At 39.5% G+C, this 59,653-nt stretch overlaps 1 pseudogene across 1 annotated transcript; it reads left to right on the top strand.

Moving 5' to 3' along the window:
• The first annotated feature begins 767 nt into the window (after positions 1–767).
• Positions 768–34,562, top strand: LOC306876412 (SUMO-conjugating enzyme UBC9-B-like; annotated as a pseudogene). Its single transcript has 3 exons — positions 768–856; positions 2,724–2,837; positions 34,101–34,562. The product of its transcript is annotated as an SUMO-conjugating enzyme UBC9-B-like (transcript).
• Positions 34,563–59,653: the final 25,091 nt, after the last annotated feature.

A 59,653-nucleotide genomic window follows, 5' to 3' on the forward strand; every position in this document is an offset into this window, starting at 1 on the left:
CCAAACTGTAGAATCTGATAAAGGTAGACGGCAATGACCAGCTGGCGGCCGCACAAATCTCTTCAATAGAGATTCCACTGGACCAGGCCAATGCTCTGTTTGTCTAAAAGACTTAGAATGCTCAAAGTACACTCGTAGTGCCCAACTGGGCACCACAAGTTAGGTCCCTGTTCACCATCTGCAATGGGGAGGGCTAAAAGAGAGATAACCTGGGCTCTAAACGGAGTTGAGAGCACCTTCGGTACATAGCCGCTGCACGGCTGAAGAAAGACTTACAGTCATTGGGTCCAAACTCAAGACAGGAAGCACTGACAGACAGGGCTTGCAAGTCACCTACTCGATTGACGACATGAAGGCTCCATAGTTCCGGCTGGGGATGCCAAATCTTGCCCTGTGCTTGTGAGAGAAGATCTGTCCTCATTGGCCTTGATCACGGTGCTGCAGATAGCAGCTGGATCATCTATTGACCAGGAGCCGTATGCCGGGTTGCCCCCGTAGAGAGCACTCCAGCCTGAGCTGGAAGCATCTGTCGGGATCACCTTCCTTCTGGAGGTCGTCCCCAACTGTACGCCTGATTGAAACAGGCGAGGAGTTGTCCAAGGGGCCACAGCTTTGGGGCAGTGATGGGTTACCTTGACATAAGCGCGGCCCAGGCACCATGCGTGGGATGAAACGCAGGCTTTTAGCCAATATTGAAGGAGCCGCCTGTGTAGCAGGCCCAGGGGAATAACTGAGCAGGCTGCAGCCATGATTTTGATGCAATTGATATGCAAGCGTCGCTCATGGGTCGCCCAGGAGCCGTACGCCAGTTGCCCTCGTATAGAGCGCCCCAGCCTGAGCTGGAGGCAGCCATGAGGCAAAGCATCCTCTGAAATGCTTGAGGGGACACAAAGCCCCCAGCTTGAAAAACGCCACCGCTCTTTGGATAGTCAGGGAGCGTTCCGGTGTTATCCAAGCTATCCAAGTTATCAACCCCAAACACTCTAGGTGGTTGAGCAACAACGACTTGTGAGCGAACAATTGCCGTTCTGAGTCGGCTAGCATTAGCCCGTCATCGAGGTAGTTCAGTATGCGGATTCCCATCTGTCTCAGATGTCTACACAGTTCGTAAAAGTGCATGGGCCAGAGACAGTCCAATGGAGCATGTATTGATAGGCCACTCCCTCAAAAGCAAATCACAAAAATGGTCTGTGACGGGGCATTATACGGATATGAAAGTAATGGTCTTTCAGATCCACAGACAGAAACCAGTCCTCGGGCTGAATTTGCGCAAGGATCTGTTTCAAAGTTAACATTCTGAACGGCCGTCACATGAGAGCCCGATTCAGACTTCTGAGATCGAGAATTGGTCTGCCGTCGTCTTTCTTGGGAACAAGGAAGTATCGGCTGTAAAAGCCCGATTCGCTGTTAACTAAGGGGACCGTTTCCACGGCACCTTTGCAAGCAGTGTATGTACTCCGGACCAAAAAACATGCGTTGTCCGGTACCAAAGTGTGAATAATACCTCTGAAGCGAGGTGACCTGCGAGCGAACTGGAGCAAGTAACCTCCTTCCATGGATTTTTTAGAATCCAGCTTGACACGATGGCTTTCCAAGCCAAAAGCCAGACGGCAAGCGGTTACTTTTTTACTAATGGCAGTTCACAGCACGAGGCGGGGAACTGGCATTCACAGTGTGAGGAGAGGAGAACTGCTATCACAGTGGTAGTTTGCGGGGGCGCGAGCTGAATGAGAATGACGTGCTTAGTTTGAATAGAATGTCCATCCGCGCAGTATTGAATGGAGTGATGGAGAGCGAGCGTGAACTTACTTCGATGAGGTTCTGTGTGTGTGTTCACTGCTGTCTGTGTGCACTTTGGATGGGTAAATGCAGAGCACTAATTCCGAGTATGGGTCATGTCACTTTCACTAAAATACACTGGCAGATCAAAGTGCTGCGGTAAGAGTGAAACACGCGGGAACTGTGCCGACATAAATCACTCATGCCTAATCGCTCAAAACTCACAAGTTCGCACTTTTTTTTTTTTTCTCCGAGGTAGAGGAGATGCGCGAGGGTTGCGGGGCCATCTTCATTGAAGAAGGGGATCAGTTAGGGACAAACTCCCGCTTTTTCTGTGTCTCAGTGAGCGCAGCCTCAGTGACGCACACACAAATGCGAATCTGTCAGCGATCTAATATTGGTGACAGCATTCGTACTCTGATCCGTCTAGAGAGATTGAGCCGCTCGAAGAGGGGCACTAATCTCACTTGTAAAACACACACCGGCGGATAAAGGTGTAGGGGGAGAATGAGCATGCGGACTCTTGCCGGCGTGGGATCATTCAAACCCGGTTGTTCAGTGACTGCACCGTTCCTTTCTCTGTGCTCGCTGAGAGAGGAGAAACGGGAGAGCGGGGCTGTTTTTTATCTTTATGAAATTCGCGAGCAGAGAAGAGCGAGACTCATGCCCTCTGTGAGAGCATTCCATCTCAATGAGCATACAGTCTCTGCATGGGGGCTGCCCAGACAGGTGACGCACTCACTGCCCTTCTGCATCATGCAGGATTCACTGCACGAGCCACACTCATGACATTTGCAAAAACGTAGCAGAGAATGGCACAGGAATTGCTCTTACCAGCCGGATTGCTCTTACCAGCCGAAGCTTTCTCGCTTCTTCCGCTGCCGGGGTCTTTTTCTACGCCGCGAGCTGCAGGCTGTACTTCTGCTTCGGCTTCTTAATTGCAGAGTCAGCGAAGAGATGGTCTCGTCTCTGAAAGAGAAGCTTCTGATGAAATGGCGTGCTGGGCCGACTCCTGTATCAGTCGGCTCCGCCCCTTCTGGTGGGCTCGAGCGCCATTGGTTTGTGCAGCTACACAAACGTTAAAAATCCAGGCTTCAGTAACAGAGTCAACAGGAGTTTCCCCATTAGCTGTCGTCTATAAAAATGAAGATGCAACGGGAGTTCCCTTTCGATAGGGAACAGTACTGCTGGTCACTCAGTGGAAGAGAGGGGCGGGGTCAGCAGAGCTCATTAGCATTTAATTAATGGCTTGCTGAAAACAGCTGATTTTGACTGGGTAAAAAAAGGTGTTTTTTACTAGCATTGAGAAATATTAACAAAAGTATGTTATAGACTTTTAATCAAGACCCTACAGAATCATATCAACTTGTGCAAAATGGCCATCCGATGACCCCTTCAAAAGGGTAGTTGACTGTTTTTTTTCTAGGCTTGATTGTGTTTATGGGGTGCAATGATATTACGCAGCGCCTGAAAGTAGTCCTCAGCTATATCATAGGCTGCTGAGCTGGGGACTACTTTCAGGCACTGCGTAATATCATTGCGCCTACTGCATCCATGTTACGGCAGCAAAGTTCCTTGATTATTAGGCCGGAATGAGAGTATAGTTCCTAGCCATATCAGCCTAGAAAATCGCAACTTTTCATTTTCCGTCGGTCTTAGTACCCGATGTAACTGCAGAAGAGTCAATCTTTAAACAGGAAAATTATCTAAACTGTTTGGTCATTTTTGAGCAAGATGCTAATGGTCTAATCCGATTCAATGATCTATGCTAAACTAAGCTAAAAGTGCTACCGCCAGTTTTGAATGGATTCAAAAACGGTAAAACTCAACTGTTTAACTCTTGGGGAGTTGTAAAATGAGCCTATTTCCAAAAAAAGTGGAGTGTTCTTTAATGCTTAATTTGTAAAAAAACACATTATTTTTCACATAATTTTCCTTTATTCCACACCGCTCTGTCCCTTTTCTGATATACACGCTGATCATTTTCTGCTTTTATGAAGCCCCTCCCTCAGAAATACATGATTGGTTAGGTGCCCCAGTGTGTTGTGATTGGCTAAACCGCCTCTAGTGCACGTCTAAACATCTCGCCCCTCAGCTCAGCGGCATGTGCTCCGCTTGTATTCTAAACAATGTCGTCTATATTTTTTTATCAATCCCGATTGAGTCCCAGAGAATATTAGTGAAGAGGATCGTGCACAACCTGTTCAAGTACGGCTCTTAATGTTATGGTTGTTTGTTGTTGTCTCATACTTTTAGATACGCTGTTATTTGTAAATGCTACTGCTTCTTGTTAGCTTTTAATATACAGATTCACTGAGCTGATGATCTGAATGAGAGAGCAAGCGAGAGAGAGAGAGAGATGCATTAGAATCGTTAGAAGACAGAATTACGATTCATATATGAAGAGATTTTTATGTGCACCCCTAGTTTTCTTCCTCTTCTCTAAATCAGCGCAGGATGGCCTCGTCCCCTTCGTTGCGTGTTCCCGGGGGAGGGGTTTATCTGGGTTCGTGACATAACGGACCCAGGAAGTAACTCGTTGTAGTCCCTATGAGCCATTTTTGTAGGCATTAAACTGCCAGAATTTTAAAAGATGATATCTCAGTTTGCAATAAACTTTCAGTGCTGCAACTTTGCAGATATTGTTTATACTCAAACAGCAACATTACACACTAACTAACTTTAAAAAAGTGAAATCGCAATCAATCACCCCTTTAAACATGCACATACACACACACACATATAAATATAATGCAAATGCTATTTGGAGGTTGTATAAGTGAAACTAGATTCTGCTGTCATTTCAGAGAGGTGAAGTCAGTGATCCCAGTGACTATAACACATGTGTTTTAAAAGAGGGAACAGAATAACAAGAGATGACAGGAAATGTTAGAAGTGCAGATGAGCCTAACCTGGCTACTTCTGTCCAATAAGGAGTGGCATTTGTAAAGCGCAGATTCTTTAGCAAGACTTAAAGACTCCAGCCTCCTCGTGTGACACAGAGACTGCCCTTTCTACCCTGATTTGTACTGCTAGTCTGACGGGATCAAAATAAGTATTGTTTAAGGCTTCAGAGCACTTCTGACATGAACATGAAAGACCAAACCACCAGGGGTTACTGTCAATTAAGTTTTGGATTATGGCTGAGTGAAGTCCTCTATGATTAAGGAAGATAAACATTGTTTAAAACAGAATTCAGACTTTTGTTATATTAGGTGGTGGTGTAGTTAGAAGACAACAACCGTGCAGTTAAACTGTAACACCAGAGGAAGAAAAAGTCAGCATGGACTGAAACTAAAATATATCTAAAGTGTAGTGTACTGTACTGGTGTGATGTACTGTACAAATCTTTACAAATCCTGGTTGAAATGGGGGAACTGTCACAGGTGACCAAATTCAGCATTCATATATAATCATATCCTCTCATTTATCAGTAAATGAGGAAAAAACTTTGCCCAAGACAGTTGGAAAATTATTGAAAACATTTTAAGTTAGGGACCAACTCTCACTATTAACTATTTATTTTATTTTTTTTATTATTATTGGCACGCATTGTTACTTTCATATTGGCAATTGGTTTATTAAAAGTTAGTAACTATTTAAAGTATAATCTTTCCCTAAACTAATGTGTTGCCAAACTATTATGTAATTGCTGTAAAATAAATAAATAAATATAACTATGACAAAATATATAGTAACTATAAAATGCTCATTTAACAGAAAAAAATCTCAGACAGACTTAAAGTTTTTTTCATCTGAATTCTTCAATTAAAACTTTTTTAAAATGTTTCACTTAAACAATACATACAAATATACATAGATATTTTAGCACATATCTAAACTATTCTGGATTATGCAAAATATTGTCTTCGTATATAAATTATTATTTTTTTATTAAATTTTTTTTAAAGTAATCATGTACTGAAATATATCAGACTTAAGTTGGAAAATCAAATACCACATCAGACCACATTACTACATTTTTAATATACATATACTTAGATTCTACCCTTCAGGTTGTCAAGAACACATTTAAACAACTGAAGAAGAGAGCTGCCTGTCCATTACATTTGCATTTAACATTCCTCTAATTGGTGTATTTTTAAATGTGCTGTGGGAACTCAGTGATGAAAAAAAGAGAATGTAACATGAAGATATGGACTTGATTCTACAGAATAATATTTGTTTGTTTTTAGTACGTATATATAGAACAGAAGGTGACCCTGAGAAGGTACGTTCATTAAAATCGTCTCTCCTCAATTCATCACGCTTCTTTCTGCTGAGCCAACACTCAGATACACACTAGTTAGGTGACTCTGTAAAGGACACACAGTCAGAATTAGGTGGAAAATGCTCAAGTTGAACACATTTTGTCTTTTTTTTTCATTTGCATTCTGTAGCACATAGGAATTTTAACAATGAGGATAAATATAGGGAGGGGGAGTCAGACAGATCTGAACTTGCAGAATTAAAGTTATATAAACTTAGTAAAGATCACCTATAAACCAGAGATATTTTAATATTTTATCAGCTGGTATACCGTATAATTGTATCTGTAAAATGTTGCATGGCTACAAAAGTGGTTTTAAAAGTGAAAGTGACGTGACATGTGGCCAAGTATGGTTGCCCATACTCAGAATTTGTTGGTGTCTTCCAAACCCTAATGATCTGCCTCATTTTCTACTGCCTGCTTAGGTAGATATTTTCTAAGGTAGCATCTTAACTGATATGTCTGATTTGGAAGGCTATAGGTAGCAGCTATGTGTCAGAAAATAAAAGAAAAAACCTTAATATGAGACTCAAATCACAATCAATGTTTAATACAGCTTGATAGTAGCATATTGCTAAGTTAAAAACAGTACTCTATGATTAAGCATGATTAGAGCGCACACAAATACTTGTATACTGAATTACATATTTGTAATCTAAATTTCTCATTACACATCCACCATTTTGGCTGAATTCCACTGCATTCTGGTATTGCCTAGCACTATTGTGGCACCTATCTTATTTAACTGCATCACTTACCATTTATGGTTGTGAAAAGGAAAATTCAGTTAGCATTTTCCTTTTTTTGGCATGTAGGGTTTGCTGATACTAAATCTCAGTTAAATTCTGGCCTAAATGATGCGGGAAGTTTCTCTATTCAGTCTGTCAATTCTGTCACTAAATGTTTAATCTGAACAATCTTTAGACATGTGTGCATATTACGCCCTGAGACCCCCAGGAAACACTTCATCATTGTGAGTCAGAGTTTAAATCACCACAACCCTAGCAACTCCCTCTAAATATACACATCTCACTTCTTCAGTCCAGAGTGTCATCTAGGGTCAGTGTGTGCATGTAACTCCACAGCCTGGCACAGGGCACAGGGCTCAAGGCTTGGGGCAGAGAGGTGAGTACCGCTCACTTACAAACTCACCAACAAACTCTCTCTCTCTGTTTATGAATTGTTTCTCCAAATGCAGATATCCCCAAATGGACGGTTTTGTCAGATTTGACATGAACTCTCACAGAAACCTGTGAAAAACAAACAAACAAATAAATAAAAACACTACCTTTAAATAGAAACATTATTTGGCCAATTTATAAGCCTTTATAATGAGGTTCAGCTCACTAGTCTGTGTTCAACAGGTTTCATTAGGGAGCGCATTTGAAACATGTTAACTTGCATGTGCATCACACTCGATTTTTTTCTCCAGACATAGTTTCATTTGTAAAAAAAAAAAAAAAAAATTGTAAATGATTAAATTTAAACATGGTGCCTTTTAGTGTCATGCAGTTTAAGGAGATGCAGGCTGGTTAGTGGTTGGTTAGTGATAGTAGAATCCTATCGTGTCGGATGCTGTCAAGGCTTCGAACATTTGAATAAACAGATGGAGGCAACTGGATAAGAGTAAGTTGATTAACATGTAGATGAGTGACTCACTACTGAGTGAATGTTTTTTTTTTTTGTTTTTTTTTTACTGTCAAACGTTTTAGAGATTAAATATTCCTAATCTGAACTCTTGATTTTTATTGTTCAGTGATTTGCACTATGGGCTAGAATAGCAAATTGTCAGTACTATTTAGCAAACAAACATGATTTTAGTAACGACAGAGAGAGAGCGAGAGAGAGAGCACATAGTTTTTCTCTTCAGCCGTTTCTCAGATTCCCCCTCTGAAAATACTGGTCTAATAAACGCCATCGAGAGGGAGAGAGATTAAAGTGCCATTATTTGATGCAGAACACACCAACTTTCCGATCCGTTCCGGTGTTTATCCACTCCGTATTAATATAACACTTCTAATTGCGCCACTTTAATCCCGTGGTGAAAATTCAGAGCAGAGAATGCACAGGTCCGGCGGAGAAATTTGTATTATTTTTTCGAGGTTCTGGATGGTGATCTGGATCGCTTGATGCGCACAGCGGGCGCGCAGCTTCAAATGAGCCGCATTAGAGAGCATGGCCGCCAGCATCAGCACACGCTCACAGCCGCGACTCCCAGAGCGCTTTAAATGTCCCTTAGATTGAGATTAAGACCTGCTTCTCTTAAATGCATATTAATCTTTTTACTTGAATAAAAGTGGTGTGGTTTTGCGGCCTTACGGCGCAGTGGGGAGACGGTACAACCGACAGAGTTCATTTTATTCCCAGTGGGCAATTATACTTTCAGATAATATCCATCAATTTAATCATGTTTACAGTTAATTAATTTAAACACTGCCTTTAAAGTAGTTCTTCATCCACTTATCATTTTAAAAGAGATCATTTTCGTTCTGTTATTAGTGATAAGAGGGACTTTGGGCTCTCCAGTTATGGATGAAAGTGAATAGTCCTCATGTCCTCATAGAAATTGTCATTGTGTAAATGTAAACTAAATACAAGCTGTTTGCTGTTTGTATATAATTGACTAAATAATGTCTATACTCATAAATTATGTCATAACTACATTAGTTGTTAAAACCAAATAACAACTTTTCACAATGAAAGTATGAAAGAATATAATGGCAGGCCTTTATAGATTATTCCTCCTGAAGGGCAACATATTCAAAATCACTCCATCAAGTTTGGCCTAAAATAAATTGATACTGATTTTCTAATAAGGAGGTGTGAGGAGAAAACAGTATGTTAGGGTTTATTAGATTGAGTTATACATACAGTATTTGCCTGTGAATAGATGGATGTGAGAATTCTACACACATACACAAGCGTAACTCTCTCCACAGATATTGTGCTAATTAATGATATACATACCCCGTTGTTTCACATTGGCATAATAAATGTGTATTACTTCACTGTCACACACTACATTTTGACAAATAGGTAGGAAAATGGTTAAAAAAAACACACATACACACATAAAGCAGCTGAAAGCTCAGAGTCCGACTTAATTTAGGGAAATAAATTCAGAAGTAATAGGCACAACAGCACACTATGGCCTGATTTGATGGCCAGGATTGATGGCTAATGCTCCTTGTAGCTTTACTGCAAATAATGCCCCCCTCTCTCAACACACACACACAAAATAATTCATCAGCACCACCCCTGCCCCCACCACACCGCACATCCCTGCTTATTGTGCTTTTTCAGACCTTGCCATGTTAGATAATACATGATCTGTAATTAAAACCCACTTTGTTTTCCCAGCTTAACACTAGAGGATAATATTATTATTGTACGTCTTTGTGTGTGTACATACACACAAACAATACATACAAAATACAAAAGAAATGATAAAAGTATGGCTGCGTGCATGTGTGTGTCCTATCATGCACTCTGCTAATCTCCCGTAGCGGTGTGTATGACAGCACTGGAACCAAAACTCACTTTCTTTCTGACCGTGTGTCTGTGTGCATGTTTATGCGGTTTATGAGGACACAAATTTGTATAATGACATGGGTATGACAATATGAAGCTGGTTTATGAGGACACTGCCTATGTCCCCGTAATTCAAAAGGCTTAAAAAACATACTAAATGGTGTTTTTTTTGAAAATCTAAAAATGCACAAAGTCTCCTGTGAGGGCTACGTTTAGGTGTAGGGTTGGTGTAGGGCAATAGCACACACAGTTTGTTCAGTATAAAAACCATTACACCTATGGAGAGTCCCCATAAACCACAAAAACCAATGTGTTTGTGTGTGTGTGTGTGAGAGCGAGACGGTGGGCAGGGCAGATCTCTCTGCTGGACTCCCCTCTCAGCCTGAAGTCTGTCTGACATTTCCGAAGGCAGGAGCCACATGCACACACCTCACAAACATGCACACCTGCTTACACACACACAAACACACACACACAGAGAGAGAGAGAGAAATATGCCTCACGCATACACACACAGGAGGCTGTGCAGGTGATATCACATCCTCACATACACTACCCACTCAACACACACACACACACAGTTTTTTTTACAGTTTATTTTTAACATTTATTTTCTGTGTCATCAGACATACTGCTAATATTATCTGTCTCTGAAAAGTGATTTTATTCATGTGAATGAATGAGGTGAGTCCCTCTGCAGTCATTCCATTTGTCTCTTGGTACACAAGAAACTGCACTCTTCACAGTCAATCCCAGTTTGGAAGGACATGAAGGTGAGTAAATGAACAAATTTTAACTTTTGGGTGAACTATCCATTCATTCACTTCCCAAACCTCTTGTCCTATAAAGGCTTGCGGGGAGGCTAGAGCCTATCACATCATCCGTACGGTTGGCCAGTCCACAGCTATCCCTATAAAGTTTGCATGAAGTGTAACTTTTCTTGCCTATTGTGGATGTATCTGAGTGAACCATCTTCCTAATATGAAAAAAGTGGGGCTGGACTTGATTTGGCCCATCAGGAATTGATTGGATCATATTCATTTATATCATGTGAGTGACAGGTTGTCCCACCCTCATGCTAGTGAACACATCATCTGAGAAGTGATGTCAAGGTCCAAGGAGAAGTTATTTTGATTATATTTAGCAAAAAAATGCTAATTAGATTAGTAAATAAATTAAATTAGTAAGAATTAAAAAAAGTGGTTGTGAAGTCATTTAAGAGCTGTTTTGACATCTTCCGTGCCTAAAAACTTTTAAAATATCATTAAGCATCCCAGGACTGTGAACAGACATTTCAAGAGAAAGTTGCTCACACTAAGAAAGATGGCACCATGCATTCATACTAAATGCACAATCATACTGTTGAATTGAAATTGGTAGTCATTTAATCAAATAGGATGCTCGAGCTATACCCTCTAAATCCACTCGATAAAATTGAGGTAACAATTTGCACTCAATTTGTGTGAGTAGATTCGATCCTATATATACCCATATCCTATATGGGTAAAGAATATATATATATATATATATATATATATAATAAATATATAAATATATATATACATACATACATACTGTATCCATGCTGTGTCAGAGTCACCTGGTGACAAATGGCAGAGAGCACCAACTGCCCTCATGTTTTCATTTAGAGGCATTCTGAAATCTCCTGAACTGCGGCTGTTAAGTGCGATTGATTTATTGGCCCTTTGAGTCGGACACTATTATTCCCCTCCTCATGGGAGCAGCAAACTCAGACACGGGGCAGCATCCCACCACACCGCCATGACAACTAAAGTGTCTTACTCATGGGGGGCATCCCCTCTCCTCAAGAGAGGAAGAGAGACATAGTAATTGCACCCACAGGAACTTGTATCCCATATTGTTAGCTCATTTCTGTTGTCTAACTCTGCTCACAGTGCTGTGAGAACAACTGAATCGAGACTAACAAAGGTATATTAAACTAAAGGAGGGAGATGAGTAGTGCGGATTACATAAATGTTTATATGGATCAGTGAGAAATCCTTCTTTAATTATATGCTCTGGAGTGTCGAACAGGTATAACGTGTCCTTAGAGAGAGATTCATATTTTTCATATCTTTAATTTGTGTGCTGTGAGGGAGATATTAGATACCTGTGGAACTTAATATCTCTTGTGAGAATACATCTCTGTGTTCTGTACTATAGTCAGGAATCAGACTCGAGAGAATTTCAAACTATTTAGCTTCCTTCTCCCCTCTTAACTAATTATGAATTTAAACATGCATTTTAATTGGTATGCTCTCAATATCATACACTCTAAAAAAATGGGGCTATATAGCACTAAAAGTGGTTCTTGGCTTGTAATCATAGGGGAACCACTTTTGGTGCTATATAGCACCATATCTTTAAAGGTGCTATACAGCACCTTTGTCAAATGGTGCTATGTAGAACCATAAGAGGTGCCATATTGCATTGTATTTCTTCAACAAAAAGGGTGCTAAACAGCACCAGCAGTGGTTCTTTGTCTTGTAAAGAACCTTTAAAGAGGCTTAACAGGTTCTTTGTACGGCAGTGGTGCTATATAGCACCTTAATCACCCCAAGGAACCACTGAAAAACAGATGAAGAACCATACAGGAGCTTAACAGGTTCTGAATATGGTAGCGGTGCTATATAGCCCCTCAGTCATGCCAAAGAACTGGTGAAGAACCGCTGAAGAACCACTGAAGCAGCAAGCTTTGGTGCTATACAGCACCAAAAGTGGTTCCCCTATGATTATGAGCCAAAGAACCACTTTTAGTGATATATAGCACCATTTTTTTTAGAGTGTACTTCTCTGGATCTACAATAGCCAAAACCCCTGTATTCCAGAATTAGCTGATTTGTAAGTGGTATTGAAGAACTCAGGTGTCAGGAGGGATCCTGAGGAAATATTTGACTCTACTGTTTTTCTTTTTTGAGTAAATAAAACAATAAGACAGACATGAATCCCTGATCAGAAGGCTATGAGTAAACATATTTGTCTATCTGGTTGTCCTGTTGACCCGTGAAGGTGCGTGACTGAATAGCTGATGGGAAAATGGCTGTTGCAAAAGGAATTGAAACACATATGAATCTGTAGTTTGCCACTCGAATGAGCCATGTTAAATCTTACACACAACTCATTTAAACAGTTATCAGCATGGTGTGTGTTAATACACAAAATAATAATAAATACAAAAACAGCATTTCACTTATCTTTTTTTTCCCTCCTAGCATGATTATCTGTGCTCTGTGCACAGCACAGTGTTCAAGTGGCCATTGCTTAATTTTCATCTAATTTTCCTAGGAGGACTAAAAATGTGTACCATCATCAACCATAGTATAACACTTCTCTAATGGAGAGGCCATGATTTCTAACATGGTCAGTTAGGGTAATTCTGATTTCATTTAAAATTTGTCTGTACGTTCTACTTCTACTTCCACCCTGCTGTCCACTTCCTCTCTATCCATATCTTCTCACAGTTTCTGCTCTTGCTCTTTTCACAACACAAATGCCCTCCTCTCTACACATCTCTTCTACCTCTCCTCTTTTCTCACATTCTTCTCGTCTCTCATTACACCCCTTTCTCCCTTATTATATTTTTATATTTATATTATATTTATTTATTATATTTATTTGTTATTATTTTATTATTATAATTATGTTTTGCATATTCGTTCTTGCTCTTTGTACACTTTCCCTTTTATTATTACTCAAAAGCAATTGTGATAAATGTGTAAACGATTAGGAAAACTGCATTTCCTGTGTTGAGCGTATGATTAACCAGGTAGTTATCAATTGAGGGCCAACTGAAAATACACCATGTTCATTTGATATAAGGACAACTGACGGAATTTTGTTTGTTGGACAAATGGTACATAAATGTTTATGATTTGTGTAAAACCTTTTTTCAGATATTTTAAAGTATTGGTTGGTTGCATTAACTATAATGAAAACATTTGAGAGTTTTGTGCACATTGTTTTGAGAAAATTCTGTGCATTATTTGTAATTTTATGAAAAAAAATGAAAACGTACAATATGTTTTATTACAATTACAAAGTGTTCAGATCACTGTTAACTGTTTTGAGAACAGTGACCGGAGTTTGGAGAAACGTGTCAAATCGACTGAGAAAAACTGTAATTAGGCAATGACTGAAAACTTATTTACTTAAATGTCTAAAAAAAAAAAATTTTCAGAATTGACGTTTGAGATCATTCAGGTGGACAATCAAAATTCAATTAAAAATCAAATTATTTTGAATGAAACAGGAGCATTGTTGACATGGTGGTCCAGAACAACACCACCAGCCACAAAGGAAGAGGCCTGTGGAGATGTTGAGACAGGAGGTTTTCGCAGATAAAATGCCATGAAATTCTCTTCCAGATGCAAATGAAAGGCAATATCAATAATCCAGGATAATTCATGTATACAGCAAACAAACACATGTGTGTGTATATACCAGGGATCCTCAAATCTGGACCATTCCTGCAGAGTTTAGCTCTAACCCTAATCAAACACACCTGAGCATGCTAATCAGAGTCTTCAAGATCATTAGAAAATCACAGGTAGGTGAGTTTGATCAGGGTTGGAGCTACACTCTGCAGCAGATTGGACCTCCAGAGTAAGATTTGAGGAACCCTGGTATATACAATGGTGACCAAAATTATTATAACACGAGTATTTTCACCAGCTAAAAAGTTTGTTTGCAGTTCTCGCTGCTAAAGGTGGCACAAACAGATTTTAAATTTAAAGGCGCAATTACACTGTAAAAAAAAAAAGTTGACCTAACACTCAACTTTAAGTTAACTCAACTAGCAACCGACAACTTAAAAACTTTAGTTCATCTAATGAATAAAAGTCAGTCTACTGAATGTTAAAAGATCTGTCAGACAAACCAAAAAAGTTAACACTAATCTTTTTTTGTCTCGTTTTTTTAACAATACTCTATCGGTTAGATTTCTATTCAAAGTTTTCTACTTACTATGTGTAGTCTTTGATTCTTAAAACTAAAAGCAAACATGCATATTAATGAACAAATGTATTAAACAAATTGCAATGAGATGCAAATATACAGTACCTCAGCACACGATTCTCAAACATGGTGAGGATCAACAAATTTAAAAAATGTGTAAAAATATGAACTCTGATCCACATGACAGCTATCTGACAGTAACAACAGCAGCAGCAACATAAATTAGTCCAGCAAAATGTAACACAATAATAATATTTTAATAATAATTAACATAAAATGTTTTCAAGCTGCAATGCATGTTGGGAACTTGTGCAATGTTGTTCAATGTAAAATTATTTAAGATGACTCGATTTGAAAAGTTATACTAACCAATGTAAAAAAGTAGCCTGAACAAAGAATTTTTAGAAGGAGAAGTCAGTTTAATTTTTGGTGCGAACTGAACAAAAATACTCTGAACATGTCGTTAGCAAAAGTTGTTTTGTTTACCTTACTTAGATACTCAAGTATTTGTTCACAACATCCAAATGTTCTCCCAACCTTTCAAATTGAGTCATCTGAACAAATCATTTTACATTGAACAACATTGCACAAGTTCCCAGCATGCATTTCAGCTTGCAAACATTTTATGTTAATTATTATTCAAATATAATCATTGCTTTACATTTTTCTGGCTTAATTTATGTTGCTGCTGCTGTTGTTACTGTTAGTTAGCTGCCCTGTGGATCAGAGTTCATATCACTGTAAAACCCAACAAGTTAAAGTAACTCTAACCGTTTGATGAAACTTATTGCCTTCAACCATTTAAGTTTTTAAAACTAACAATTATGAGTGCGCTGAACTTATTTCAGCTGAGTTCACTAAGTAATTAAGTGATTAATTAAGTGCTGATTGAGCATTAGTGATGAACACCTGCTGTTAACAACCAGAATCACTGACAGAAAGATAAACACAAGAACAACTAACTGAAATCAACTGAAATAAAATACATTACATCTCAAGATCTAAACAACCCCACAAACAGCATCACCAGCTCCACTTATTAATAATCAGACTGACTTTATTTCTGTCAGACATCTACAGAGGATCTTATTGAGAATTAACTAAGGTTTAGATGTTGATTTATTTTCATTTAAAGTAACCATGTTAGAGATCAGTGTCTGCTTTAGTTGGGCTCTTGACCCTTCTTCTTTATTTCTGGCTGTTGCAAGCAAGTGTTACTCAAACACATTTGTTGCAACTCAAAAGCCCAGAGAAGATGGTCAGTAGTTAGTTGTTGTCCGATAATAATGACAATCATCTGTTAGTGAACTGATCTTATTGTGAGTGAACATAGACTCATTATGTGTCTAATCTCTGATTAAATGGATGTTGTATTGATTATAGTGAAAGAGCCGGTGGTTCTGTGACAGTCAGTTAATATAAAGCACTTTCTAAACAGTTTGCCCACAAAAAAAAGGTTTAATCCATGGAAGCAGCTAGACTCACACAGACATGAAGAATCAACTTGTGAACCTCAACAATGGTGACCATTAAAAAATAAAAATAAACTAATAATCATGTTGCAATGTATGCTGGATACTAGCATAGGACAAAGCTCATCAGTGGCTCCCAGCATGCATTGCTGCATGATTGTATTTTTTTTAATGGTCACCATTGTTGAGGTTCACAAGCTGATTCTTGATGTCTGTGTGAGTCTATTTGTTACCATAGAGAAAAACTTTTTGTGGATACTCTGTTTGGAAAGTCTTTTATATTAACTGTCACAAAACCACTGGCTCTTAGAATCATGTTTACTATAATCAGTAGAACATCCATTTAATCAGAGATTAGACACACAATGAGTCTATGTTCACTCTCAATGAGATCAGTTCACTAACAGATGAGTGTCACTATAATTATATAACAACCAACTACTTACTGATCAATTTCTCTGGGTTTTTGAGTTGTAACAAATATGTTCGAGGAACACATTGGCTACAGCAACCACAGAAAAAAAAAAAAAAGAACCTAACACAAATATCAAGGGTCAAGAGCCCAACTAAAGCAGACATTGATCTCTAACATGGTTACTTCAAATGAAACAATAGATCAACATCTCAACCTTAGTTAATTCTCAATAAGATCTTCTGTAGATGTCTCAGTCTGGTTATTAATAAGTGGAGCTGGTGATGTGGTTTGTTTAATCAGATTTTGAGAGATTTAATGCTTTTTATTTCAGTTGATTTCATCTAAGGCGATGGTGTTTCTCTTTTTTCAGTGATTCTGTTTGTTAACAGCAGGTGTTCATCACTAATGCTCAAACAGCACTTAATTAATCACTTAATTACTTAACTGCAAGTTTTAAAACTTACATGGTTTAAACCAAGGGGATTCTGTTTACTCAAACGATTGGAGTTACCCGAACTTGTTGGGTTTTGCAGTGTATGGAAAGCCGTGTTAGCATTTAATCTATAAACCGTACTAGTATCTATTTTCATGCTACTAGTACTTATTTTTTTAGATACTAGTATCTTTTTCATTAAGTACTAGTACTTATTCATTAACTACTAGTACTTATTCTTTAGGTACTAGTGTCTTTTGTAAAGTTACTAGTACTTATTCATTAGATACTAGTACTTAATCAGTAGATACTAGTACGTTTTCAATTAGATACTATGTGCTTATTTATTAGGTACTAGTACTTATTCATTAGATACTAGTACTTATTAATTAGGTACAAGTACTTATTAATTAGATACGAGTACTTATTCATTAAATACTAGTACTTATTATTTAGATACTAGTACTTATTTCAATAGTGACTAGTAACTAGTATATTGTTACTAGTAACACATTTTTAATTTTTGCCATTGACTTTTATGGGGATCCGTCATTGAGATATCAACTATTCAGTTTGGACTAGTAAGTATTCCACTAGTGACTAGTACTTAATTGTATGTACTAGTAGTTATTCATTAGGTACTAGTATGTATTTTTTAGATACTTTTACTTATTCATTAGATACTAGTACCTATTAAATAGATACTAGTACTTATTCATTAGATACTAGTACTTATTATTAGATACTAGTACTTATCCATTAGATACTAGTACTTATTCTTTAGATACTAGTACTTATTTATTAGAAACTAGTACTCATTCATTAGATACTAGTACCTATTAAATAGATACTAGTACTTATTCAGTAGCTACTAGTACACATTTATTAGATACTAGTACTTATTCGAAATTTATTTTACTAGTACATTTTTTAATTGAACTTTACTGTAGCCATTTGGACTAGTCATAACATAAGACGAGTAAAAAAGCAGATCTGACTAGTAAGATACGAATTGTTACTAGTAGTAATCACAAAATATACTAGTGTCTAATAAATAAGTACTAGTACCTAATGAATAAACACTAGTATCTATTAAATAGGTACTAGTATCTAATGAATAAGTACCAGTATCTAAAACATAAGTACTAGTAGCTAATGAATGCTTACTAGTAATATTTTAATAGATACTAGTCACTATTGCAGTAATTACTAGTCAGAAATCAAAAGATGATATCACAAACAGAATAACTACTACCTGTTAATTTGGAGATATCTTCAACCTCATAAAGAACTAATAAGAATGTATTTAGAGATATCTTAATTCGAACAAATCATTACATAAACATACCTCTCAACCGTCCAATCAGAGTCCACATGGCAATACATACATTGATATGCTGATTTAATTTGATTAAGTAGGGCTAACTGGCTTCGTATGTTAGCCTACCTTGCTAATTGTTTACCATAAAAACAAAAAGAAAAGATTACAAACCTGTTGTCCAAAAAAAGTATATTGACATGTTTTTACTCCAAATCCACATCATAACATCAGTCAAGCGTTTTAAATAAGTTCCTTTTGTGATCTGACATGGTTTCATTAAACAGAATGAGGAAGAATTCATGCCACTTTATATTATTACAGTGATAAAGGCTATGCCAATTAGCATTGCATTTTAAACATACTTTAAAACGTCTATCTGCATGTTAGCTACTAGGCTACATAAACAGCGAAAGCTGAATGTCTTTGTCCATATGGGGGATTTCCTGGAAGTGAGTCTCACTAGTGGAGTTTCTGCGTGAGGGCGCCCTCTGGCGAAGAATATGAATGAAAAGAAATAACATGAATTGAGTATTTGTTATTGCTCACAAAATAACGAGTAAAAATAGCTAAAATAATTAAGAACTTTGAGGTAAACATTTGCAAATCCTTACGTTTTTCTTCAGTGTAGAGAAGTGTAATTGTTTTTCCCTTTTCTTGCAGCTAGATTTATTATTATATTTATTCTTAAATACTCAGTTTTGTATATTATTGTGAAATAGTGTTATTACAAAAGTAATATTCCTTATTTTGTTTAATGTTTTTATTTATTGGTATATAAAAACATTTTTTTTGACCAAATCGTGCAGCCCTACACGTACAGAAAACCTGTTTTGTTTTGTTTTTTATTAATAATGTTTGGCCTTTTTTTCCAAATAAAGAAAATGTTTGTCTGAAAACCATAAGGTTCGGATTTTGTGTGCCCTGTACAGAACATTCATGTAAAAACATTCAGTGTCAGTGGCACCAGTGTTATATGCAAAAAACTTTAACAGCCCTGATATGATATGTATTGTTTTTACTGGAGGAAAAAGAGGAAAATAACAGATAATAAAATTGGTCTTATCTCCATCCTGCCACTAGAGGTCACTCGATGACCAACAAACACATTAGACTACTATGTTTACGTAATTACAGTGTTTACAAAACTGACAAAATAGGTTTTTATGTGCTTGTGTACAAATGATTGCTTCTTTTCTATGTGGTTTCCACAAAAATGTACATTCATCTCCTTTCTCTTTCTTGTCTAATCTCTCTCCTATATGTTGCTGGTTCATTAATATTCAACATACGATTAGCATACTGGGCAGAAATGCAAATTTTAAAAGTACTAGTATCTATTAACTTCAGGATATCGCTGGTCTAAAAAGTTACTAGTAACTAAAACATAAGAACTAGTTATATTTTGTCTTAACAAGAAGAGTATAAGTAAATACTAGTCACTATTGGAATAAGTAGTAGTGTCTAATAAATAAGAACTAGTATCTATTTAATAAGTACTAGTAGCTAAAGAATAAGCACTAGTAGCTAATGAACTACTAGTACTTAATGGGAAAGATACTAGTATCTAAAAAAATAAGTACTAGTAGCATGAAAATAGATACTAGTACGACTTATAGATTAGATGTTAAAACGGCTTGCCATATGCAGTGTGGTTTAAGGCAATCGTTTCGTCAAATGGTTTGAGTTAACCTAACTTGGGTTTTTTAAGGCAATAGGTTTACTCAAACGGTTTGAGTTACCGTGGCTTGTCGGTTTTTACAGTGTGATTTTAAATTTGTTGATCCTCACCATGTTTGAGAATCGTGTGCTGAGGTACTGTATATTTGCATCTCATTAAAACTTGCTTAATGCATTTGTTTATTAGCATGGATGTTTGCCTTTAGTTTTAAGAAGCAAATACTACCCGTATTATGTAGAAAACTTTGAAAGTAAACATAAATCTAAAAGAAACCGGATTGTTTAATAAAAGGTTAATATTGCTAATTGCTAAAACATCTTTGGTTGCTCTGATAGATTTTTTAACTATCAGTAGGCTGACTTTTATTCATTAGATGAACTAAAGTTTTTAAGTTGTCGGTTGCTTGTTGAGTTAACTTAAAAAGTTGATTGTGATAGGTTGCCTTATTTTTTTTGAGTTAGGTCAACTTTTTTTTTACAGTGTAGTTATTTTCTCATGGGTGATAGCAAGTGTTGGATAACAATTTTTATTTTGTTTAGATATACACAATATATATATATAAAACAAAACTCCCTGTTGAGGAATTGCAATGTAACATTTGGACCAATCAGACACAAATATTTGTTATATTTAACAAATAATCTCTTATGCCCCCTCACCTAACCAAAAGGCCAACTATGAGGGTCTGTGGACCCTTCCCCCCGAAATGCACCTAACACCTAAGGCAGAACAGGTCTCTGGTTCCATGGCAACCCATCTGATAACACTGGTTTTATTGCTCAAAGGAATGCGGGAACTCACTTCTTTGCCTCTTAGGAAAGACACATTACACCATAAAAATGGACTCTTCTCTACTTAATTCATAGAAAACCCTTCTTTGAATGAGCACACATATCTTTAGGTCATTGTGTATATTATTACTGTTCTTGTATGTGTTTTTGTGTATTGTACACTGTTTTCTGCAGGCTTATGATAGATCACTAGTTAATATCACTTTAGCTGCATCATGTTTAGTCTCTATCAATTCGTCTTCGGATGATCTAATTGAGAGTGAATATTACATGTCGATACCTATGCAACATATTAGTGTCCTAAGAATCTTTAGAAGTTTGTGCATTAACCCAGGCAAATTACCTATGCAAATTACCATGTTCAGAGACAAAGGGTCGTAAAACTTTCCCTCCAAAAATCCAGGACTCCATTGGGTATTTGACACCCCAGAGGTGGGACCTCTTGAGCAGATAAAGCTCCCACTTCAGAGATGCCCGGCAGTCTGCGGTTTTGTTAGATCCTAAGAGGATGTGAACTTGAACTTTTTCTGACCCTCTAAGTTTTTGAGCCAGGCCTTTGCGGCCTTGTCTTTCCATTCAACCAAGCTCCTTGGACCTCAGCATGATCTCTTTCTTAGCTCTTTTCCATTCAAAACTTGGAAGAACATTTCTACCTGAGAACATTTTTGGAATTCATCACTCTTCAACCCGGAAGAACGTGATCGGGAGTCCAAAACTTTGAAACCATTAAGACTTTCATCTGAGACTGCATTCCGGACACTCGACCCAACCAAAGGCAGTGCAAGTATAACATTTAACTAAATGAAACAGAGGTTTAGTATAAGTTATAGACCCCGTTATAAACGCCGCTGATGGTTTTACTCAGGTGGTTAAATGACTTTCTCCATAACTGCATTCTCTGGTTTTCCTGATGGCTTCATCCATCAACTATCATTTAGCCTTCCCCATGTATGAGTGATTGTACGTATGTATGTTTGTTTGTTTGTTAGACTAGTTTGCGTTAGTGTTTAGTTAAAAGTTGTGTGCACAAATTACATGAGTTTCTGGTTCTGCCTTGCAAATTAATGTCCCTTTACGATTTTGACTCTTGCTACAATGCTCTAATGCATTAATAGGTAAGTATTTTCTGTGGCCAAGGAAATACCTTTTCTTAGAGTTGATACGAACTTACACTGAATGTTCGCTGGACGGACAGATAAGTTGATAGCAATTTAATTCTGCGACAGTTATTACTGTCAGCCGATATAAATAATTGTAAATTAATCATAATTAATCGTAATTATTTATATACAATTCCCTTTTGAGCTTATAAATTGTTACAGCAATAAACATGTATTTTCATTAGCATATTTGTGCATCTAGCTGAATGTGTTTTATAATTAATAGAGAATGGACCTATAGATTTAATGTTAATATTTACTTTTAATAAATGCACTACTAGAAAAAATCGCAGTGCTTCATTTTGCAGTAAAGTTGAACTGTTGGTATTGTATATTCTATATGTATTGGTTAAGGTAATTTTGTGTTTTGATGGTTGTGCTAATTGTTTTGTGTTGATCATTTTAGCAAAATTCAACAGCTGTTTAGTTTTCACCATTTAGGAAGCAAACTAAACAGCTCAAGTCTCCAGAGCTGGCTATATGAAAATCATCTTTAATATCAAGTTTGTTTGTTTTTTTCTTCCAGGTGAAAATGTTCTTATCACTTGATTTGATTTATCAGTTGTGTCTGTAACACAAACACCAAAGTTAAATTTATCATAAATATTCATTTTGTGGATATTTACACAAATAAAAAAGAAAAAAAAAGTGGCACTGTAATCTTTCATCAAAACTCCATGTGTGCCCCTCCCCTTCGTGCAACATCTCTTTTTCTGATGGCATGTATTCCGGTGTGAGGGCTGAGCAATAGACCTTTTTCACATTTTCGGGTTTCTCAGCAGCGGAAGTCGTCATAGCTGGGTAAACTTCTATAGCGGTGAATATGAGACTACCATAAATACAGTATGTTTTTTTTTGCGTTCCCATTTGCTCAAATAGAAAAAGAAAAACTCCATGAAAATATTTTCATGACTTTCAAAAAAAAATAAAAAAAATTATAAAATTAGAGAGAGAAATAATGGCAGTCAGAAGAGAGAACAATATAAAAATTACCATCACGCCCATACACTGTATTAGAAACACCCTCGCTAATTTATTTATTAATATTTATTATTTTTTTTATTATTTTTTTTTTTTTTATTTTGGTGCAAAAGTAATATCATACAAAATATAGTGTTATAAATGTACATAGGTTGTTAATGGTCAGCTGAGTTTCAGTCCCTCCCCTCCAGCAAACTTTCACTCACATGAGATCAATTAACAGAGAGCAATTAACAAACAACAAATTAAGTGATCCATTCAAGGGGTTTAGGGGTTTTAGGGGTTTGGAGAAATGTCAGGTTGAGCAACAGTAATTGTCATATTTTAACCTGGCACACATCACTAATAACGTTGTACCTCTGTAACAAAAATGCCCAAAAGGTATCCATGACCAATTCTACAGGATAACTTACACAGCCGGCAGCTACTGGTGCCAAAGTGTGTTTTTAACCTGCTTATAAGACACATCAAAGGCCTCGTTAAAAAGAGCGTTTAATCCCAGTCAGACCCACCCTTCTCTATCCTGCCTTTTCATCTGCCATCTATTTTCTTATTCTCTCTCTCTCTCTCTCTCTCTCTCTCTCTCTCTCAAATACAAACAGCATTATTTATGCTCGGTAAAACAGCCCTTAATTACAGCTGAATCTCCTCTGTGAACTGAGTTCTACCTCCCACCAATTTTCCCAGTGCTCTCTCTAAAAGCTGCCCCACAGATATTAACACCCTCTCCAGCCAGCACCTCCACATGAGCGGAGGCAATAAATAAATATGTAAATATGCAGGCGTGAGATTTGCATATGTATAGGCGGGGAGACTATTTCTCCCCTTGGTCTGGTAGTGCAGGGTCTGTCTTATTAGGCCTGTTCCCAGGTCTGCTCTGAGAGCACATGAGCGGCGTGATTAATACCGGCTCTCAGAGGAAGACACCACTGCCTCTCATAATAAGACACAGGAATGGATGGAGCAATTAATACTAATACTAATAAAGATTTTAGGTTAAATTATATATGAATGTGTAGAAAGTGTACATTGTCCTACATGCCCTTTAGCTATTTCATACAGTCTCTCAATTAGTATGAGGTCATAAAACCGAATGCATTATCACAATAAAATGAATGAGCAAAGTGCAGTTTAAAACAATTGTAAAATATAGAAAGGACATATTATCACAACAAAATGAATGAGCAAAGTGCAGTTTAAAACAATTGTAAAACATAGAAAGGACATATCAACTTTTAAAAGGAAATAATTCCACCTACATACATTCTTATGTATATATTTATTTATTTATTTATTGCTAGAATTGTATTTTCCAATGCAAGGTTCGGTGTGGTTGTTTGGTTTTGTGCAGCTGTGAAAGAGTTCTGAACTAAAGCTATAATTTGATAATACATGTTCTGATTTCTTTTCTCATTATGGCTTTACTGAAGTATTAATGGAAAATGGTCCATTTGAAGAATAAAAAGTACATTTAAGTCTCTATCTGTTGGCTTGGCCGGCTATATTGGAGTGGGTTTGTTTCATGTCCTGGGATTTACCTGTTCCTGTCCTCCTCTTATCTCTGACACGGGAAATAAATGCGGTTCGAGTGGATGAGGTATTACCGTCGAGTGATGCTGACAGATTCTGGAACTGTCATGATAAGGGCTTAACTTCTTTGTGGCTGCCACAACATCGAGATGAAAGAACAACTGTGAGGGTGTAGGCCATTTTAACTCCTCAAGGCTTTTGGGTTGCTCCGTATAAACTGGATAATACAGATAATACAGTCATGCTAATTTGTAGATAGTACTGCGAAAAGCATCATGCATATATTAGTAAATAGAGAGAGACAAAGTCTTGTTTTGTTCGACTATTTGCCTCAGTCTTTGTTTGGAAAGGTGTGATGCATTATTTTTCACAATTAAGATAATTAAGATGTCTTGTTTTGCTGCTCCCTTCACCTCAAACTCCAGCTCAGGAAAAGCACAACATTTAATTGCATTTCAGGCACTGACTTCAGAAGGCCTGGCAATCAAATGAACAACCATGATGAAAAAAAAAATAAATAAAAAAAATAAAACATGTCTCACACACACACACACACACACACACACCTTATTTCACCAGATGTGCATTAGGAGTCTTGCTAACACACACACACACACACACTAATTACATCATCATGGTAGTGTTTGTAAAACACTGCAGCGTAACACCACTTTAGAAATATCCTCCCTTCTAATTACGGTTTACTCTCTTTTTCTTGGCGACACCTTCATGATAGATCATTACTTTTCCTGAAATTTGTTCACATTTATATATGATATAAGTGGATCTGATTAATTATTATGATTAATAGCAAACAGGTTTGTGGGTACAGCCATTAAAACAGCAGATATCAAATGAGGGACTGAGACAAATTGAAGGTGGGACAAATTAAAGATTCCACGTCTCAGACTTTAAGATGGCTGCGCATCCAATGCCAGATCAATTTAGACAAAAAGCTCCACAAATACAGAAATCCAAAGAGACCATGAGTGACATTGAGCACAAATGTGTTTGTTGATAATTAATATATTAATTAGTTGTTCTGTTGTTGTTTTACATTTTTAATGCTATTAGCAATGTACATTTTATTATATAGCAATTTGTAATCAATTATTAAATGTTTTGCTTGTTGTATAAATAATTGTGTTCATGGTGGTTTTTGTTTTTTCAGGGTGACTGCTGCCTGTATACAACACATATTTCAAATACAAACTTCATTACAGAGATCTTTTATTGGTATGTTTTTGATATGTTTATACGATTGAAACAAATGTTGCAGTGCCATCTAATACTGTCATGCATTAGTATGGGATGTGTTATAGTACTGGTGTGATCAAAGGAGTAATATTACCATATATCCCTAATGAAGAATTAGGGTGTCACCTCGTGACCCAAATCTGCATGCTAGGTGATTGTGGTGGCCTGACACATCGAATGCTTATTTCAGATGGACAGTAGTCAATTCATCTCTCATGGATCTCATCTCTCATCCTCATTAATGAGAGAAGAGAACTTCTCTCTCTCTTTTGCTCTCTTCCTCTGTCTCTCTATCTCTCTCTATATGTGTGTGTGGGCAGCTATGGGTCGCATGCAGAATGGATTTATGGTGTCACTCAGCCCAAGAGAGCAACTAATGAGAGAGAGAGAGAGAGAGAGAGAGAGAGATGGCAGTGTCCATGTGTAATTCCACACTCCATCCATAAAGAACAAGAAAGAGCAACAGAGAGATATAGAGTTTGAAAGAGACATGCATGTGCTCATTACATGCATGTGCGCGTGTGTGTGTGTGTGTGTGTGTGTGTACATGTGTCCCTGGAGTTTTCTTTAATATTTTAATAAATAACATCAGCCCAACAAGAAATTAATGAAGAGTATCATTAATAATAGTTGTGCAGCGATGGTGCTGATATTAAGTCGGGCCGCTGCAGGGGAATCTCAGGAGACTTGGGATTTTTCCGACAGCAAACAAGGTCTCAGCAGCTGGCTGGCTTCCCTCCTGCCCCGTGCTTCCACAACAGGTTGAATGTAATAAAAGAGGATTTTGCCAGCTATAGAGTTAAGCCCGCAGAAATCTGTTCCTGTAGAGTGGAGCTAGACACTCAGCCAAATGTGATTCTTAATTAAACTTTAATCAACATAGCACTGTTTGCAGTGGAAGCAGATAAAAAGAAGGTGTCTTCAGCCGTAGTCCTGTACTGTTGTGTCTAATGGCTAGGTATTGTAACGGTCTTAACCCCCTGCTGTAGACACCATTATTTAGTCATTCTTTTAACAGAATATAGATACAGAACCAATCCATGTGCAGAGCCTCGTCCATTTAGAACAGTTACATTTTTAATAGGTAAGTTTGATAGTTTAGTTTAACCTGGTCAAATTCTCAATGTAGAATTTTAGAAACCATTATAAAAATGCAAATTTAGGTCTCATTTTAAAACCTTTTAAAACTGTTCATTTGTATCACACAATAAATACACAGTGTCATGAATACTGCAGAGATTGACCATAAATGCATATCTATCTATCTATCTATCTATCTATCTATCTATCTATCTATCTATCTATCTATCTATCTATCTATCTATCTATCTATCTATCTATCTATCTATCTATCTATCTATCTCAATTTTTACTGTATATTCATGCCATGCACAGAAATGGCCCCAGAAGAATTACCACACAAACAGAGTAGTTTTTTCCTCCAGTGTAAGTGAATAAATCTTTAATAAGAGGAAAGCCCTACGTTGCAACTCACAAGAGTAATGACTGTAATGAAGTATTACTGTGTGCACAAGGTTGTGTTACTGATAGAATTTGTATATATAATTTAGTAAGTCTAATGCTGTACCGTCATGGGGTTGTGTGTAATAGATATCACTGTTTAACCACTTAATTCTGCACTATATACCTCCCTGTGAATGCTTTACGCAAATGACCCACAGAGAGCTCAGCGCCTCATCTCAAAGGTAAAATACATTAATTTAAACCAAGCAGATTTGGGTCAGGAACATTTGCATAACAGTGCACATAATAAAAACACATAAATGAAAAGAAAAAAAAAGTCACAGAAGCAAACTGCATATGCTTCATCATATGCATAATTCCTATAAAGGTCCTTTGGTTGTAATGGGACTGCATTTGTTTTCATAGACTGTTGTGTAAATCATTACATTAAAGTGCTTATGAGAGTGACGGCTTACTAAAGAGACATAAAATAAACCAATTAGAAAACACACCAAGACTGTCTTTTTTAATGTTTGGTCATGTATTTAATGTGAGCAATTTCACGGTAACACATTTTTTTTAAGTCTTTACTCAGTAAATCACTTATAATTATTTTTCAATGTTTGTTGTAAAATCAGGAGATCAGTATGGTGCTACACTGAGAGTATTTGCCTCCTCCCTTTATTAAAAGGTGCCCCATGCCACCTTCTCTATTACTTATCCTCAGCAGCCGTCTGTATCTGAAACGGCACAATTTTCTTCATAATAAAAAGTGGATTACAACGAATCAGAAGAAAGCGTCCCCAGCTGTCGCCAAGAAATGAGACCATCCTGTTCAAAACCTCTGATGATTAAAAACACATTTATGTATTAATCTGTAATTAGGTAAGTGCTGCTTTCACTGGTATCAGAAGCCTAGAAGTGAATAATCACCACCAGGGATTTAACAGCTTTTAAAATGCCTTTTATTAAAAACAGCAGACTTATCAATATTTGAAAACTTTCAGAGGCTCAGTATATCTCTCACTTGTTGAGGTTCTAATGAGGAGCAAACAAATAATTTCTGGCTGATTCAAATCAGTTCTTAAAACAAGAACTGCCCTTCAAACGATGGATGATGGATTTATGTGACTGTATTTATTTATTTGTGTTAATGTAAAGAATAGAAAAATGTTCTATTTGTTTATATGTATGGCAATGAGAAAGAGAAAATACATATTTGTTGTTTGCCATCCAATATTTTTGTCTATTTTTTATTTATTTATTTATTTTTGTGTGTAATGAGAGAAAATACAGTAATTGTGTATCGCTGCAATTTCTCCCTGCTGCTTAAACCTGCAGAAACGCAGCATGACACAGGATTTTTGTCTTGAAATCATTACTGACGCATGTATGGATTTTCCTACAGACATTCCAGATTCTTAAAGAGTGTATTGATCAGGGATGTGACAGGTGTTGTACATTTAGACAAAAAAACTATGTACATAAGAAAAAAAATGAGTTATACAGGGAATATTTTAAAAATAGAAATATCATATACAGTCTCTCAATTATGTTTGCAGAACATTTGTTAGATTTCAGAACACTGTTGTGTGTGAAAAACCCAGAAATGTATTTCCATATGATAAATGAAGTGCACTAAGCATACACCTTCCAAACCTAACCACTTAATGTCATACAGACAAGTGTGTGCAGGGGTGTGGGTGTGGGGGTGTATATATTAATGTGTGTTAGAATGATGCAGGCCTGCTGAACTGCTGCCCTTTGGCCAGTGCCTCTTGACACTTGACACTTTGTCTTGTCATGTGTCACTTTGAAGAAGGATCATAATCGTCGAGGTGCTCTCTCCTCCTGCGTTACACTTTTAATCGGGTATTTGACAAAAAGAGCAAACGTGTGACACCATCACCATCGTGTCAGATTACAGTTTCAGTAAAAACCTTGAGACAAGACAGCTGATTTATTTGTTTATTTATTTATTTCCTTTTTTCATCTGTGTTCAAATGTGCAAAAGTTAGGGTTGCAATAGCTTATCACTGGAGCACTGTGTTACATATTGGTTTCAATAAGGAAATTAAAGGAAAACAGATTTGGTAGTTATCTCTATTATCTCAAAAGAAATAGTGCTGTCTTGTAGATTTTGTCAGAGGTCCACTGCCTAGAATAAATTTGATCAGATTAACACAACTGTGATGGTTATTGTTTTTAGAGCATTTTGATGGAAAATTTCCTCATCAACACTGACATACTCACAGTGGTCCAGAGGACCAACTGTATTTTCCAAAATATTTATGTCACAGCATTTGTGTATCAGAGATTAAGGGTTTTTGCAGAGGGTTTTTGTTTACTAGGGGAGTATCAATCAGCTATAATGAAATCCTCACTGCAGACTGACACATATACAACTGAGAGTGAGAAAGCCATTCCAAATGAGATTATAAACGCATAGAGTTCATCAATCAGACCGCAGACGTGATATTGCCTTTTTCCCATGACTAGACGGTGCCGTGCAAGAGAGCATATATGTGGTTTTAGCAATGGAAAACCACTGGTAACATGCTTCACTCCAGCTGTATTATGGGTATGTTTGTCAAACAATTAATATAATTCTTTAATGTTACAATTCACCCAAAAATTATATTTCAGTTATCTCTTGATTTACCCTTATGTCATTCAAAACCTGATTTGTTTTTCCCCCTTCCATAAAACAGAAAATTAGTTGTGATGACTATTTCCATTTCATTTATTAAATAAAAATCTTCTGCTTCACAGCTGTGGTCAACATTCATTCACTTTTATTTTATGCAAAATTCCATGTTTTGGTAAACTAACGAATTACTCTGTAGGAAAGCAGTAAATACTGTATGTATGCTTGAGTTTATTGACTTGTTCACTATGGCTGAATTGCTGTTGCATTTTTATGTGTCGAATATGTGATAATGCCTTGAACATGGTGTGGATCAGCTCACAAACATCTGGAGCAAACTAGACATTTCACATAAAGCTATACGAGGCAGCAGATGGTGTGTGTGTGTGTGTGTGTGAGAGTGTGCATGCGTGCACACCTACTTCATTCAACTTGCACTAAAATGTTACTTTTCATCCTGATCTGCTTAAATCCCTGAAATACCCAATTGCCTAAATCATCATTTATGAATGCAGCATGTGCCACCACACATTCCACGCAAGAAAGTTGTGTGGTTTGATATATTGATCTTTTTGGGGGGCCGTTGGCGGTCTGTCGAGCTAGCACACATGCTAACAGTAACAGATCTCTCTGTTGTGGCTGACTGCCTTCACTAACTGCCCCATTTTATTGAGTAAATTTAGTCTGTCAGTTCCCATGCTGGGAGCATAACTCACACATAACACATAATCATACAGGAAAACAAGGATAAAATAATCTTGTCAGGACTCTAAAAGTGATTGCTGGATGCTACATTCCCCAATCAATACACTAATTCTGCAATTTATACTGCTGGCAATAGCAGAGGAAGGCAGCTCTGATATGGTATTTCTTGGCTCACTGACCAACTTTGACCTCCGGTGTGTGCGTGAGTGTGTGTGAGTGAGCTTAACGTGTTTTCCTGCTTTAAGAAATCGCCTAGAAGCATTGAGAGAGCAGCGCCTGACATTTAAGTTCAGGCCCAAAACCCAAACTGATTAATTCCAGCGAGCACAAGCTCGCCTGCTCTTTTCCAGGGCTCTGTCTTTATGGCTGCAAAATCCTTTCTCTCTGCTGCCTGATGGACGGTGAGCAACATAAAAGCTATCCGGTGATTTTCTGCTTCTTATTCCTCTCGACTGCTTTATGGGTGAACGGTGTCTCTTGTTCGCCCTGGGGGCATTGCGTATTCTCTGATGAGGTGGGACGTTTATTAACAGACTTAATAAGACATGCTAACAGGTTTCCAATCTCAGCTGATTCCCCTTAAACAGGTGTTTGATGGGATTTCAGAATGTGGAATTAAAGCAGTAATATCATCAGGAATCAAATTTTTCCTTGATCTTTAGAAATAAAAGAGTTCATTTTTGTATGAAAACACACTGTATGTTTCAGATCTCCACTTCCCCTTTCACATAAAAAAAGAGATTTATATATCATAAACAGGGGTCATATGATGATTTTTTAAAGATCATTATTTTGTGTATTTGGTGTAACAAAATATGTTGACATGCTTTAATGTTCAAAAAACACATTTTCAAATACTGTACATTATTGTAGGTCCTCTATGCCCCGCCTCTCTCGAACGAGTATTTTTCTACAAAGCCCCTCCTTCAGACAAGTGCAATCTGCTCTGATTGGCCAACTGGCACAGTGCATTGTGATTGGCCGAACACCGCAAGCACGCGTCGGAAATGTAATGCCCCTTTCCATAATCGCGAGCTTCAGCTTTCAAAATAAAAGTAAAGACAGTTAATAATGTCCTTAGTTTTACCATCAGTTCAAGCCCGAGAGGGGAACAGAGTCGCGTGACAGACAAAGTGATGATGCTTGTATGCATTTGCATACAAGCCGCGATTAAGACAGCTGACTCTCTTGGTGCGTTCCAAACGGGATACATCGCTTCGGAGAGAAAACAATCATGGCCGCCTTATTGAAGTGTTGTTCCAAACCAAAGTGCTCAAAACTGTCCACTTCAAAGGGCCCTTCGGAATGAAGGATTTCGAAGTGTACAACTGATGGACACTTTGGGCTCCCATGACCCATTGCACAAATGCTTTGCGCCTCAGTGTGGGCACGAGATGATGACACAGAAGGGCACTTCAAGAAAGAGTGGTTTGGTCCCCTACACCCTTCAACCCTTCATCAACACTACTGCGGTTACTGAAACCACGACTTCTTTCTTTGCATGGAAATTTCCACATCGTGACGTAGACATGTGGGGGCGTGTTTGAATGAGCCGTTTTAGGGGGGCGTGGCAGAGTCTTAACTTTGAATATCTCTTTGATTTTGAGACTTTGGTCTTTGCAACTTCAGGGATCTTATCTATGCACAATCAACTTGTAACACTCCAAAGAGAAAGGAAAACTTGAAATCGCATCATATGACCCCTTTAACTTTGATTGATTACAAATTAAGTGTACAGCATGGGAATGTCTGTCAAACCTGCAGCTCTGCAAATTCTTTGGAATAGTTTGAAATTTATTTTAGAAAGATTTAATTTAGAAATTTATTTTAAAGGGGTCATGAACTGAGACACCAAAATTCCTTTGATCTTTTTACATATAAGAGGTCATTGTACTATAAAAACATCCTGTAAGCTTTAGAACTCAAAAAACTTAGAACACCCCCCCCCCCCCCCCCATACACCGACTCGCGCATGTAGTGTTTATAGGAGTGGCAAATGCACAGGTCTATGCAGAAATCAAATGATAAAGATGCTCTGAAGACAACAAGATGCTGTGCAGTGCCAAGTTGTGGAAAAACAGTATTTGCATTGCTTTCCTTCTGATCCCAAAGTTAGGAAAGTGTGGATGAACTTTATTTTTAGGCTCCAGACTGCATCAGTAAGAACTGTTTTAATTACGTGATCCATTTGTCTGTTAAACAGATCGTTTGATATGTACTGAGTATTTATGCGTTTCAACCTAAATCACAGCAGCTTTCATCTGTGAAGGATGTAGACTGTCAAATATACACAAGCCAATCATAGCAGTGGGCGTTAACTTCTGAGTCTACTATCCACCACGCCTATTCAGACAAAGTGTTCTGATGAGGGGGGTCAAAAACAGGACCGATAATAGCCTATTACTTCTAAATTATGATGATTTTTTGTTTTTTTAATTTTGGTAACATTATAAGTGGACCTCAGAGAACAGTACAAAATAGCAATAATAATTAAAAATAAATAAACAGGCAGTTCATGACACCTCTAAAAAGATCACTGATCATTTGAAAAAGAAAAAAAAAAGTAGCCTGGAAATAAAGACACCTGCTCAGACAACTTCATGTTGCACAGTTCATGAACCATTCAGCAGCTGTTTCTTTAATATCTAAAGCTGTGGTGTCAGTTGTAGGGACCATGGACCTGCTGAAGCCAAGCAGTGCTTTTGGCCTTGAACACATCTCTGGAACAGGAAAAACAACACTCATAGGGATCACATGCACTATATTGTTGATCTCTTTCACTGTCTGTGTTTGTATGTGATCGACAGAAAAGGGATGTGTGAGAGCAAATAAACAAACAGCCAAGTTTGCCCTGCTGGATTTTCCTCTTTATCTATATTTTGTCATCTGACATGACTGGATGTGTATAACAGAACCAGGAACACCGATATTAAAGCCCAGCATGAGCAGTTTGTCCTTTGGTTGATCTTGTCATGAAGTGAGCTCTGTTCTATTATTGTCTATATTATCCATATAAATAGAGCTCTTTTCTCATCCTATCCTCCATCTTGGTTAAGCTTGTTGCTATCCATTGTGGGATTGCCTTCTTCATAGTATTGATAGTATTAAATTCTATGGCAGCATATCATTGGTGACCTTTTGGTTCACCCTTGACTTAAAGGGATAGTTCACCCAAAAAGGAAAATTCTGTCATTAATTACCCACCCTCATGTCATTCCAAACCCCTAAGACCATCGTCTTCGGAACACAAATTAAGATATTTTTGATGATAATTCAACAATTCTTCTCCTCCGTGTCACCCTAATATCATTTTAGTGAGTATCACGATACATGTGTGTGCTTTCCTCTGAACGTAAACATGCTGTCTATGGAGAGTCAGAAAGCTCTCCGATTTCATCAAAAATATCGTAATTTGTGTTCCGAAGATGAACCAAGGTCATACATGTTTGGAACGATATGACGGTGAGTAATTAATGACAGCATTTGTAAATATTTGGTGGGAACTTCAGGAAGTTCTATGCATTGGTTGTTGATTGGATTTTTATTAGGTTATGGGGGCATTGCACACACTGAAAGATTGGAGAAGTCCTGCATTCGTCATCTGAGGGAGGGAAACTTCACAGCTTTGGTTCCCAGTCACAGAAGGTTTGAGTGAGCAGGCCCAGATATGGAATAACATTGGGATTCACAAGGATCAGTGGTCATGGCATTGTTCCGAGTCGATTTGCACAAGAGCGCAAAAAATGGAGGAAAGACCATCCATTCTGCTTTGTTGCTGTGCCGACAAAAAATCCTGGTGGTACCGTGAATCATTTGAACTGGGAATGTGCTATTGCAGGAAAGAAGGGGATTCCATGGGAAGGAGGTTTGTTTAAGGACGCTGTTTAAAGATGACTATCCCTCATCACCCCAAAATGTGAATTTGAGCCTTCACTGTTCCATTTGAATGAATCCATCAGGAATCCATCAGGGCACTGTGTTTTTCCATCCTGGAGGAGGATAAAGACTAGAGCACTATCATTACATAAGGGATTCAGGAGCTCCTGATTGAACAGGATCCCACTCAGGTAGAGCTGTACACTATATACTGTCAGAATAGAGTGGAGTACAAGAAAAGAGTTTGTGCACAGGCCAAAAAATCTTCCCTGATGTAAGCGAGGTGGAGGGATGAACGAATGGAAAGAGGGAATATGCAAATACTTATGCTATCCTCTCACTGGGGCTAAAAGGACCTGAGAGAAGCCTGCTGTTTTGACCGGAAGGTTCAGTTATAACATTTTGTTACAAGGTCAAAACATTTAAATAAGTAAATAACATAATAACTAAATAATAATAATATTATTATTAATATTCTAATAACATCTAGAACATAAACATATATTTACTTTAAACAACACCACACTTCAACATGCTTTACAATATAATTATCGTGGTCTGGTTTTAACTCCCACTGGAAATTTCAATTTGCCAATAAAAACATTACTTGTAAAAGCCCGCAGGGCACTGCATGCCATACGAACAAAATTATTCAAAATAGACATCCCCATCAGAATCTTGACAAAGATTTCCGATAGTGTCATACTGCCTATTGCCCTGTATAGAAGCGTAAAGCATAAAGCATAAAGATTGGCACAAACACCCTTTAGAAGCTCTACATGTAGAGTTCTGCAGAAGCATCCTTCATGTCCACAGAAACACACCTAATAAAGCCTGCAGAGCTAGGCCGTCTCCTCCTAAATCTAATCATTAAAAAAGAGTTGTAATGTTCTGAATCCACTTAAACTCTAGTTCTGAAGATTCTCTTCATTTTAAAGCACTAAAAACACAAAGAAATGAGTGCCCAAAAAAGTAATTTTTGTGTAATGGTGTCAGATCTGACTAACAAAGCATTCAATATCACCAACCAAAACCTGGAAGAATCAAATAAATTATGAATGAAGAGAAGGAGACATACATATAGCATTGGAAAGAACAAACCAATGACCAAAGTCATTGCCAATGTTATCTGAAACTGAACAGAGAGTACAGTCTGGCTGACTATCTGGTCTCAGTCAGGAATATAACTCACAGACACTTATTAACAAAGTACAGACTGAGTGACCACCAGCTGTCCATAGAAAGAGGACAACATAAAAAGACGTGGTTACCTAAAGAAGAGCGAATCTGTATCGAATGTAGATCTGGATCAGTTGAGACGGAGGAACACATTCTCCTCCACTGTGACAAATATACGTCCTTAAGAGACACACAGTCAAATACACCAGATTATTCCTGAGTTCCAATCACTCCATTAAAATGACAAATTAAGAATATTACTTGGTGAAGGACCTATTTCCTCTTTGGTAGCACAACATATTTATAAATGCACAAAGTAAGAAGTAAAGAGTGAACACATCTGCATTAGTAGTACCATTAATGTTAATATAAATATATAAATGGATGCATTTTACATGTATTTTGTTTTGTTTATTTATGGATGTATTTTATATGTATTTTTGTTTTGTTTTTATTCTATGTACAATGCTTTGGCAATATGTATCTAAGTATGTCATGTCAATAAAGCAATATGAATTGAATTGAAAAAAAATGTATTGTTCATAATATAAGTTATAACATATATTCAGAAAACTGATATAGTGAATTTTCATTTCATGCTGACTTAAAAAAAAAAACTCCCCAGACTGGCTGCTATCACAGTAATTAAGCACAGCCAATCAGAGATGGGAAGTAACAAAGTACAAATACTTTGTTACTGTACTTAAGTAGATTTTTCTGGTATCTGTACTTTACTTCACTATTTAATTTTCTGACTACTTTTACTCCTTACATTTTTACACAAATATCTGTACTTTCTACTTCTTACATTTTCAAACCAGGCTCGTTACTTTAGTTTTGATGGATAACCATTCGATAGCAAATCTATAATAGCCTACATCATGAATCGGTTAGTCTTGACTGGCTAGTTTTGACTTGAGTGCACTATAGATCCCCTGAGGAACAATTCCACTCATTCTCTACTATAGGAGAGGAAGAATTGTATAAATTTGTTAAATCATCTAAACCAACAATATGTATGTTAGACCCTATTCCATCTAATCTACTAAAAGAGCTGCTTCCAGAAGTCATAGATCCTCTTTTGGCTATTAATAATTCATCACTGTCATTAAGATATGTCCCCAAAACCTTCAAATTGGCTGTTATTAAGCCTCTCATTAAAAAACACAACTTGACCCCAAAGATCTAGTTAATTACAAACAGATCTCAAATCTCCCTTTTCTGTTAAAGATACTAGAAAAGGTAGTATCCTTGCAATTATCTTCCTTCTTAGAGAAAAATTGTATTTGTGAGGAATTCCAGTCAGGATTTAGACCGTATCATAGTACTGAGACTGCTCTCATTAGAGTTACAAATCACCTGCTTCTATCATCTGATCGTGGTTGTATCTCTTTATCAGTTCTACAGGATCTTAGTGCTGCGCTCGACACTGTTGACCACAACATTCTTATAAATAGACTAGAACACTTTGTTGCCATTAGTGCAAGTGCATTAACATGGTTCAAATCGTACTTATCTGAACGCCATCAGTTCGTAGCAGTGAATGAAGAGGTATCATGTCGATCATAAGTGCAGTATGGAGTACCTCAATGCTCAGTACTAGGGCCGTTACTTTTCATGCTTTACATGTTACCCTTGGGAGATATGATCAGGAGACATGGTGTTAGCTTTCACTGTTATGCTGATGATACTCAGCTCTATATTTCTTCACGGCCCAGTGAAACACACCAAATTGAGAAACTAATGGAATGCATAGTCGATATAAAAAACTGGATGACGAGTAACTTCTTACTGCTAAATTCTGAAAAAACAGAGGTGTTAATTATCAGACCTAAAAACCCCACATGTAATAACCTAGAACACTATCTAACACTTGACAGCTGCTCTGTCAATTCTTCTTCATCAGTTAGGAAACTAGGTGTGCTGTTTCATAGCAATTTTTCATTTGAAAGCCACGTTTCTAGCATCTGTAAAACTGCGTTTTTCCATATCAAAAACATATCTAAATTGCGACCTATGCTCTCTACGTCAAATGCAGAAATACTAATTCATACGTTTATGACCTCAAGGTTAGACTATTGTAATGCTTTATTGGGTGGTTGTTCTGCATGCTTGATCAACAAATTACAGTTGGTCCAAAATGCAGCAGCTAGAGTCCTTACTAGAACTAGGAAGTACGACCATATTAGCCCAGTTCTGTCAACACTGCATTGGCTCCCCATCAAACATTGCATAGATTTTAAAATCTTGTTAATTACTTATAAAGCCCTGAATGGCTTAGCTCCTCAGTACTTGAGCGAGCTCTTATCACATTACAGTCCTCTACATTCGCTGCGTTCTCAAAACTCTGGCCATTTGATAATACCTAGAATATCAAAATCGACTGCGGGCGGCAGATCCTTTTCCTATTTAGCACGCAAACTCTGGAACAATCTACCTAATACTGTTTGGGAGGCAGACACACATTGTCAGTTTAATCAGAATCAGAATCAGAATCAAAATCAGAAAGAGCTTTATTGCTGGTGTGTTTGCACACTCAAGGAATTTGTCTTGGTGTTAGGAGCTTCCAGTACAGAAAGTACAAACATAGTGCAGACTAATTAAGTTGATAAAGAACACTAATAATGAAGAGAATAGACAATAATTAGCTGCACTCCATCCTCGTCCGGTCTACCGTTCACTACCGAACCTAAGCCTGACCCCTAACCTTGTGTTTACCTGCCTACAGTGGTCCTACGTTCAACCGCTCCTGTACTCCACCGCTCCAGATCTCCACCGCTCCACATATCTCCAAACCTTACACGCCCTCGCGGCAGTGCGCGGTGCCGTCCTTCCCTCCTGGATCCAGCCCCACTCCATCACACAGTATATCCTCTTGCTCAGTTTCAATAAAGCCTTGTATTGACCTAACTCCTCCTTGTCTTATAGTCTGTACGTGACAGAAGACTGGACTCACCCCAAACACCGCGTGTCATGGAGACCTGGCCGCCAACGGCCGTCGACACGCTGGGGGAGTTGGTCAATACATTTACATTTACATTTATTCATTTAGCTGACGCTTTTATCCAAAGCGACTTACAATTGCTATATATGTCAGAGGTCGCACGCCTCTGGAGCAACTAGGGAGTTAAGTGTCTTGCTCAGGGACATATTGGTGTCTCACAGTGGGGGAGGGTATTTCAGGGAGGCCCAGAAGGGAGGACCTATGTGCCCCGCTCCCAACGCCTCACCCTTCTGGGCTCAGCTCACGAAGTGCCGGGCTCTGGACACCCAGGCAGCCAGCGAACCCTCTCACTCCTCCAAGCTCGGTACTGGTGGCCCGGTATGGCCGAGGATGTCATCAGGTACGTCCGAGGCTGCTCAGTCTGTGCCATGTCCCAATCTCCCCGCCATCTGCCCGCAGGCAAACTGCTTCCCCTACTCGTTCCCCAGAGGCCCTGGTCCCATATCGGCGTGGATTTCGTCACCAACCTCCCAGAGTCTGAGGGCCACACCTGTGTCCTGGTCATAGTAGACCGGTTCTCCAAAGCCTGCAAGCTCATCCCCCTCAAGGGCCTACCCACGGCTTTGGAGACCGCGGAATGCTTTTTCCACCATGTGTTTCGCAACTACGGCCTGCCAGAGGATATAGCGTCGGACCGAGGCCCTCAGTTCGTGTCCCGGGTCTGGAGATCCTTCTTCCGCCTCCTTGGGGTCACCATCAGTTTGTCCTCGGGCTACCATCCCCAAACCAATGGCCATACTGAGCGTAAGATCCAAGAACTCGGACGCTACCTCCGGTCGTACTGCTCCCCCGATCAGCACAGCTGGAGCCGTTCCCTCCCGTGGGCCAAGTATGCACAGAACTCCCTCCGTCAGTCCACCACCGGCCTTACTCCGTTCCAGTGCATGCTCGGCTTCCAACCCCCTCTATTCCCGTGGACGGAAGAGCCAGCAGAGGTTCCAGCTGTGGACTACTGGTTCCGAGAGAGTGAGAGGGTCTGGGACTCAGGCCATATCCATCTACAGCGGGCAGTACGCAGGCATACGCGCTTCGCTGATGCCCGGAGTTCTGAGCCCCCCCTATACCAGCCAGGAGATCGGGTCTGGCTGTCGACCCGAGCTCTCCACCTCCGTCTGCCCTGCAGGAAGCTGAGTCCCCGCTTCATAGGTCCTTTCAAGATCCAGAGGCAGCTGAACGAAGTCACCTATGAGCTCCAGCTCCCCCCCAGGTATCGCATCCACCCTACATTCCACGTCTCCCTTCTCAAACCCTTCTCTCCCTCTGCCACAGGACCCACGGGACCGGACGCACCCTCTCCTCCAGAGATGATCGAAGGAGCTGAGGTCTACCGAGTCCTGGTTGACTGGGAAGGGTACTATCCTCGACCCCTTACTCCTAGAGGAATTCCATCGGAACCATCCCAATCGTCCCGCACCCAGAGGCCGAGGCCGCCCTCGTCGCCGCAGTAGGGCATCAGGAGCCGACCCTGGAGGAGGGGGTAATGTCAGAGAATCACAGTCATCTGCACCCACGTTACCCAGATCACAGTCACCTGAGTTCTAATTCCCCGCACCTGTCACCAACTAATCACCAGCACTATATCTACCCACCGCCAGCACTCGTCCGATCTACCGTTCACTACCGAACCTAAGCCTGATCCCTAACCTTGTGTTTACCTGCCTACAGTGTTCCTATGTTCCACCGCTCCTGTACTCCACCGCTCCACGTATCTCCAAACCTTACCCGCCCTCGCGGCAGTGCGCGGCGCCGTCCTTCCCTCTTGGATCCAGCCCCACTCCATCACACAGTGTATCCCCTTGCTCAGTTTCAATAAAGCCTTGTATTGACCTAACTCCTCCTTGTCTCATAGTCTGTACGTGACAGTCTTTAGTCATTAAATCCAGTGATTTTGGGCTTTTTGGGGATGGGAATGATGGTGGAGCGTTTGAAGCAGCAGGGAACTTCGCACAGCTCCAGAGATCTGTTGAAGATCTGTGTAAAGATGGGGGCCAATTGGTCAGCACAGACTTTTAGACAGGCAGGTGAAATACCGTCTGGTCCTGAAGCTTTCCTAGATTTCTGTTTTCTGAAGACCCGGTTCACATCCTCTACACAGACTTTAAACGCAGGTAGAATGGTGGGGGAGGGAGTAAGGGGGGTTGTGGGGGGGGTGAATGTGTGAAGTGCAGATCAGAGCGGGTGCTGGGTGTCAGTCTGGCCTTTTCAAATCGGCAGTAAAACACATTGAGATCGTCAGCCAGTTGTTGATTCTCCACAGACTGTGGGGGTGGTGTCTTGTACATAGTGATGTTCCTCAGACCAGTCCATACTGACGCTGGATCGTTTTTTGATGAAAGTTCTTTTTTCAACTTCTCAGAGTAGTTATTTTTAGCCACTCTGATCTCCTTTGTTAGTCTGTTCCTGGCCTGGTTATACAAGATTTTATCCCCACTTCTGTAAGCGTCCTCTTTGGCCTGACGAAGCTGTGTGAGTTTCCCAGTAAACTACGGTTTATCATTATTGAATGATAAGAATGTCCTGGTGGGGATGCATATATCCTCACAGAAACTGATATATGATGTTACAGTCTCTGTGAGCTCGTCCAGATCGGTGGCAGCAGCTTCAAAAACATTCCAATCAGTGAGGTCAAAACAAGCTTTTAAATCTTGCTCTGCTTCATTAGTCCATCTTTTAACAGTTCTTAATACAGGTTTAGAAGATTTAAGTTTTTGCCTATAGGTCGGTATGAGATGAACCAAACAGTGACTAGGACCGCTGCCCCTCCGACCAAAACATCCAACAAAGCGCATGAATAATCAAAAACCGGAAAAAAAATAGTCCGTAGTGTGTTGCCTTATGTCCAGTAGTTCGTCTCTGGTAAAACTGACAGTAAGAGAATGACTAAATGCTGAACAAACAAACAAAAACGTTAAAAGAACGGCAGCATTCCACACCATAGCAGCCATACGCGGCGCCATCTCAAGAGTATACAGGTGCTGGTCATAAAATTAGAATATCATGAAAAAGTTTATTTCAGTAATACCATTGAAACTTGTATATTAGATTCATTCATTACACACAGACTGATATATTTCAAATGTTTATTTCCTTTAATTTTGATGATTATAACTGACAACTAATGAAAGTCCCAAATTCAGTATCTCAGAAAATTAGAATATCAATTAAGACCAATGCAAAAAAAAATATTTTTAGAAATGTTGGCCAACTGAAAAGTATGAACATGAAAAGTATGAGCATGTACAGCACTCAATACTTAGTTGGGGCTCCTTTGGCCTGGATTACTGCAGCAATGCGGCGTGGCATGGAGTCGATCAGTCTGTGGCACTGCTCAGGTGTTATGAGAGCCCATGTTGCTCTGATAGTGGCCTTCAGCTCTTCTGAATTGTTGGGTCTGGCGTATTGCATCTTCCTCTTCACAATACCCCATAGGTTTTCTATGGGTTTAAGGTCAGGCGGGTTTGCTGGCCAATCAAGCACAGTAACACCATGGTCATTGAACCAGCTTTTGGTACCTTTGGCAGTGTGTGCAGGTGCCAAGTCCTGTTGGAAAATGAAATCTGCATCTCCATAAAGTTGGTCAGCAGCAGGAAACATGAAGTGCTCTAAAACTTCCTGGTAGATGGCTGCGTTGACCTTGGACCTCAGAAAACACAATGGACCAACACCAGCAGATGACATGGCACCCCAAACCATCAATGACTGTGGAAACTTTACACTGGACCTCAAGCAACGTGGATTATGTGCCTCTCCTCTCTTCCTTCAGACTCTGGGACCTTGATTTCCAAAGGAAATGCAAAATTTACTTTCATCAGAGAACATAACTTTGGACCACTCAGCAGCATGTGGTTCTTGAAGCACTGACTCCAGCTGCAGTCCACTCTTTCTGAATCTCCCCCACATTTTTGAATGTTTTTTTTTTCACAATCCTCTCCAGGGTGCGGTTATCCTTAATGCTTGTACACTTTTTTCTACCACATCTTGTCCTTCCCTTCGCCCCTCTATTAATATGCTTGGACACAGCTCTGTGAACAGCCAGCCTCTTTAGCAATGACCTTTTGTGTCTTGTCCTCCTTGTGCAAGGTGTCAATGGTCGTCTTTTGGACAACTGTCAAGTCAGCAGTCTTTCCCATGATTGTGTAGCCTACAGAACTAGACTGAGAGACCATTTAAAGGCTTTTGCAGGTGTTCTGAGTTCATTAGCTGATTAGAGTGTGGCACCAGGGGTCTTCAATATTGAACATTTTCACAATATTCAAATTTTCTGAGATACTGAATTTGGGACTTTCATTAGTTGTCAGTTATAATCGTCAAAATTAAAGGAAATAAACATTTGAAATATATCAGTCTGTGTGTAATGAATGAATCTAATATACAAGTTTCACTTTTTGAATGGTATTACTGAAATAAATCAACTTTTTCATGATATTCTAATTTTATGACCAGCACCTGTATATGTTAAATCTAGATTAAAGACACACTTCTTTAACCTGACTTACACATAACACACTAATACACTTCTATTATTCAAATCCGTTAAAGGATTCTTAGGCTGCATTAATTAGATCAACCGGAACTGGGGACACTCCCAATAACACATGATGTACTTGTTACATCATAAGAAGAATGGCATCTACGCTAATATTTGTCTCTTTCTTTCTTATACTGTTTCTCAGTCCATGTCCGGATCAGATGGTGGATCGGCGCCGGCAGATGATGTATGTGGCCATGATCGTCAGGGGAGGCCGGACACCTGGATGAGCCCTGGGGATATATCCCCAGTGAAGACCTCAACTTAAAATACAATAAAAATTAAAATAAAACATCCATCCATCCATCCATCTTCTTCCGCTTATCCGGGGCCGGGTCGCGGGGGCAGCAGTCTAAGCAGAGATGCCCAGACTTCCCTCTCCCTAGACACTTCCTCCAGCTCTTCCGGGGGGACACCGAGGCGTTCCCAGGCCAGCCGGGAGACATAGTCTCTCCAGCATGTCCTAGGTCTTCCCCGGGGTCTCCTCCCAGTGGGACGCGCCCGGAACACCTTCCCAGGAAGGCGTCCAGGAGGCATCCGGAACAGATGCCCGAGCCACCTCAGCTGACCCCTCTCAATGTGAAGGAGCAGCGGCTCTACTCTGAGCTCCTCCCGAGTGACCGAGCTTCTCACCCTATCTCTAAGGGATCGCCCAGCCACCCTGCGGAGAAAGCTCATTTCAGCCGCCTGTATCCGGGATCTTGTCCTTTCGGTCATGACCCAAAGCTCATGACCATAGGTGAGAGTAGGAACGTAGATTGACCGGTAAATCGAGAGCTTCGCCTTGCGGCTCAGCTCTTTCTTCACCACGACAGACCGGTACATCGACCGCATTACTGCAGAAGATGCACCGATCCGTCTGTCAATCTCCCGTTCCATCCTTCCCTCACTCGTGAACAAAACCCCAAGATACTTAAACTCCTCCACTTGAGGCAGGAACTCTCCACCAACCTGAAGTGGGCAAACCACCCTTTTCCGACTGAGGACCATGGCCTCGGATTTGGAGGTGCTGATTCTCATCCCAGCCGCTTCACACTCGGCTGCAAACCGTCCCAGTGCCTGCTGAAGGTCCTGGCTTGATGAAGCCAACACGACAACGTCATCTGCAAAAAGCAGAGACGAAATCGTGTGGTCACCAAACCTGACACCCTCCGGCCCCTGGCTGCGCCTAGAAATTCTGTCCATAAAACTTATGAACAGAACCGGCGACAAAGGGCAGCCCTGCCGGAGTCCAACATGCACCGGGAACAAGTCTGACTTACTGCCGGCAATGCGAACCAAGCTCCTGCTTCGGTCATACAGGGACCGGACAGCCCTTAGTAAAGGACCCCGGACCCCATACTCCCGGAGCACCCTCCACAGGCCGCCGCGAGGGACACAGTCGAATGCCTTCTCCAAATCCACAAAACACATGTGGACTGGTTGGGCAAACTCCCATGAACCCTCCAGCACCCTGTAGAGGGTATAGAGCTGGTCCAGTGTTCCACGGCCCGGACGAAAACCACACTGTTCCTCCTGAATCCGAGGTTCTACTATCGGCCGTATTCTCCTCTCCAGTACCCTGGCATAGACTTTCCCAGGGAGGCTGAGAAGTGTGATCCCCCTGTAGTTGGAACACACCATCCGGTCCCCCTTCTTAAAAAGAGGGACCACCACCCCGGTCTGCCACCCCAGAGGCACTGTCCCCGACCGCCACGCGATGCTGCAGAGGCGCGTCAGCCAAGACAGCCCCACAACATCCAGAGACTTGAGGTACTCAGGGCGGATCTCATCCACCCCCGGTGCCCTGCCACCGAGGAGTTTCTTGACTACCTCGGTGACTTCAGCTTGGGTGATGGACGAGTCCACCTCTGAGCCCCCAGCCTCTGCTTCCTCAATGGAAGACGTGACGGCGGGATTGAGGAGATCCTCGAAGTATTCCTTCCACCGTCCAACGATATCCCCAGTCGAGGTCAGCAGCTCCCCACCTCTACTGTAAACAGCGTTGGCTGGGCACTGCTTCCCTCTCCTGAGGCGCCGGACGGTTTGCCAGAATCTCTTCGAGGCCAGCCGATAGTCCTTCTCCATGGCCTCACCGAACTCCTCCCAGGCCCGAGTTTTTGCCTCCACAACCACCCGGGCTGCAGTTCGCTTGGCCTGTCGGTACCCGTCAGCTGCCTCAGGAGTCCCACAAGCCAGCCAGGCCCGATAGGACTCCTTCTTCAGCTTGACGGCATCCCTTACTTCCGGTGTCCACCACCTGGTTCGGGGATTGCCGCCTCGACAGGCACCGGAGACCTTACGGCCACAGCTCCGAGCAGCCGCTTCGACAATGGAGGTGGAGAACATGGTCCACTCGGACTCAATATCTCCAGCCTCCCTCGGGATCCGGTCGAAGCTCCGCCGGAGGTGGGAGTTGAAGATCTCTCTGACAGGAGACAGACAGTCTGTCCAGCTTCCTCCCCCGCCATCGGATCCAACTCACCACCAGGTGGTGATCAGTTGACAGCTCCGCCCCTCTCTTTACCCGAGTGTCCAAGACATACGGCCGCAGGTCAGATGAAACAACCACAAAGTCGATCATCGACCTACGGCCTAGGGTGTCCTGGTGCCACGTGCACTGATGGACACCCTTATGCTTGAACATGGTGTTCGTTATGGACAAACTGTAACTAGCACAGAAGTCCAATAACTGAACACCACTCGGGTTCAGATCAGGGGGGCCGTTCCTCCCAATCACGCCCCTCCAGGTGTCACTGTCGCTACCCACGTGGGCATTGAAGTCCCCCAGTAGAACGACGGAGTCCCTGGTTGGAGCACTTTCCAGCACCCCTCCCAGAGACCCCAAGAAGGCCGGGTACTCTGCACTGCCGTTTGGCCCGTAGGCACACACGACAGTGAGAGACCTATCCCCTACCCGTAGGCGCAGGGAAACGACCCTCTCGTTCACCGGGGTGAACTCCAACACATGACGGCTGAGCTGGGGGGCTATAAGCAAACCCACACCAGCCCGCCGCCTCTCACCATGGGCAACTCCAGAGTAGTGAAGAGTCCAACCTCTCTCGAGGAGTGTGGTTCCAGAGCCCAAGCCGTGCGTAGAGGTGATCCCAACTATCTCTAGTCGGAACCTCTCAACCTCACGCACAATCTCAGGCTCCTTCCCCGCCAGCGAGGTGACATTCCACGTCCCTAGAGCTAGCTTCTGTGTCCAGGGATCAGGTCGTCGAGGCCCCCGCCTTCGACTGCTGCCCGATCCTCTTTGCACCGGCCCCTTATGGTCCCTCCTGCAGGTGGTGAGCCCACGGGAAGGCGGCCCCACGTCGCTCCTTCGGGCTGAGCCCGGCCGGACCCCATGGGGGGAGGCCCGGCCACCAGGCGCTCGCATACGAGCCCCAACCCCGGGCCTGGCTCCAGGGTGGGGCCCCGGCTGCGCCATACCGGGCGACGTCACGGTCCTCTTTTTGTTTTCCTTCATAAGGGGTTTTTGAACCGCTCTTAGTCTGACCCGTCGCCTAGGATCTGTTTGCCTTGGGAGACCCTACCAGGGGCATATAGCCCCGGACAACATAGCTCCTAGGTTCATTCGGGTACTCAAACCCCTCCACCACGTTAAGGTGGCAGTTCAAGGAGGAGTAAAATAAAAGGAGTTTGTTTTAAAATAAAACAAATAACTACAAATATAATAAAATAAAACTACATAATAATATTATTGTAAGAAATTGCAACAATATAAAAATAGAAATTTAATACATGTATACATTTAAAATTTTAATTAAAACAATAAGTAAACAATAAATAAACAATAATATCCTGGCCAGAGAAGAACTGGCCCCCCGACTGAGCCTGGTTTCTCCCAAGGTTTTTTTTTTCTCCATTCTGTCACAGAGGGAGTTTTGGTTCCTTGCCACTGTGGCCTCTGGCTTGCTCAGTTGGGGACACTTAATTTATAGCGATTATCGTCAATTTGATTCATCAGATACTATTTAAACTAAACTGAGCTAGAAAATGACATCTCTGAATTCAATAATGAAATGCCTTTAACTGAAAATGTAATGTTTAATCTTATTATTATACATTACTGACACTCTATCCTCCAATTTGATACTCTTAAGTATTAAGCGCTATATAAATAAAGGTGACTTGACTTGACTTGACTGGCAGCGCGATTCGGCTCGCACGTGCTCCGCGTCTCCGCCAAAAGTTTTCTCTCAGAGTAAACAATGCAAGAGACTCGAGAATGGATTGGATCAGAGAGGCAAAACTACTGACCTGTTCATAGTCTCACATAGCCATACCTTCAGACTGACGGCTGAAGGTCTGGAATATATGGCCGTTTTCATTGGCCAAGGCCCGCCCATGAGGCCGTTTGACCGACATGTCAAACAACCAATCATAGTTTGTTTAATTTAGCGTCACGTTTTGAGGTGTGGAAATGTCGCCACAACAAACCGGTGTGTGAAACTCTCGGATGTATTTTAAAGATTCTATGCTGCGACCTTTAAATATTTCACATACTTTTGAAAATCCAGCGTTTAGTTGACTCTGATAAGTGTTTGTCGTCACATTTGTAAACACGTCAGCTTTCGTCTTTCGTGTGAGAGTTTGGCGCCACATCATCTTTGTTTCCCGGCGGACCGAAAATCCTGGAAATCCTTTATAATTCAACAGTCAGATGACAACTTCGACATTCCTGAAGTGTTTCCAAAAAAAAGTGTGCCATATGCATCAGACATTTAGCCAACGTTCTGTGGGCGTGACGTCTGAGGCTGAGACTAACGTATTAATAACTTCAAGTGCGGGTCAGTTTCATTTGTAAATAGGCAGTAGTTTTGTGTTTGTTTACTTAGTTAAGAATTAAACAGCTAGCAACTCTTAGCAGTAGCAGCCAGATGATTAATAATAGTCTACTGCAAACTAAACTACATTACTATCATCACTCAAAATACTGTATGATAAAGAACATCATTATTATCTACTGTAAAGTTACAGTAGTAATTTAGCAGACAAATGGTATAAAACATCGTTTTATAACACATTTAGAGGGAGCCAAGACAGATAACTACACAACCCTTACAAAAATTCAAACCAAAAACCACAGTTACTAGTTAAACAATGGTAACAACAAATTAACCATGGTTTTGCTACACTAACCATGAAATGTGTAGTAAAACTGTGGCTGTAAATTAAAACTGATTGTAATCAAGCTGACAAAAACAAACAAACAAACAAAAAACTTGTACTGTGTTAAACCATGGTTAATTTTGGTAAGAGAAAAAATGATAATTGTCAGGATTGTGGACTGTTTTATGTATGTTTTGCTCCCCATGTGTTCCCTGTCACCCAGTTTCTCCCTCATGTTGATTGTTAATTTGATTCCAGGGGCCCATTTCAGAAAGGAGGTTAAGTGAAAACTCTGAGTATGCTAACCCCGAAATCAGGAAAACTCTCGGTTTTCCGTTTCAAAATGGGAGGTTTGTCAAACCCAGGAAAGCAGGGTAAGTCAAACCCGTTTCTGAAAGAGAGGTAACTTATACTCAGAGTCAGTTACCGTGGTAACTTACTCTGTGAACCTAACCTGGGGCCTGTACCATGAAGCCGGATTAGCTGGCTAGCCAGGTAAGTTTCAGTTTAGTTTGCACCAATCCTGGGTTTTAGATACCATGAAAGTGGCTTGGCTTTTAGCTGCGTTCATTGCCATAGTAACTTACACTCCACGGCTGATGATAGGTCTTGGGACTGCTGGACAGGGAGGGGGCGTCAGATCCTCCAGTGCCCGCTCCTCAAAAGTGCTCTCCAGTACCCGTTCCTCGAAAACGCCCGCTCTCCCACCCGCTCCTCCACCGCTGTCGTCTGGCAGCCCCCCCACTCGCCCTCAGCCCCCTATCTGTACGGTGCGAGCCCCATGGGTCCCCCGTGAGCCCCGATATGTCAGGATTGTGAACTGTTTTGTGTGTGTTTTGCTCCCTATGTGTTCCCTGTGACCCAGTTTCTCCCTCATGTTGATTGTTAATTTGATTTCAGGTGTGTCTTGTATTCCTCCCTGATTACCCTGTGTTTATAAGCCCTAGATTTGCTAAATTCCTCATCTCCTCATTCCTTGCTCCGTGCTCCTGGTAAAGTGTGACAATAACATGCACAGTGTTAGGATTTTTCTTTAAAGATATTGTCATGATGTAATTATTATTGTATTAATTTTGACATTTAGGCAATTTAGAAAGTATAGTTAAATCTAAAGTATTTAAGTCATTATAAGATAGAACAACAACATGGTCATAATGTGATACTTTAAATTGAACTAAAATAAAGTTATGTTATTGCAAACAGAATACAATGAGGTGGTTGTTTTGCAACAAGGTGGAGACAGTTCTGTTCATAACAGTAGATGACTGATGGGAAAAGTGACAGGTACAAGAAAATTTGTGAAAAAATTAAGCACACACAAAGTGAGATGTAGAGAGAGATATCGTGGAAAATGAAAAGACTGAAAAGGAAAATGGAAGTGAAGGTGAAGTTCAATAGAGAACCTTTAATTATTTTGCATGGACCCAGCCAAAGTTTTAAACCTTTTTTTTAGATGTGTTGGCCATACAAAAAATAAAAAAAAGTCATGATACATTCATTAGCTAACAATATTAAATGTAATATTAAATATTAAATGTAAGTTATTTTGTATTAATGTGTCAATATGACATGAGGTCCAGTTACCAGCATGACACTAAAACAGGTTGTAGTAATGGGTACTTTTTACTTAAGTACATGTCAGAGCCCATACTTCTTTACTTTAACTTGAGTAAACAAGTGTAGTCAGTACTTCCACTTTTACCAGAGTATGTTTAAACACAAGTTTCTTTACTTCTACTTGAGTAAAGGATTTGTGTACTTTTGCCATCTCTGCAGCCAATACACTTCTTTACAAATACTATTATGAAGGTACACTTTTTTTCCTTTCATTTTCTTACCTAAATGATAGAGGCATGTAATTTACCAAGTTAGTGTCTAATTGGAACAACAGGAGATGGCAGTTGACAGTTATGGCAGCTGTCTCCACACAATCAACTTTGGCCTGAACTTTGAACCCCCAATTCAACTAATACCTTCAGCCAAACCCCTTCTCTTCATAACAACTGTGACCAATTAAGCTTGCCAATTATGAAATCATATATAAAATATCCACCCCCCTGCTGTGAGTTGTGCCTCAATGGACTCTCCTCCTGTGAAGGTGGACGGAACGATGGGTCCCCCCATGCTATGCTGGAAGAGGGGGGTGGTAATGATCACTAAACATCACTGGTCAATTACAGCAGGAGATTGGCATGCTGGAGCATGACCTTTGCTGTGGTTACCCTCTGAATGGATCCTGGTGTGGGTGTGAGTGTGTGCATGTTAAGAGAGATGATAATGTGACGAGTAGGTGGGTTCAGGGCTGTTGAAATTATTCAAATTAGAATATTCACTTTCCAAAAGTAACCTGAGGATGATGTTTATGGATGTCTCCATGTTGGTTATTCATGTAAAAATAGATAACGAGCTAAAGATAGGGTTGCATCTTTATTTCCAGTAACACATTAACTGCTGTTCAATTTTGTTTGGTGTGCAAGTGAAATATATGGATATTGTGAGTGTTTCTCAAGAATTATGTGGTGAAATTATTATATTGTGGCTCCTGATTTAATAAGTAAGCCATTATATATAGATGTGAAGTGACTAAATATAAACTAACTGCTGCAATGGAAAAGTATTGACAAGCTTTAGCCTCTAAATTTATTATTAAATTTATTTAGCACCACCAAATCAGCTTAAACACAATACTTTATATGAACAAAACTCAGGGAACAAGGAGCTCAGGAAACAGGTATTTTTATTTTAATTTTATAATTAGTCTTTTCTTTGTTACTGTATATTACTTGTTTATTGGTGTAATACAGTTTTCTTTTTTTATCCTCATTCGGAGAGTCCATTTCTACTTCTCTTGGGAAGGACAGAGATACAAATATTTGGGATACATAATTTGGATTATTAGAAATAACCTTTAGTGAAAGGTGTGTTCCATGCAAATCTGACACTTTAACCTGCGAAACATGTCTCCTTTTACAGGATCAAATTTAAAGGTGCACACATCCCTAAACTTTATTTCTTTGAGAATTAAAAAAAAAAAAAAAGGATGGACACAATACATACAATAACTAACTCATAGAAAGCAAATTAACTTAACTATTCTTTACAAAGGCTATTATGACACCATGTCTCTAGTGTAACATAAACCTCCAGGCCATTGCAGTGAAAGAGTATAACCCTGATACAATGTCCTCTATCCCTGGAGACAACAGACCCTCTCCACGTGCATGCAGGTAAATTACCCTGAGGAACAACAGCCCTTGAAGTTTAGGATGGGGAATAATGCCACCATATTGTGCGGACCCCTGAACTGACCTGTTTATGGAAGCGTACAGGCAACACATTGGAAGGGTGTCCTCATCAGAGTGAGTCTGTTCAGTTCCAGCATTAAAGAAGGGAGAGGCAGACACACTGGCCGGGTGGTGACCCTAATCTAGGGGAGAGGAAAAGAAGGCTGCTGGGGTGAAACTGGTCAGCTGAACTGAACCACCAAGCACTGAGACAATAATACTTTTACAAAGGCCCAGTGCATACAGAAATTGACATTAAAATATATGGGCACACATAGATCTAGAACACACGCATAAGGTTTCTATTTATTTTATTATTTTTTTATTTTACAGTATAACACAGTGTGTGATGTTATTATTATTATATATATATATATATAAAATTGTTCCTGTTTTTCTTATTATAGACTAAAAACAAATTGAATCTCTTTAATACCTTAATTGTTTGTTCTAGACAGCAATGAGATTAAACAAATGTTTGAGAAAAATCTCAGATTCTTCTGATTTTCTTGAAAAAAAAATAGTAATTGTAGATCTCTATTTATTTATTTACTTATTTATTTATTCACATAAGGGCATCCACAGAAGGAGATTTTGTCAGATTTAGCTCACATTTGGAGTTTTATTTAGCTCACTTCTGGGTTTATTTTGTTCTCATGGTTAAGTAGGTTAATCGGTTAATCAAGGTGCTTTCTGATAATATATCAGTCAGTGGCACTGTTTTATAAATGTTATGACAAATGGCCTAACCCAGGGGTGTTCAGTATTGTTCTTGGGGTTTAACTTCAGCCAATCAAATCTTTAGGATCACTAGACACATCCAGACAGGCATGTTAAAGCTAAACTTTACAGGACATCGGTTTGTCCAGGAGCAGGATAGAACATCACTGGACACATCCTAACACAATACAATTAAAATAAATAAATAAATAAATAATACATACACACACATACATGCATAGATACATACAAAAGAATAGGTGTCCTATTTACGCTATGCATGCTCTGGTAAGTTCTTTATTTAGTTTATTTTTCTATGCTACAAAACACCTTTCAGTTATCACAGCGCAGTGTTTGCAATCTCCATCACAAGCCTGGTGGCAGAAAGATATCCTGCCTATCTCTCCTGGTCTGATCTTCTGAATTCGATTTAGCACTCTGTGAATTGTACTCTCTATCTCTCGCTCCCTCTCTCTCTTTCTACTAATATCTAGATTATTAAATTTGTTCAATTGACCGAGGCATCTGTAAAGCGTGTGGCTCTAAATGTGTGATAAGGGTTTGGGCTCAGTGGGCTCTTAAGGGTCTCTCTGAAGTGTTTGTCCCATCATCTGTTAACGTGGATACTGAGAAAATCCAGGATAAAGTGTTCATGGATTTCTGGGAGCTTTAATAGTGTCTCTAAAACCTGCACTTGTGTATTTGTGTGTGTTTCTGTGGGTTATTGTGCAGGTTTTATTGGGGATGTTCAGGTGGTTACTGAAATTAACTAACAGTTAAACTTGCATAGATGAGATAATACAGCTGAGCATGACTCTGTGTAGGAGTCAAATAATATGGTCTGAGGTCTCTGCAGTTCAGCAAGAATGAGTTGTAGAAAAAAAAAATGGCAGTGACTTATAATGAGAAAATGCTTATGTTGAAGCACTTTTTCAGTGTTGATTGGGACTGTTTAAATTATATTGTGAGTGGTTTGTAATTAAGAGGCAGGTTTCTGAAAGGAAAAAAAGAAAAAAAAACCTTGTAACTATCATTGTTCAGGACCAATTCTCACTATTAAGTACATCTTTTGCCTCAATAAACTGTAATTTGCTGCTTATTAATAGTTAGTAAGGTAGTTGTTAAGTTTAGGTATGGGGTAGGATTAAGAGATCTGAATATGGTCATGAAGAATAATATGTGCTTTATAAGTACTAACAAACAACCAATATCTCGTACTATGCATGCTAACCAGCAACTGAACTAAAGTGTTACCAGTTATGATATACAAGCATGAGACAACAGTACTAGTTTTACTTTAATTCCCCCTAGATGTTTACAACCAAGTGTATGCACTTTGGTTCTATATGCAAAATCTCCTCTAATATGCAGGTCTCAAAAAGCTGTTAATAAACAGGATTTCCATCAATCCCGAGTTGTTAGGAGGACAAAGAGGTTGTGCCTTTCTGAAGAAGGAAATCAATAAGTGTTAAAAGGGAATATGTCTTCAGCGCTGCCATCTCGTGACATGCTGTTCTTGTCTTTTGTCCTCCGTGACATCATCTTTGCGAGACAGACAGCAGGAGAGCAGGCAGGTCTCAATCGGGAAAGGAGAGAACTGTCATTCCACGTCAGCCACTGTTACAACCCGTACAACACCTAGCACGGCTTTCCAAACACGCCGTTAAATATTCCTGCAGGAATTTGGCCTCCGAGAGCAGCCAGCAGCCCTCGACTCCGATATTGCACTCAAATTGGCAGGCGGAGCGTGTGAACCGCGAGGGGAGACTGAACAGGGTAACCTATCCCTCCTGGCCTCTCGGGAGCCACTTGGCCAGCTTTCATCCACATAATTATAATAAATTTGACATTTCATAGATAATATTGATTTCTTTATTTTAGCATTTCACCGTAGGTGACAGTCCAGCGTCAGGAATGAAATTTCTATCGATCTTTCAGGCATTAATCCCTCATGTGTATGTGATCATTTTTATAAGACCTTTTACTGCGTATAAATCAATATTTCATATCTGCGGCCGTACCAGAGGAGATGTCATATTTGTAAACTGCGGCTTGACACCAACAATTCTCTTTCTTGTTCGGCTGCAACTGTGCAAGACCAGTCAATTTGAGAGGTTGCAGATGGAGGAGAGAAATTGAAAGGAGAGAGAGCCGATGAATTCTTTCCGCTTATCCAAACAGACATAATTATTCCCCGCTTAATGATGAAATAGCATATTTGGAGGGAATCGGAGAGCGTGCCAGTGGGTGGTAACTGATGAATAATTAAAACAAACTGGTGAACTGTTTTGATTGATTAGCTCTCTCCTGTACTGAGGAATATTGACCACAGCACTAATTTGACTGCTAATTTCTTCCTTTTTGTTCTTAACGAGTCTTGCATTGTTTTTGCTGTCAAAACTTTCTGAAAGCACAACGACTAGTGCTAATATCTTGTTAGCTTTCTAATGAATTTTGCTAATTCTTACCTGAATTTAAATGAATGATTTTCTCCAACACTTCTGTCATCATTTAGTCATTCCACAATTTGCATGAGTTGCATTTTCACTCTGTGAAATACATATCTGTCAGAATGTCCAAGCTGATCTTTTCCAGATCTAATCTTACTAAAAAGATGTACGCTTGCTTAAAAAGGAAACTATCAATCAGAAGACAAAAGGCATGTAGAGGCCTGTATACAACAAGATTTTCAGCAAAACTTTGAACATGTTGATCATTTAGAGTCCTCAGAAATGATGTGAGGTGAAACATTATTTTACAAACTATTCTAAACTCCACAGTCTAATCTAAACACACTAATACTTCTGGAGTATCCATGTAAATGTAAACTTTAAACAAGTAAAGGTATACAGATTTGGCTCTCGGTCCTTAATGGAGGGCTCAAGCTTGTGATTCCACCCAGGCTCTAAACACTGAACTTAAACAAAAGGTGGAGTTGTGGTGCAGTAGGGATGCTTGAAGAAGTGTCAGAGTGAAGTTGGCAGTGTGTTACATTTGTTTACTCTAGATTTTCCTCTAGAACATTTTACTTCCAGCCTTTTGTTTAGAATTAATAAATATATTTCAGAATTTTGAGCAATGTAGTTTACATTCAATTTAAAAGCTCTGTCTGGTTTTCTTATCTATAAAAGGTGTTTTTTTTTTTAATAGTATATATTTTTTTAAAGCAAAATGCTTTAGGCTCACCTTCAATAAATCAAGGCTTAACACTGTAAAAGACTGCACTGATGCACAGTTTAAGGAGAACAACATCTTTGCACATTCCACACTTTCAATGTAAACATGTTAGGTATGCAGGCACATAAAGACTTATTATAATGCAATAAGACATTAGAAATAAAGCATGCAATAATTATTTGAATGAAGCATTTTTTAATCATTTATAACTTAATAGTGGAAATTTTCATAGTAAGAAAGCCCAGGTTTAATAGACAATGACAAAATCTTCAGTTTCGGATTAACTATCGCAGTAATAGGTTCTAAGCATGGCATATGCTGAACACAAAACAAAATTTGAAAAATTCTGCTGAATCTTTATATTGTTTCCAACAGAATTCAATTAATTTATGACACATGCCATGACCCTTCCCTCATAAATCATTTCAAACCTTTCTATTGTGAGATATTTCACTGTGAATACAGGAGAAAATGCAAAAGTGTTTGGAGGAAAATGCGATCACCTGAACACAGCAGACACATGACCTTTTCCTGTTTTTTCCAGAACATGTGCCGCGGCTCCCCGAGAACCTTCGGCAAAGGCCAGTCCATTAAGAGCATATGCTAATTCAACCATCTTTGCCTAATTGATGCTACTTTACCAAGTAAACAAGACTTCTGTCTACTGTGGATCTGTTTCTGCCAGTGAGGAAATCTCAGCAGCACTTTTCACTATAATTTCTCCACAGAGAAACGCTGCTATTGTTGGGCCATTATTGCAAATTATATGTTTTTTTCCTTCTGAGACAGGAAGTGCTATTCTCTCTTTTTTTTTAAAGGCCATGCTTCTCTTTTTGTCTGTCATGTTCATCTTTTTTTTTTCTGTCTCTCTCTCACACATCAGGAGGTGTTGGAGCATGTGTGTTAAAGCAGGATGACAGACGTGTTACAAAAGTGTGACACACAACACCATGGTGATTTGTCAGTCGCATTGGTGCCCCCCCAACTGAGATGTGCTGTACAACACTACACAAGAAGCAACACACGAAAACATCATACACAAGCTCATAAACTCTCAAATCTAGTGAGCTGCCGATGTCAAGGCTGTTCCAAAAATAATGACATTTTTTTTTTTAGAAGTTTTGATAAAATAGTTTTTAAAGAAAAAATTAACAAATTGACCCAATGTGCTACATATTTATTATCTTTGTTACAGTGTTGTTAGCTTAGCAGCATGCTAACATTAAATTCAATTGGAATCAACTGTGAATCCGTTGGAGTTGCTGACTATGTAGTGCTCCTAATCCATCACATTCTGAGGTTCAGTTTCTAGACAGTACACAGGCAGCTCACTAGGGTTTAAAATAGAGCTTCTGTCTCTTTCCCCCTCCTTGAGATCCATTTCTCTCTCTCAGCCGATGATGCTACATTCTAATTTTTCTTCTCTATCAGAAATCCATCTTGTCTGACACGCTGTAATGTCCATTTGTTCAAGATAATGCTGATGTATCTGCTGTCTGCTGACTTTTGGATCTCCTCTTCCTAATATTGGAAAAAAAAAAAAATAGAATGACCAATCAGATTGCTCCTTTTTAACATCACTTTAGAAAATGTTTAGAGCTCTCTCTCTCTCTCTCTCTCTCTCTCTCTCTCTCTCTCTCTCTCTGAATTCAATTCAATTCAATTCAAATGAGCTTTATTGGCATGACTTGCACAGTATTGCCAAAGCAATGTCCATTACATGAATAAGGAACAAACGATTATATAATACACAGAACAAGAATAGATCTGTAAAATAATTAAATAAATAAGTACATGTATACATTCTTTTTTTCACAAACAAGAAAAATATATAAAACATTGTTAAAAAAAAAAAAACTTTGTACAACATGTAAGAAATTATTTAAAAAAAAATTGAATGACCAAATCAGCTCCTTTTTTACATCACTTTACAAAATGTTTAGAACTCTCTCTCTCTCTCTCTCTCTCTCTCTCTCTCCCTCTCTCTCTCTAGCAGATCAGCACATCTCATTTGTTACTTTCTCATCTTTTTCAAAGTTGTGACCTCCCTATTAAATTTTACTGTAGGCTTTCCTGTAGCTCAAATAGTAGAGCATGGCGCTAGCAACACCAAGGTCATGGGTTCGATTCCCAGGGAAAGCAAAAAAAAGCTGATAAAATGTAAAAACTGTAACTTGAATGCAATGTAAGTCGCTTTGGATAAAAGTGTCTGCTAAATGCATAAATGTAATGTACTGTGAGCACTATTGTGGTGATTTCAGTCATTTTGCAGAAGTTCATTGAAGTCTTGTGCATTTATATATTTCACTTTGTTTACATCACAGTCTTAGCAAATGCTTTTACTCAAAGCAACTTACAAATGAGGATCATCGAACACAGTATCAAGTTTAAAGTGGGCCCACAAACGAGATTAAAACACAAGCTGGAGCCTGAAGTGAAATGCAGAAAATAAGAGAAAAATATATATATACAGTGGGTATGGAAAGTATTCAGACCCCCTTAAATTTTTCACTCTTTGTTATATTGCAGCCATTTGCTAAAATCATTTAAGTTCATTTTTTTTCTCATTAATGTACACACAGCACCCCATATTGACAGAAAAACACAGAACTGTTGACATTTTTGAAGATTTATTAAAAAAGAAAAACTGAAATATCACATGGTCCTAAGTATTCAGACCCTTTGCTGTGACACTCATATATTTAACTCAGATGCTGTCCATTTCTTCGGATCATCCTTGAGATGGTTCTACACCTTCATTTGAGTCCAGCTGTGTTTGATTATACTGACTGGACTTGATTAGGAAAGCTACACACCTGTCTATATAAGACCTTACAGCTCAAAGTGCATGTCAGAGCAAATGAGAATCATGAGGTCAAATGAACTGCCTGAAGAGCTCAGAGACAGAATTGTGGCAAGGCACAGATCTGGCCAAGGTTACAAAAAAATTTCTGCTGTACTTAAGGTTCCTAAGAGCACTGTGGCCTCCATAATCCTTAAATGGATGACGTTTGGGACGACCAGAACCCTTCTTAGAGCTGGCCGTCCGGCCAAACTGAGCTATCGGGGGAGAAGAGCCTTGGTGAGAGAGGTAAAGAAGAACCCAAAGATCACTGTGGCTGACCTCCAGAGATGCAGTCGGGAGATGGGAGAAAGTTGTAGAAAGTCAACCATCACTGCAGCCCTCCACCAGTCGGGGCTTTATGGCAGAGTGGCCCGACGGAAGCCTCTCCTCAGTGCAAGACACAAAAAAACACCTGAAGGACTCCAAGATGGTGAGAAATCAGATTCTCTGGTCTGATGAGACCAAGATAGAACTTTTTGGCCTTAATTCTAAGCGGTATGTGTGGAGAAAACCAGGCACTGCTCATCACCTGTCCAATACAGTCCCAACAGTGAAGCATGGTGGTGACAGCATCATGCTGTGGGGGTGTTTTTCAGCTGCAGGGACAGGACGACTGATTGCAATCGAAGGAAAGATGAATGCGGCCAAGTACAGGGATATCCTGGACGAAAACCTTCTCCAGAGTGCTCAGGACCTCAGACTGGGCCGAAGGTTTACCTTCCAACAAGACAATGACCCTAAGCACACAGCTAAAATAACGAAGGAGTGGCTTCACAACAACTCCGTGACTGTTCTTGAATGGCCCAGCCAGAGCCCTGGCTTAAACCCAATTGAGCATCTCTGGAGAGACCTAAAAATGGCTGTCCACCAACGTTTACCATCCAACCTGACAGAACTGGAGAGCATCTGCAAGGAGGAATGGCAGAGGATCCCCAAATCCAGGTGTGAAAAACTTGTTGCATCTTTCCCAAAAAGACTCATGGCTGAATTAGATCAAAAGGGTGCTTCTACTAAATACTGAGCAAAGGGTCTGAATACTTAGGACCATGTGATATTTCAGTTTTTCTTTTTTTAATAAAACTCCAAAAATGTCAACAATTCTGTGTTTTTCTTTCAATATGGGGTGCTGTGTGTACATTAATGAGGGAAAAAAAATAACTTAAATGATTTTAGCAAATGGCTGCAATATAACAAAGAGTGAAACATTTAAGGTGGTCTGAATACCTTTCGTACCCATTGTATAAGTCAAAGTCAAGAATAGATAATCTTAGCAATGCTCCACTCATTAATTATATCACTCTATAGGAGAGATCAGAGATGGCTGATGTTTTGATGGTTGTGCTTGAGCATCAGTAACTCAGTGTCTGTTTGTGCTAAATGTTTCAAATTTTAATACATGGTAGCCACATTTATATACTATAATTACAATTTAAATATGTACTGCATAATCACAGACTATGTGAGTTAATGTCAAATACAATGAGTTCTGTTGTTACAATCTCCAATACAATATCCAATTTTTGCATAAACAT

Source organism: Barbus barbus (genome assembly GCF_936440315.1).
Source record: "Barbus barbus genome assembly, chromosome: 10".
Lineage (NCBI taxonomy): Eukaryota > Metazoa > Chordata > Actinopteri > Cypriniformes > Cyprinidae > Barbus > Barbus barbus.